This window comes from Cnephaeus nilssonii, assembly GCF_951640355.1.
Source record: "Cnephaeus nilssonii genome assembly, chromosome: 19".
Lineage (NCBI taxonomy): Eukaryota > Metazoa > Chordata > Mammalia > Chiroptera > Vespertilionidae > Cnephaeus > Cnephaeus nilssonii.
The window spans coordinates 39635611-39704785 of record NC_137090.1 but is presented as its reverse complement, the minus strand read 5'-3'; the positions used below and the strand labels follow the sequence as shown (position 1 = coordinate 39704785).

At 48.7% G+C, this 69175-nt stretch overlaps 5 protein-coding genes across 9 annotated transcripts; 2 read left to right on the top strand and 3 right to left on the bottom strand.

Annotated features, from left to right (window-relative positions):
- Nucleotides 1-13252: 13252 nt before the first annotated feature.
- Nucleotides 13253-15675, top strand: LOC307115775 (C-type lectin domain family 10 member A-like; the record flags this gene model as incomplete). The annotated part of the gene is made up of 9 exons (XM_079799158.1): nt 13253-13319; nt 13924-14040; nt 14350-14445; nt 14537-14608; nt 14711-14782; nt 14888-14974; nt 15063-15214; nt 15286-15392; nt 15531-15675. The coding sequence occupies 9 exons, from the start codon at nt 13253-13255 to the stop codon at nt 15673-15675; spliced, it is 915 nt and encodes a 304-aa protein (XP_079655284.1).
- Nucleotides 15676-29193: 13518 nt separating this feature from the next.
- On the bottom strand, nt 29194-37054 carry LOC307115651 (C-type lectin domain family 10 member A-like). 3 transcript variants are annotated; one of them, XM_079798954.1, is made up of 10 exons: nt 36735-37054; nt 35865-35992; nt 35151-35267; nt 34746-34841; nt 34599-34670; nt 34425-34496; nt 34232-34318; nt 33992-34143; nt 29774-29880; nt 29194-29594 (listed from the first exon to the last, which is right to left on the bottom strand). In XM_079798954.1, the coding sequence occupies exons 2-10, from the start codon at nt 35929-35931 to the stop codon at nt 29438-29440; spliced, it is 927 nt and encodes a 308-aa protein (XP_079655080.1). In that variant the 5' UTR covers nt 35932-35992; nt 36735-37054; the 3' UTR covers nt 29194-29437. The 3 variants fall into 3 exon arrangements, with proteins under 3 accessions (XP_079655080.1, XP_079655079.1, XP_079655081.1); XM_079798953.1 differs by having other exon boundaries at nt 35865-35959; nt 36735-37052; XM_079798955.1 differs by lacking the exon at nt 35151-35267 and having other exon boundaries at nt 35865-35959.
- A 14499-nt stretch (nt 37055-51553) lies between these two features.
- On the top strand, nt 51554-53916 carry SLC16A11 (solute carrier family 16 member 11; the record flags this gene model as incomplete). Its single annotated transcript, XM_079798917.1, has 5 exons — nt 51554-51687; nt 51941-52160; nt 52421-52564; nt 52829-53596; nt 53687-53916. Exons 2-5 carry the CDS (start codon nt 51947-51949, stop codon nt 53914-53916), a joined length of 1356 nt encoding a protein of 451 aa, XP_079655043.1. The 5' UTR covers nt 51554-51687; nt 51941-51946.
- Nucleotides 53917-54009: 93 nt separating this feature from the next.
- SLC16A13 (solute carrier family 16 member 13) lies at nt 54010-59052 on the bottom strand. The gene is given in 5 exon segments (XM_079798916.1): nt 54010-54984; nt 54987-55157; nt 55851-56588; nt 57639-57782; nt 57928-59052. Coding segments are annotated over 5 exon segments (1938 nt in total). The 5' UTR covers nt 58787-59052; the 3' UTR covers nt 54010-54958.
- A 1484-nt stretch (nt 59053-60536) lies between these two features.
- BCL6B (BCL6B transcription repressor) lies at nt 60537-67047 on the bottom strand. Of its 3 annotated transcripts, XM_079797119.1 has the most exons (9): nt 66522-67042; nt 65823-66012; nt 65398-65619; nt 64937-65287; nt 64513-64637; nt 63544-63708; nt 63323-63453; nt 63089-63226; nt 60537-62657 (listed from the first exon to the last, which is right to left on the bottom strand). In XM_079797119.1, the coding sequence occupies exons 2-9, from the start codon at nt 65999-66001 to the stop codon at nt 62541-62543; spliced, it is 1428 nt and encodes a 475-aa protein (XP_079653245.1). In that variant the 5' UTR covers nt 66002-66012; nt 66522-67042; the 3' UTR covers nt 60537-62540. The 3 variants fall into 3 exon arrangements, with proteins under 3 accessions (XP_079653245.1, XP_079653244.1, XP_079653246.1); XM_079797118.1 differs by having other exon boundaries at nt 63323-63708; nt 66522-67047; XM_079797120.1 differs by lacking the exon at nt 64937-65287 and having other exon boundaries at nt 66522-67043.
- Nucleotides 67048-69175: the final 2128 nt, after the last annotated feature.

Here is a 69175-nt window from a genome sequence, read left to right as displayed (position 1 = left end):
ACTTGCATATATTCCCAGAAGTGGGATTGTTGGATCATATGGTAGTTCTATTTTTAATTTTTGCAGAAAGCTCCATATTGTTTTCCATAGTGGTTGCACTAATTTACATTCCCACCTGTAGTATATAAGAGTTCCCTTTCGCTTTGCCAACCCAGGTTTGTAACCTTAAAAATAAACTTTATTGAGATACAATTCTTACACAGTAAAATGAACTCATTGAAAGAGTAGAGATGACTTTTGACAAATATAAATACCTAGGTAACTACCACTCCAACAAGGTGTAGAAAATTTCCTTCACCCCCAAAATCTCCCAGAATTTCATATAAATGAAACCACACAGTATATACTCGTTTGTGAAACCTTATGTATTTCACACGGACTAATTTTTAGCAACCATAAAATAACAGGATGAAGAAGCTAGGTGAGACCTTGGAAAGTCCTATGTGATAGTGAAAAGAGCATTTTCTTTCCTATAGATTGAGTTCCATTATTTTCTGTCACTTAAAAGCTGTTTAAACTTAGGGTGATAAGGAAAGATGACTCTTAACTTTTTTGAATATCCCAAAGTTGTTAAGAGAAGCAGATAACACCGCCAGTTGTATTGGTTAGCTATTGTTAACAATCTACCCCAATTAGCGGCTTAAAACAATAAACATCTGTTATAGCTCATGAGTCTATAGATCAGCTGGGTGTTTTTTGGTCTGGCAAGACTTGACTCACCTTAGCTGGCCTCGTTCATGCATTCGAGGCCAGCTGGTGGGCTGGCTGGGAGCTGGTCCAGGACAGCCTCACTTCCATGTCTGACATTTGGCTGGCTATGGGCTGGGACAATGGGGAGGACTGGGTCATTTTAGGCTAGCCTGGGCTGATTTGCATTATGCCTTTGGGCAGGGTTCCAAAAGAGTAACTGGAAGAGTGCAAGGACTCTGCAGTCTTAGTTTTGGAACTGAAGCATCACTTCTGTTAACTCCTGTTGGCCAAAGTAAATCACAAGGCAGCCCCACTTCTAGGAGTCAGGAAATAGAACACCTTCTGATGGGAGGAGCTACAAAGTCATAATGTGGAGAGAATGGATATAGGGAGGCATGGAGATTGCTATGTTTTTCAATCAATTTGGCACAGCAGGGGAAGCATATTGGGACATCCTGTAAAGAACCAGTCCATAACTAAGGGTTCCCATTAAGAGAGGCCAGGACCCATGCATTGTGGTATTACTTGCACCCAGACAACTGCCTGGCATATAGAAAAGTGTCAATTAAAATTAATTAACAATACAGAGGCTCAGCTGGCATGGCTCTGTGGTTGAGCGTCAACCTTGGAACCAGAAGTTCACGGTTCGATTCCCGGTCAGGGCATATGCCTGAGTTACAGGCTCGATCCCCAGTTTTGGGCATGCAAGAGGCAGCTGATCAATGATTCCCTCTCATCATGATGATGTTTCTATCTCTCTCTCCCACTCCTTTCCTCTCTGAAATCAAGAAAAATATTAAAAAAGTAAAGAGGTTGGTATTAGAGGGAAGGTATGGGAAGGACAAAATTATCCCCTGGAGGCAGCACAACTTCACTTTTCCCTGCCCACCAGCATCACATGAAAATCATCAGATAGGTACCTGATGAATCACTGAGAACCTTCTTCATGCAGGTCCCATACCGCCAGAAGCTCTTTCAGTGACTGAACCTAACAGGCAGCCAGAAGGCAGAGGCAGAGGAAACAGATCTTGGAGTGTCTTAGGCCTTTTGCTGACCAGTTCCTGGGCTTGGTGATGTTGGAAGCCAGATTTGGTGCACATCTTGACCCCTCTCATGCACACCCAGGCCCAATAGAGGCAGCCACAAATGGTGGATTGCTTTGTTTCTCCAAATAGGTAGCCCAGGGCCAGCCACGGGCAGCATCTGACATTGACATGCACCGGAGTCCCTCCCAGAATGTCCCAGAAGAAACACATACAGTGATGGGCTTCAGACCACATCAGAGCAGGACCCACTTAGCTCCATAAGTAGCATATTCAAAGGGAGATCTCAGCAGGCAGCAGACCCTGCTGGGGTGAATTCCACTTAATGTGGTTAGTACCCAGACAGCATCTCATACTCTATGGTTGAGATTAATTCTCACAGTCAGCCAGCCTGGGGTTCAAGCCTATACATGGAGGGGCCAAGAGCAATCAAGACTCAACTACAACAGGACAGCTTACATAACCCACACAAGGAACATTCCTAGAACACCTTGCTCAGGTTATAAGGGAGTCTATGTGACTGAACCCCACAGGACAACTACTACATAAGACCACCATACCAAGACTGGGACTCATAGCAGACCTACCTAATGCATAGAAACAGATACAGAGAGGCAGCCAAAATGGGGAGACAGACCTGCCAGCATTGCTAAGTGGTTACAGCTTCAGCTCACACACTCAAGGGTCGTGGGTTCGATTCCTGGTCAAGGGCACGTACCTGGGTTGCAGGTTCAATCCTGGCTCATGTGGGAGGCAACCAATTGATGTCTCTCTCTCACAATGGTGCTTCTCCTCCCCCCTCCACTCCCTTCCACTCTCTCTAAAAATCAGTGGAAAAAATATCCTTGGGTGAGTATTAACAACACCAACAAAAAATTAAAAATGGGGAGACAAAGAAACATCCCCAAATAAAAGAACAGGAGAAATTCCCAGAAAAAGAACTAAATGAAATGGAGGCAAGCAATCTACCAGATACAAAGTTCAAAACAATGATTATAAGGATGCTCGAGGAACTTAGGGGAAGAATGGATGAACTCAGTGAGAACATAAACAAAGAGATAGTAAGCATAAAAGAGCACATAGAAACCATGATAAAGAACCAGTCAGAAGTGAAGAATACAGTATCTGAAATAAAGAATTACACTTCAAAAGAAGGTATAAACTGTGGGTTAGGTGTAGCAGATTATCAAATCAGTGATTTGGAAGACAAGGTAGCAGGAAACATCCAATCAGAACAGAAAAAGAAAATAATAATGAAAAAAAATATGATAGTCTAAGGGAGCTCTGGGACACCATGAGGGATAACAGTATCCACATCATAGGGATACCAGAAGGAGAAGAAAGAGAGCAAGAAATTGAGAACCTTTTTGAAGAAATAATGACGGAAAACTTCCTGAACCTGGTGAAGGAAAAAGACACACAAGTCCAGGATGCAAAGAGAGTCCCAAATGAGATGAATCCAAAGAGGTTCACTCCAAGACACATCATAATTAAAATGTCAAAGGTTACAAAGAAAGAATTAAAAGCAGCAATAGAAAGACAGTTAGTTACCTAAAAGGAGCTCCCATAAGACTGTCAGCTAATTCCTCAACAGAAACATTTCTGGCCAGAAGGGATTTACATGAAATAGTCAAAGTTATGAGAAACAAAGACCTACAACCAAGACTACTCTAATCAGCAAGACTATTATTTAAAACTAGAGGCCCAGTGCATGAATTTGTACATGGGTGGTGTCCGGCTGGCCCAGACCCAATTGGGGCTTGATCAGGGCCAGGCCGGCTGGGGGGAAAGGGCCGCAGGCAGTTGGCTGTCCCTGATCGGGGTGGGGGGGGCCAATCTTGGGTGGGGTCAGGTGGGGGGAGGGGCTGCAGGAGGTTGGCTGGCCAGCCCCACCCCCTATTGGGGTGGGGGGAATCAGGGGCATGGCTGGCAGCGGGGAGGGGCTGCAGGCGATTGAGGTGGGGTGGGCTGATTGGGGGCGGGGCCGGACAGGGGAAAAGGCCATGGTGGAGTTGGCCAGATGCCTTGCCCTCAATTGGGGTGGGAGAGTCCAATCAGAGGTGGGGCCGGCCAGGGGGTGGGGCTGCAGGAGGTTGGCCGCCAGCCCTGCCCCCGATTGGGGTGGGAGAGGCCTATCAGGGGTGGGGCCAGCTGGTGGAAGGGGCCATGGGAGGTTGGCTGGCTCCCCCCCCCCCCCCCCCCCCCCCCCGCCCCTGAATCAGGCCAGTTCGCTGGCCGCAGTAGGCGTCATAGCAACCGGTCATTCTGGTCTTATGGCTTTCTGGTCACTGGCTTTTTATATATATATATATAGATGGAAGGAGAAATAAAGAGCTTCCCAGGTAAGAAAAAGCTGAAGGAGTTTATTGCCACCTGTGGGGAAGCACGGGACTTGGTTGGAATGTCTGTAAGGAGGATTCTCTGAAAGGTTGAGGGCCTCTGGGGGGACCTTGCTGAAGATGGCAGCCCTACCTTGACTTTTCCAAACAAGTCTGATCCCCTGGGTGTTTTACTAGAATCTCTGTGTTTAGTCTTTAAGACCCGACCTTGTAGAAGCATGAGCTTTCTCAAGGATACTTACCCTGCTGATTGTATCTAGAAGTTAATTCAAGTTGTTGTTACAATCAAAGGCTAATGAGGCAGGCAATCAGGGCTGTTTTTGGTGCCTAATGCCAAACAAGCCCCTTAGCCTTCTCTTTCACAGAAACGTGTGTCAGAGTAATCTACTAGTATTCATCCATCACTCAGGGTCTGCTGGTCAGCCCTGGCAACCACCAAAGCTGTATTACAAAAAATGTTAAAGGAATTCTTTATGAAGAAGAAGAAGAAAAAGAACATAGTTATAAAGAATGAAATGGCAATAAATACAAACCTATCAATAATCACTTTAAATGTAAATGGCTTAAATACTTCAATAAAAAGACAGTGGGTAGCTGAATGGATTAGAAAACAAGACCCATATATACCTGGTATCTGGTATCTGATAGATTGCTTGTCTACAAGATACCCACTATAGAACAAAAGACACACACACAGAGTGAAAGTAAAGGGATGAAAAAAGATATTTCATGCAAATGGAATGAAAAAAAAAAAAAAGCTGGGGTAGCAATATTTACACTAGACACAAGAGATAAAGAAGGATATTACATAATGATAAAGAGATCAATCTAACAAGAGGATATAACCCTTATAAACATGTATGAACCCAACATAGGAGCTCTCAAATATGTAAAGCAAATCTTGATGGACATAAAGGGACAGACTGACAATAATACAGTGATAGTAGGGGATTTTAACACCCCATTGACATCAATGAATAGATCTCCCAGAGAGAAAATCAACAAGGAAACAATGGCCTTAAATGACCACACTAGAACACATGGATTTAATTGATATTTTCACAGCATTTCACGCCCAACCAGCAGAATAAATCACTTTTTCAAGTGCACATGGAATATTTTCTAGAATACACCACATGTTAGGCCACAAGAAAAGTCTTAATAAATATAAGAAGATTGAAGGAGTTTCTAAGTTCTCTTGAGACTTGCTCTGTGGCCCATGTATCATTTAGATACATATTGCTTAATTTTGGGGTTTTGGAGATTTTTAATTACCTTCTTGTCATTGATTTCTAGTTTAATCCCATTATAACCTGAAAACATATATTTAAAAGTTTCAATTTGTTTAACTGTGTTAAAGTTTTTTTTAATGATCCATGATATAGTATATCTTGGTGAAATTCCATATGTACATGAAAATAATGTGTATTCTATTGTTGGGTAGAGTGGTCTATAAATGTCAACTAGAGAAATTATAATGTAAACATAATGCAATTTTGATCTGAATGCCAATAAATATTTTTAGAAACAAGATAAAATAACTTTAATATTCATATAGAAGAATAAAAGTAAAAAAAGATATAAAATTTTGTTTAAGAAATTATGAGAGCACAGCTGGCATGGCTCAGTGGTTGAGCATCAACCTATGAACCTAGAAGTCACGGTTTAATTCCAGTCCAGGACATATGCCTGGTTTGGGGGCTTGATCCCCAGGGTGGGGCATGCAGGAGGCAGCCAATCAATGATTCTCTCTCATCACTGATGTTTCTATCTCTACCTTGCCCTTCCTCTCTGAAATCAATAAAAATATATTTAAAAAAGAAATTATGAGAAATAACTTACTCTGAATCTGCTGAAATCAAATTAGTATGATATTAGCACAAGAAGAGAAATTAAATCAGTGGCACAGAATTATGCATAGATACAGTTAGGAACTTAACATGTGACAAAATTCTTATTTCAATCCAATGGGAGAAAAAACACACATAAATCAGTGATTCATTTGGAATATAACAAAGCCAGACTGTTAGCTCATACAGAAATAATAAACTCAGATGTGTTAATTATTTAAATGTGAACATTGTCATTAAAAATATTGGAACAAAATTTAGATGGATGTACAATATTAAGATAGGGAGCTCTTTCTAAGCAATAATAGAAACGCAGAAGCCATGAGGAAATGCCACTTCTTTTTTATTCCATAAATATGGCAGGAGGTGAGGAAAGCTGTCAAAGACATTATGCACTTAATATACTTTTGAAACTACCTGGGGAATAAGGTGAAATGATGCACAATCTCACAGTCTATCTTTTCTGTGCCCAATGAAATGAGCAAAGTCACCATCATTACTACCATTACAAATAGTCATAATTACTCCAGTAACTGGAAAGGTTTTCAAATATCTGACATTAGCTCTGAAAAGTGAGTATTTGAAAAGAAAAGATATAAACCTTAGCATTTTTAGGGATGAATCATTTGTGTATTGATTCCCTGGGAATTTTTAAGGTACACAGTGGTATCATGTACCAATAATGACCGTTTTCTTTCTCTTTCAATTTTCATATATTTTATTGATTTGTTTTTTCCCCCTGCACTATCTATAGTACAATCTCACAAAGAATTGGTGACAATGAACATCCTTTCTTTTGCTCTTAGTTTTCAAGAAATGTTTCTTTTTTATCTCCTTCAGGGAAACTGCCTCAACTTTTATCTTCCAGTTCTTCTACTAAGTCATCCACTGAGGTTATAATAGATTTTACTTTCCCCTAGTGAATTTACATGTATATACTTTGATAACATTTAAAAAGTAACAGAAGAGCATTCCCCAGAGCTAAATGACTATATCTCAAGTGGAGAGGAGACAGCAAATTCTCTGCACAATGAATGACAGAAGCACATTACCTGGTCCCATTACTATGAATTTCAGAGTCTCATGTAGGGGGATAAGGTAATAAAGGAGTTCCAGAGAGAAAAATTTGAAGGTAATTACTGAAAGAACAAAAACAAGATAATTTCTAAACTATTACAAGAAAGAAAATGCAAGAAATAAAACACGACGATGAATCTGTCAAAAGTTAGGAAAGAAAAAAGGCCAAGAAAATATGTTAGATTGAAAACATGAAATTATATGGCAGGAATAAATCCAAACATATTAATAATTATATAAATGTAAATAGGTTTAATCCTACTAATAAATGACAGAAACTCATTCTTAGGTTTTGCTTTTTAAAATCCAGTTAGAGGCTGTTTATAAGTCATGGTCATATACTTACAACAAAACAACACTAAATGTTAAATAAAAAAGGGAAATATATTTTAGACAAATGCTAATAAAAATAGAGCAGACGAAACATTATATGACAAAAGAGATTTTCCGATGGAAAGCATTAAAACGGGTAGAAGCAGTTATCTCATATTGATTGATAAATGGTAAAATGCACCTAGAAAGAGTCATAGATAATTATTTATTCAAAAGAGTAGATCCAAATCATAGAGAGCAAAAGTTTATGGAGATAGGAAGAGAAACTGACAAAGTCATAATTCACCGCAGAGGAACTCCCTTTTTATATGGAAACAGAATAACTGTTCTCCATCTTGGAGAAGGAGGATCTGAAACCAGAACTAGAAGTCTTCCTTTCATAAAGGTGAACTAGAAAGCAAGTCACTTGGGTTCCAAGTACTGATGCTATCTACAAATGCTTTTGTTCTGAGAGCCTGGATATTTATAACCTAGTGAGCTAAACAAACTAATTATTTGTGAAAAGTCAGGTCAGGATAGGATAAATGTCGCCAGGTGATATTAAATTCCCCTCAACTTCACATTCTATTGTAAGAAACAGGTTTCTTTTCTTTTCTTCTCTTCTCTTCTCTTCTCTTCTCTTCTCTTCTCTTCTCTTCTCTTCTCTTCTCTTCTCTTCTCTTCTCTTTTCTTCTTCTTCTTCTTCTTCTTCTTCTTCTTCTTCTTCTTCTTCTTCTTCTTCTTCTTCTTCTCTCTCTCTCTCTCTCTCTCTCTCTCTCTCTCTCTCTCTCTCTCTTTCTTTCTTTCTCCGGCCATTTGATGAGAAGATAAGGATTCTCCTGTCAAATCTTCTCACTCTAGAGCTCACCTTTTCCTACATGAAATGTAAATCTCTGTTTGCATGGACGTCAAGGTGAGAAATACAGGGTGTCCCCCCAAAAACGTGTAAACACTTAAACAGCTGATATTTTGAAATTGAAATGTATTTTATTTTTAAAAATATTTTTTATTGCCGAAACCAGTTTGGCTCAGTGGATAGAGCATCGGCCTGCGGACTGAAGGGTCCCAGGTTCGATTCTGGTCGGGGGCATGTACCTTGGTTGCAGGCAGGAGGCAGTAGGGGGTGTGCAGGAGGCAGCTGATCGATGTGGGGGTGGTGCAGGAGGCAGCTGATGGGTGGTTCTCTCCCATCGATGTTTCTAACTCTCTATCCCTCTCCCTTCCTCTCTGTAAAAAAATCAATAAAATAAAAAAATATTTTTTATTGATTTCAGAGAGGAAAGGAGAGAGAGATAGAAACATCAACAATGAGAGGGAATCATTGATTGGCTGCCTTCTTGTATGCCCCTACTGGGGATTGAGCCAGCAACCTGGGTGAGTGCCCTGACCAGGAATAGAACCATGACCTCCTGGTTTCTAGGTCAATGCTCAATCACTGAGCCACACCGGCTGGGCAAAAAATGAAATGCATTTTAATAAACACTGCCTATATATTTATTCAAAGTCTGTATGTACATTTTTGGGGACATTCTATATTTAGATAATAGTGAGAAGTCACACAGCATTGCTAATGTGGGAGATAGTAATTTCCTTGAAATGTACTTGTTAATCCCTGTAGATGTAACTGAATTTAAAATGAATTCACTTTTTATTATTTTTATTTATTTATTTAATTCTTACCTGAGGATATTTTTTCCATTGTTTTGTTAGAGAGAGTGGAAGGGAGGGAAGGAAGTTGATGGAGAGAGAAAAAGAGAGGGAGAGAGGGAAAGAGAGAGACATGGGTGTGAGAGAGATACACCGATTGGTTGTATCACCCATGTCCCTGCTGGGGCTGGGGATGGAACCTGCGACCCAGGTACATGGTGTTGATCTGGAACAGAACCCATGACTCTGTGTGTGGGCCTAGGCTCTAACCCCTGGGAAACACCAGCCAGGACAAAATGAATTCACTTTTTTAAAATTTTTCTTTAAGCACTTGAAACTTAATCCCTGTTTCACATACTCTAAAAACAGTACCACGTACAATGCAAGTCTGCTCTTCTGAAGTAGCTATTACACACTTCTGCCTTCCAGCTGCAGCTGTGCGTAATAAACTTTATTAAATAAAAGCACTTCTGACAGTTTTCAAACTTAAAATGTAAAACAAAGCCTTGTTCTTTCCAGATCAGTAACCAGTTAATTGCTAATTGAAATGATAACATAGGAGATATTTCTTGAATAGCTCGTTGGCAAGAATTTACAGGTCTGTGGGTGAAGGTGTGGAGACATGACTATCCTGATGCATGGTTGGGGAATAGATAAATTGGTAATGTCTTCTCAGAGCAATCTGACAGTATCTATATAATACTAAATAGTAAGACTGATGTTTCTACTCAGCCATTCTACTTCTAGATATCCAGCCAAGAGAAGTATTTGCTTCTTACACCAACAGGCATATCTAAGCCTGTTCACTTCAGCATTACTTGTAAAAGCAAAAGTTGTAGCATCTCAAACCTGCATCACTGCGCGGAAGGGGGCGGAGGGGCGTGTCAATAAATGAGGTCTGGTGCACCTGCGCCCTGGAACACCCTGCAGCCCTTAAACAGAAGGAAGCGGGTAGCAACCTGGGAAAGTCCTCAAGAACCACTTATAGGAAGAAGCACGTTACAGAGAAAAATTTGTGTGGAAAACCCACTACAAATTGCTATCTCTGGGCTTGGGTCTGGAAATGGGTAAGTTTACTCATTACAAAATTTCCCCCTATCCTCTCCAGCCTGAGGCAGGGGTCCTCAAACTTTTTAAACAGGGGGCCAGTTCACTGTTCCTCAGACCGTTGGAGGGCCGGACTATAGTTTAAGAAAAAACTATGAACAAATTCCTATGCACACTGCACATATCTTATTTTGAAGTAAAAAAACAAAACGGCAAAAACACCCCATCCAAGCTGCGCACAGAGGCTATTGCAATTTTGCAAGACTGGTCCTACAAGGCTGTCTCCAATACAGAAGGTCTCCCAGCATAGATACAGCTGATACTCACAGCCAAATGGCCTGGAGGTCAATTCCTCCCAGTGATACCAACAACAATCAAGACTTAACTACAACAAGGCTGTACACACAGACCACAAAGGGGTGCACCAAGAGTGTCCACCTCAGGTAACTGGGGAGGTTGACCATTGGACACCTAGCACACAAAGCCACCCTACCAACTCAGGGAAGCAGCAAAAATGAGGAGACAAGGAAACAGATCACAAACGAAAGAAATGGAGGAAAACAAATGACTGGATATAGAGTTCAAAACCACAGTTATAAGGTTTTTCAAGAATTTCCTAGAAAAGGCTGATAAATTTAACATGACCCTCGAGGATATGAAAAAGGGCCAACTAGAAATTAAACATACACTGACTGAAATAAAAAATATTATACAGAGACTCAACAGCAGACTAGAGGAACACAAGAATCAAGTCAAAGATTTGAAATACAGAGAAGCAAAGAACAATCAACAGGAAAAGCAAAAAGAAAGAAGAATCCAAAAAGTTGAAGATGGTGTAAGAAGCCTCTGGGACAACTTCAAGCGTACCAACATCCAAATTATGAAGGTGCCAGAAGAAGAGAGAGAGCAAGATACTGAAAACATATTTGAAGAAATAATGACTGAAAACTTTCCTTACCTGGTGAAAGAAATAGACTTATAAGTCCAGGAAGCGCACAGAACCCCAAACAAAAGGAATCCAAAGAGGACCACACCAAGACACATCATAATTAAAATGCCAAGAGCAAAAGACTAAGAGAGAATATTAAAAGCAGCAAGAGAAAAACAGTTAATTACCTACAAGGGAGCACCCATACGATTGTCAGCTGATTTCTCAACAGAAACTATGCAGGCCAGAAGGGAGTGGCAAGAAATATTCAAAGTGATGAATGGCAAGAACCTACAACCAAGACTACTCTACCCAGCAAAGTTATCATTCAGAATGGAAGGTCAAATAAAGAGCTTCACAGGTAAGAAAAAGCTAAAGGAGTTCATCACCACCAAACCAGTATTGTATGAAATGCTGAAAGGTATTCTTTAAGAAGAGGAAGAAGAAAAAAGTGAAGATAAAAATTATGAACAACAAATACATATCTATCAACAAGTGAACCTAAGAATCAAGTGAATTAAAAATCTGAAGAACAGAATAAACTGGTGAATATAAGAATCAGGGGCATAGAAAGGGAGTGGACTGATAATTATCAGGGGGAAAGGGGTGTGGGGGTTGCAGGAAGAGACTGGACTAAAATCGTACATCTATGGATGAGGACAGTGGGGGAGGTAAGGGCAGAGGGTGGGGTGGGAACCGGGTGGAGGGAAACTATGTGGGGAAAAAGGAGAAACAATTGTAATAATCTGAACAATAAAGATTTATTAAATTAAAAATAAATAAATAAAAATTTCCTCTTCAGCCAGTCTTCAGCTAGTATTTCAGGGTGACTATTCCCTAATTTAGTTCAGTTCTAGTTAAATTCTGGGAGGAGGTGGGAGAAAGACCAATTCCCCCTCCCATGGTTCTGTGGGAACTGAAAGGTTAATGTGATGCTCAATCAAAGTTTATTCCTGTTCCCAGATCCTCCTGTCCCAATCTGGCCAGGGATGCTACTGTCCTTCACCCTCTTTCCTCCTTCTTGGAAGATTGAGCAGAGCTAGGCCAGAGCTGGGGGAGCTTGGTGGTTCAGGACCCAGAAGAAGCTTAGATGCCAGGAACTTGGGTTGCGATTGAGGAAGAACTGCGAAAAGGCTCCTCTGGATCTGGGTGTGCAATGGTGGAGACAGCATCATCTCTGGGAAATGCTGAGGCAGGAAGTGAAATGGGTGTGGGGCAAAGAAGAAGCAACAGACTGCACCTATGGACCCCTCTGGGAGGGGTTCCTCTCCACAATGGCAACAATGAGGAAGTCAAGGAGCTCAATAGAAGCTGAAAAGGACCAGACACACCCGGGGAGGGGGATGGGGGGGGGGAAGGGGAGCAAAGGTGGCCCTATATATAGCTTCTTCACTCACACAATCTCTGCCTGGGTTCCAATTATTATTGACTGCCAAAGTGGAGGAAAAGGGAGATCCCAGGTTATAGACTCCTGGGCTTTTAGACACAGAGACCAGCAGGACTCCAGCCACTGACCTGACTCCTCCCTCGCTCACCTCTACCCCAATCTCTAGAATTTCATTTTATCCAACTCTGCTCATTGCTGCGTGGCAAACCCAAGAATCACAGCCTCCAGACTTTGCACAGGTAACTGGGCTGGGAATGCAGGTGAGACCAAGGGGACAAGGGAGGAAGTTAGAGAAAGCAGGGAGAGGGGGCTGTGGGTCTGAAGTGGGACTGAATAGGAAGAGATATAAAAGGGCAGCTTGGAAATTCAATGACCTGGTGAAGATTTGAGACTCTATTCACTTAATTGGATTTGGGTTGCCCCATCTCTAGCGCAGTTCCAGCCCCATCTTCAGCCTCCTGTCTAGACGCAGCCCTAACCCCATTACAAACACCAGCGCCAACCCAACTCTCTGCAATTTCCAACATCAGCACCAAACTTAGGCCCCACTCCATCCACGGCATCAATACCAGTATTGACCCCGGGCCTAGGAGGAGACACAACCTTACTTGCATCCCCAATGTAAGACCCAGTCCTAGAAATACCTTTAGCTCCAACTTTACCTTTACCTTCAATCTCACATTCAAGTCATCCCCAGCCCAAAGACCAATCCTGACCTCACTTCCAACCTCTGCTGCAAACTCAGTCCCATTCCCATTTGTATCCCTAACCCCTGGTTCATCCTCAACCTGAACTTCTTCTCTTACCTCAACTCCAGCCCTGACTTCAGCTCCAACCTAGTCCCAGCCTCCCCTGTCTCCTATCTCCAGCCTCAGCCTGGTCACTGGCCCTGCCTCCATTTCAGCTCGGACAGCCTCAGAGTTGGTCCAAGGATGTCAATGAAGTATGAAGACCTCCAGTCCTTGGAGAGTGAGAAGAAAAGCCAGGGTTTTAGAAACGGTAAGAGGAAAGGAGAAATGGTGTCTCCTAAAATACTTTATTAATATGTTTAGAAGGATTTCTGCTGTCACGGTATATCTGCACCTCTACCATGTGCACTGCTGGGCTCCCCCACACTGTGGGTGTCAGGCCCTAGCGCCTGGTGTTTGCAATATGAAGAGGATTCAAGGACAGGATCCGGGTGGACCAAAGCGGTCCTGGCTGCCGATACTCTGGGGAAGGCTATGAGCTTTTGCCCTGGGGGAATGAACAGTCATGTTTGGAAAGGAACATTTGTTAACCTGACAATACAGATAAGCACGAGCCTGCTGAGGGCCTGGCTTTCCCGCTCACTCTGTGTCCTCCTGCCCCCTGTCCCAGCCCTGACGATAAGACCTTACATGTCGTCATCATGTGTTTCCGGGGAAGGGGGGTGGTTCTGTGTGACTGAGAACTTGTGCTGGTCCATGAAGGGTCAGATGCCTGGGCATCCCCTGCACCACAACCTCTCCCCAGGTTTACCTGCACCACCCCTCATCCCTGACAGGTCCCCGTGGCCCTCTCCTCCTCCCCTGTGTCTCTCCTGTCCTGGACCTCCATGTCCTGATGTCCTCTCCTCTTGCAGGGCTGCCTCCTCCCCCAGCCTTCCTGCAGCATCTCTGCTTTGGACCCTTCCCCCTTCTGATCTCTCTGGGCCTCATCTTTCTCCTGATGATTGGCATCCTCGTGATTGGATCCAAAAGTGAGTGTCACAGGATGGGCAGGGATGGGGGCGATAGTGGGGTACAGTAATCCAGGCACTGATGAGGATCATGGTGGGTAAAGACGGCTGCTGGCTCTGTTACTTACTCATGGGTAATGTAGTCCAAGTGCATAACCTCTGGAAGCCTGAGTGTCCTCCTCTGCAAGCTTGGATAACAACAGTGCCTGTCCCTTGAAGTCGGGTGGCTGTGAGGACCCAATGAGCCAATGTATGTCCAGTGCCCTGCTCAGTGCCAGCACAGAGAGGACTGACCAAGCTTAGCACTCATGGTCCCACCTGCCTGATCAGGTGCCAATATGCGGAGGGACCTGGAGACCCTGAGAGCATCTTTCAGCAACTTCACTTCCAACACGGTGGCTGAGGTCCAGGCACTGCACTCCCAGGGTGAGCCTGGCTGGAAGGGGCTCTGGATGGGAGGGGTCATGGTGGGGAATGGGGTGCTGAGTCTGGAGCACTGAGTCCCCATGTCCTCCAGGTGGCAGTTTGCAAGCAACAATAACATCTCTGAAAGCTGTGGTGGAAAACCAGGAGCAGCAACTGCAAGCAGGTGAGAGGCCCTCCAGGAGTGAGTGTGCAAGGGCGGGGACTGGGCTCTCAGGACAGAGGTGGGGTGGGCGCAGCCAGGGGTGCTGAGTGCCCTCCCCTCCAGCCCGTAGCTTGAATGACAAGGTGTTTTCTCTGGAGAGCAAGCTGGAGAAAGAGCAGCAGGAACTCCAAGCAGGTCAGGCCCCTTCTCCCTGCCCCTGGGCCCGATGTGGTGGGAGGGCATGGGGGGCCCTCAGCTGGGCTCCCTGCATTGTCCCCACTGCCCTTCTGTGTGTCCCAGGTTATTCTGAAATGCTCCTGAGAGTCCAGCAACTGGTCAACGGCCTGAACTCCCTGCATTGTCAGATGGCTGCGCTCAAGAGCAATGGTGAGTGGTGTGTAGGGCAGCGCCCAGCCCCACATCCTGCCCATGTGTCACTGGGCAGCATCTCAGAACCTCCCCACTCCCACCTCAGACTCTCAAAATGCCTGCTGCCCCATCGGCTGGCTGGAGTATGAAGGCAGCTGCTACTGGTTTTCTCACTCTGGATCCACCTGGCCCGAGGCTGAGCAGTCCTGCCGGCTGCAGAACGCCCACCTGGTCGTCGTGGGCTCCTGGAATGAGCAGGTGAGAACTGGGAGAGCTTGTTTGGGAGGCTGGTTGGTCTACTTGAAGTCACCGCCCTCATCTCCCCACAGAAGTTTCTTGAGCAACACATGTACCCTGGGGACACCTGGATTGGCCTTACTGACCAACATGGTCCCTGGACCTGGGTGGACGGGACAGACTATCAGACCGGCTTCCGGTGAGTGTGTGTGCTCTGTACTCTGTTCCTTTGGCCTGGGTCCTGCTATCCCTGCTGGGTGTTTTTGAGGGTAAGAGGGACTCCTCGGCTCGTCTGAGGGTCCGGCTTCCAGGGCCCACATCCATCTGCTCTCTTTAGGAACTGGAGTCCAAGGCAACCAGACAATTGGTACTCCCAAGAGGACTGTGCCCACTTCATAAATGATGGCCAATGGAATGATAACATGTGCGCGAAGTCCTTCCGCTGGGTCTGCGAGACAGAGCTGAAGAGATCCAGCTCCTAGTCTCCTCTCCCCTAATTTATTTCTGGAATGCTTTCACCTGCTAAGGGAACCTGGCTTGGGGATTCTTTTTTCTGGGCGGGGGGCTGGGGGGGGGGGCTCCTGCATCACCCAAGGGGTTTTTATCTAGGATTTTAAGGAAAGGGGAGAGGATGGTGTGTGAGGAATGCAGAATGATGTTTGATGGGGTGGGTAGATTAAAAACCACGCCACTCTTTGCAATTTGCAGGTTATTATTGTCAACTTTTTTTAGAATAAAAAGAAGAGAAAGATACGAAACATTTTGTGTCATCTGGTTATTGGGGGTTAGGAATGTGCTGTGGCTTGTTGGTACTAGGAAGCCTTGGGCAGGCAGCAGGGCATTGGGAAAACTATGAGTTTTGGGTCAGATGGCGCGATTGGTTACTTACAGGGCAAGTAGCTCTGCTCTCTGAGTCTCAGCTGTAAAATAGTATTGTTGCTGGGACCAGCCTCTTTCCAGAACCTCTCAGAACAAAGCCACCCCTGTGAGTCGAGTGCTTTCAAAGCTTCAGATGAAACTTCTTGGTGTCGGTTGCTTGCATTACGGTGAAGAGAAGCAGCATCCATAGGCAACAAGTACAATGAATCAAAGCTGAGGCCAGTGTTGGTTCATGCTGTGGATTTTGCTAAAATCTCTCAAAGGTTACAAACCCTGAACATGCAGAGCTGACCTTGGCATGCTCCATATTCTTGCTAAGCAGCCCTAGTCCCAGCATTAGCAGCAGCTGGCCTTATCTTTACTAAACCTACTCTTTGCTCTGGAGGCAGACACTATTTCTATTTTCCAAGGCTGTTTGCTATACAAATATCCTTGAAAAGACAGTTGAGAATGCAGGCGGTCAGTAAGATGTTCACAAATGTGAGAATTTTCTTCCCAAACCCTAAAGATACAGTTCTCCTACAATTGATACACACACACACACACACACACACACACACACACACACGCATTAAAACAATGTTTGGTGATCAATGTTTCCATATTCTATCTCACTTAGGAATTATCCAGGTGTCCAAAGGTTGCCTACTAATTGATTTTAAAACTATTTATTAAAAATGTTTTTATTGATTTCAGAGAGGAAGGGAGAGGGAGAGATAGAAACATCAATGATGAGAGAGAATCATTGATTGGCTGCCTCCCGCATGCCCCCTACCAGGGACCAAGCCCAAAACTCAGGCAGGTACCCTGACTGGGAATTTAACGGTGACTTCCTGGTTCATAGGTCAACACTCACCATGGAGACACATCAGCTGGGCTTGCTTTGATTCAGGTCTTAAAGTTAGCAAAGGATCTTGAAAATTATGTTTCAGCTGACACACCATAGAATTAAATTGTTATCAACAGAATTTTTTAAAGATTATAATTCAATTTAGTTTAATACTTTTTTTCAAATATTAAATGCTTATATTATACTCCATACTGATCAAATTAGAAAAAGACATATAGCTGTTTATAAGCCAAAAAAATTATTAAACCAATTTGATCATGTGGACTTAGATTTTTATGGAGAAATGCTTTTAAGCAAACGATTTCTGTGAGAGTGATGTTTCTGTAAGTTTGAACATTCAGCATATCAAAAGTTGTTTCTTTTATCAGATTTCTAGGACAATTAGATTTATGCAAGTGTGTTAGTAATCCTGAACATCTTTTATTCTCACACAATGAGAAATAATGACTCCTCTTAATTTTAGTCACAAAAGGAGTCTGCAGCTGCCTGGCTGGCATGGCTCAGTGGTTGAGTGTTGACCTATGAACCACGAGGTCACGGTCCCATTCCCAGTGAGGTCACATGCACAGGTTGCAGGCTCAATCCCCAGAGTGGGGCGTGCAGGGGACATCCTATCAATGGTTATCTCTCATCATTGATGTTTATATCTCCCTCTCCCTCTCCCTTCCTCTCTGAAATCAATAAAAATATATTTGGGAAAAAAAAAAAGAGTCCGCAACTTCCATTCTACAACTTCAGCCTTGGGTCCAAAGTAAACACAGAAATACAAGGACTCATTAGTCCAAGAAAGTGAGGAAGGAACTGGGAAGAAAGTGAGGCAGGAACTAGGAAGAAAGTGAGGCAGGGACTGGGAGGATGGCACAATGGCAATTCAAGGTGGCACAGAGATACATAAACCAGGGTCCTGCACCTTTTGTGACTTTAAGGCTCGCTTACTATCTCGCAAGAGTACTCCTTTAAGAAGTCTGTTCTTAATTTTTGGAAACCTCCCTAACTGGCCCTCAAATTATGCAAATAGACCCTCTATAATGCAAGGGTCCTCTTCTGAAAAAAGGAATTTGGGCCCAAGAAGATAAGACAGCTCTGTGGGTGAGCATGTTAAAGTGTGTCTAAGTTGTCTTTGGGAAAAATGAATCTTAGCTAAGGACGAAATGAGACTGTGGAAGGAATGGTATGGCATTTTCTCTGTTTCAGTTTGAGTCTTTTACTGGTAGGGCTCATCAGCTATAAAGTACAAACAAAACTGGAGCAAGGTTATATTAAAAAAAAGCATCCTATCTAATAAAAGAGTAATATGCAAATTAACCATCACTCCATTACACCCACAAAGCCACACCCACCAGCCAATCAGGAGCAAGTATGCAAATTAACCCAGCCAAGATGGCTTCGGCCACAGAGAGAGCAGGAAGGAGGCTTGGGTTTCTCCAGAGATGGAGGAAGCCAAGCTTTCCGCACACCCTGGCCGGCCCAGGCCTCCACTCAATGATACAAAGTTTCAATGATAGAAGATAAATAAATGCCAACAAAAATGGCGGCAGCCACAGAGCTGGAGAGAGCAGGAGGCAGGGTTACCCCCAGCGATGGAGGAAGCCAAGCTTCTGCAGCCCTGGCCAGCCCAGGCCTCCACTCAAGGCTACAAAGTTTCAATTATAGAAGATACATAACTCCCAACAGAAATGGCTGCCACCACGGAGCAAGCAGAAGGCTTGGCTCCGCTCTAGGCTACAAAGTTTCAATTGTAGAAGATAAATAAATACCAGATACCAGGGCCTCCACTTGGGTCGCCGGGGGACGTGGCGGGCCTGCAAACCACCACAGGCCACTCACCCAGGCCACCCCACACCCCAAAGGAACCCCCACCCTGATCCGGGACACCCTTCATGGCAAACCAGCTGGCCCCCACCCATGCACCATGCCTCTATCCTATCTAATACAAGAGTAATATGCAGATTTATCATCACTCCAGCTCACAAGATGGCTGCCCCTTGTGCTCAAAGATCCTGCCCCCATGTGGACACAAGATGGCTACCACAAGATGGCCAGCAGGGGAGGGCAGTTGGGAGGGACCAGGCCTGCAAGGAAGGGCAGTTGTGGGCAATCAGGCCAGCAGGGGAGGGCAGTTGGGAGGGACCAGGCATGCAAGGGAGGGCAGTTTGGGGCGATCAAGCCTGCAGGGGAGGGCAGTTAGAGGTGACCAGGCTGGCAGAGGAGGGAAGTTGGAGGTGACTGGGCCTGCAGGGAAGGGCAGTTGCGGGGGACCCAGGCCTGTAGGGGAGAGCAGTTGGGGGGACCAGGCCTACAGGGGAGGGCAGTTAGGAGTGACCAAGCCTGCAGGGGAGGGCAGTTAGGGGCAAAAAGGCTGGCAGGGGAGCAGTTAGGCATCAATCAGGCTGGCAGGGAAGTAGTTAGGGGGTGATCAGGCTGGCAGGCAGAAGTGTTAGGGGCAATCAGGAAGGCAGGCAGGCGAGCAGTTGGGAGCCAGCAGTCCTGGATTGTGAGAGGGATGTTGACTGCCTGGTAGGATCGGGCCTAAACGGGCAGTTGGACATCCCTCAAGGGGTCCCAGATTGGAGAGGGTGCAGGCTGGGCTGAGGGACACCCCCCCACCCCTGTGCATGAATTTCGTGCACCAGGCCTCTAGTTTGTTATAACAATACAGGGGTGTCTCACAGAACCCAAGAGCAGGGTAGCATCTGAGGCCCTGGACAGAGTGGAAATAGGAGCTGGAACCCTTTTCTAACTTTTTTTTAAAAACATTATTTACTTGATTTTAATTGCTTCAAATTCATTAATGCAAAAATAGTAATAACATACTATGGGGTTCATACATTATTTAGAATTAAAATTAGTTCTTCTTTTTTTTAAGTTTCACAAAATTTTATGAAATTCAAATAATAATAATAATGATAATTGAGTAGAATAATTTTTATAATATAATATTATTGTATTAGTTTTCTATTGCAACCATAACAAATTATCAAAAACTTGGTGGCTTAAGCAATACAAATGTATCATCCTACTGTTTTGGAAGTCGGAAGTCCAATAAAATTAGTTCTTAATTGACAACAATAACAAATTATGGGACAGCAGAAAATAATAATTTTTAAAAATAATTCAATGCTTTTAAATTTGTATTTACCGTATTTTCTGGCATATAAGATGACTGGGCGTATGAGATTTTCCTGGGTTAAAAAGTCATCTTATACGCCGGAAAATACGGTATTTATTTAAATGTATCTTTATTGTTGAAAGTATTACAGATGTCCTTTTTCCCCCCATTGGACTCCCTCCCTCTGCTCCACCTCCCCAGGCCTTCATGCACTATTGTCTGTGTGCACAGGCCCTCATATATGCACATATGTTCTTTGGTTAATCTCTTGTGGGAGCGCTCCCTTCTGGACTTTCTTGCTTTCTTACATCTGATCACCACTCTGCTTTATTCTTCGCTTCACTGCAGGCCATCTTTGTTTTTGTGTCAATGTTTTAGTCATTTTAAAATTTTCTACTTTTTTATGATGCTTTGACATCTGGCAGATAACCCCATCTCTATGAATTCTTTTTTTTAAAAAGTATTTTTATTGATTTCAGAGAGGAAGGGAGAGGGAGTGAGAGAGAGAAACATCAATGATGAGAGAGAAATATTGACCGTCTGCCTCCTGCAGGTCCCCACTAGGGATCAAGCCCACAACCCGGGCATGTGTCCTTGACCAGAATCGAACCTTCAGTCTGCAGACTGATGCTCTATCTACTGAGCCACACTGGCTAGGGCTGAATGCTTTTCTTGAGTTCCCCTTCACCTGGCTGGTGAAAAACCACCATGAAACCAATGCAGAAACAGAGGTAAAAATTACCTTTGAAAGAAATTTTACTTCAGAAAATTTATTTGTGTAGTCTGTCCTCAAGAAAAATTAAATAGGAGTTGGGTGACACAAAAGAAAATAGCAAAGAGTAAAACATACCACAGTCAAAAGCAAACATAAGTAAAAGAGAAACCACAGAGAAAATTGAAACTACAAAAATAACTTAAAATAACATAAACCCACATCTGTAGTTTGGAGTAGGAACTTGAGAAAATACACATAATGCAGAGAGAAAAGGGGGAGGAGGAATATAAACTTAAATAACAGGAAAGTGGAGACTTTGAATGACAGAGAGCTGGAAATACAGAATTTGGGTAATGGTCTCCAACTAGAAGAAAATAACAAATGTAGTAGAAAAACCCCCGTTCAATCATATGACATAAGCCTACTAAAATGGAAATGGAAATATATTTTAATCACGATATTTAAAAATCCTGAAATATAGGCATTAGACATATTTGAAGAAAATCATTACCCTTAGTGAAGGACATAAAGAAAGATCTAAACACATGGATAATCGTATCCTACTATTGGATAGGAAGATTTAATTTAATAAAACTGTCAGTTCTCCCAGTATGTAAGTGTAATGCCATCCCAACTAGAACCCAAACTGGGTTCTCTTTTTTTATTTTTATTTTTTAAATTTCTTTATTGATTAAGATGTCACATATTTGTCCTCATCCCCCCATTCCCATCCCCCACACCTCCCCACGGATGTCCCCACCCCCCTGTTGTCCTTAACCATTGGTTAGGCTCATATGCATGCACACAAGTCCCTTGGTTGATCTCTCCCCCCTACCCCCACCCTCTCCTACCCTCCCTCTGAGGCCTGACAGTCCGATCGATGCCTCCTTGTTTCTGGGTCTGTTCTTGTTCATCAGTCTATGTTGTTCATCATTTCCCCTAGATGAGTGAGATCATGTGTTATTAGAAATATATTTATAAGAACCGAATGTGAGACGAGCAATAATAGTTATGCTAACAGGCAAATGAATCAGTCTGTAGTAAGTTTCTTTCTGGACCAACAGTTCTTTTGAGACCCAATTTCAATGTCCACCAGTTCCTTATGTGTACATGTCGGCACTGACTTTTCAGCTCTGGATGGTGGACAAATGGTGGTAATGCAGGTCCGACTCCCTCTGGTTTGGTCTCGCCCGGACGCAGGGGCGCGGCTTCACCCGGACTCAGGGGCACGCGGCCTCACCCGGACCTGGGACCCAGCATCACCCAGGCCCCGGGGCGCGTGGCCTCACCCAGACCCAGGTGTGTGCGGCCTCACCCGGTCCCGGGATCCATCCTCACCTGGACCCAGGGGCGCGTGGCCTCTCCTGGACCCAGGGGCGCGGTCTTTTTTTATTTTTATTTATTTATTTTTAAAATATATTTTTATTTATTTCAGAGAGGAAGGGAGAGGGAGAGAGAGAGAGAGAAACATCAATGATGAGAGAGAATCATTGATTGGCTGCCTCCTGTACACCTCTTATTGGGGATCGAGCCCACAACCCGGCCATGTGCCCTTGACTGGAATCGAACCTGGGACCCTTCAGTCCACAGGTTGACGCTGTATCCACTGAGCCACACCAGCTAGGGCTGGGTTCTCTTTTTTAAGTTAAACTTTCATTTTGAAATATAGATTCACATGGAGGTTGCAAAAACAGTACAAAGAGTTCCCTAGTGCCCTTCCCCCAGTTTCCTCCAATAGTGACACGTGACCTAGTCTTAGTATAATTACTGGACCCAGAAAAGGGACATTGGCACAAGACTATTATTACCTAGAGACCTTATTTGGATTTCACTAGTTTTGAAATGCACTCTTTTGTTTGCTTGCTTGCTTTTCATGTATAGTTCTAGGAATTTTATCACACGTGTAGACTAAAGTAACCACAGTCAGGGTACAGAACTCAGACCACAGGAGATCCCTCCTCTCTTTCCCGTTTTAGTCGTATGCTCCCCGCCACTCTAGCCTCTGGAAACAACGGGCCTGTTGTCTATCACTGGAGTTTTGCAGGTTGAGATGGTTATAGAAGAGGAATCACACCGTTTTAACCTCTGCAGATGGGCTTTCTTTTTTCACTTGGTTGGACTGTCACTACTGGCTGGATGTTGGTTGAACTCCAGAGACTCTTGGATCCACACCACGCTGCCATCTGAGTGGCCAGCGGCACAAGACAGTGATGAAGATGCAAGAAGCATTTTCCAATTGAAGTGGACACAGCGGATTCTGTTTCTCCTCAGGCATCTATTTGAAACCCCAAAGCACGAGAAGTAACTTCAAGGGTAAAACTTTACAGCGTGAATGTAGACGATCACGCGAAGAAGAAACTTATTCAACTTGTGGGAGAGCAATACTGTAAGGCCGCAGACGGGCTTACTGTTAAAGCAGGTACCCTTTAAAGAGACAGAATTATGATTGTGCAATGTATCTGCTAATAGTTTTATTCCAAGAGTCTTGGAAAACGTAAGAATGGGAGAAAAATAAGACTGAAGTAGACATGGAAGAGTATATGTGGAAAAGTAGTTCCTCAGAAAAAACAAACAAACAGCCGAAACCGGTTTGGCTCAGTGGATAGAGCGTCGGCCTGTGGACTGAAGGGTCCCAGGTTCGATTCTGGTCAAGGGCACGTACCTTGGTTGTGGACACCTCCCCGGTGGGAAGTGTGCAGGAGGCAGCTGATCGATGTTTCTAACTTTCTATCCCTCTCCCTTCTCTCTGTAAAAAAAAAATCAATAAAATATATTAAAAAAAAAAAAAAAAACAGAAAAAAAACCACACATCTTGGAAACACTTCTCCAAAGGAAAGCCATGGAGAAAAACTTGGGAGTATAAACAAGTTGAAGATTACAATAAATCTGTTGTTAGTCTTAAGAACCAGGGAGACTCACTAACCGGTCTGGCTCAGTGGATAGAGCATCGGCCTGTGGACTGAAAGGTCCCAGGTTCGATTCAGGTCAAGGGCATGTACCTTGGTTGTGGGTACATCCCCAGCAGGAAGCAGCTGATCGATGTGTTTCTCTCATCGATGTTTCTAACTCTCTATCCCTCTCTCTTCCTCTCTGTAAAAAAAATAAATTAATAAAATATATTTAAAAAATAAAAAGAACAAAGGAGACGATGAAAATACCCTTTCTCAGTACAAAAAAGTCAGCGAAGAGACTGTTAAATCCGACATGGATTATGTAGGGAAAAGACGGACAACATATGTGATGAGATCATGTGAAATGCAGATGGGTTTTAAACATATAGGCAGTGAAACCGTGGATAAAAGGGGATTACTGTAATGATAATTCGTTAATGTGTCTGGATACAGAATAATAATGTAAAGGAATTATGTTACACCAAGGGGTCTCAGTTTGCAGTTCATGGAATACTGAACTTCCCGGAGGCCTTTTTGGAAAAGCTATTTTCATCATAATACAAAGATGACATCTGCTTTTCCACTGAGTTAAAATGGACACAGATGGTGCAATATGCCTGGTGTCGAAAATGGCTCACAAATTAGCATGAGCCCAGACACTGGCACCAAACTGTAGCAGTCACTGTATTCGTTAGTGCCATGTACTCCCAGAAAGAGCATACCAGTTTCAACGAAGAATGTTCTTATTAAAATAGCAGATATGGTCACATAATTTTACAGAACTGTAATATGTGCTCCAGAGCACTGCCAGGATTGGTTATAGAGACGGGAGAAACATTTCATTTTAGCCTGACTGCCGTGGCTCAGTGGCTGAGCATCAACCTATGAGCCAGGAGGCCACGGTTTGATTTCAGGTCAGGGCACATGCCCGGGTTGCAGGCTCATGGGACGTACAGGAGACAGCCGATCAATGAGTCTCTCATCACTGATGTTTCTATCTCCCTCTCCCTCTCCCTTCCTCTCTGAAATCAATAAAAATATATTTTTTTAAATAATTCCATTTTAGATGTCTGATTCCCGTGACTGCGAAACATCGAGTCTGTTCCTTGGGGAGCTCCGTCTCCACTGTCCACCCACCCAGCAGCTGAGACCACCTCAGTTAAATGGCAGTCGTGGTCCCTCCCTCCTGGGGCTTTGTCCACGAGACAGGACACGTTTTAACGAGTAATTGCAAATGGCTGACAGACCAAAGGGGAACACAGAGTTACAGAGGGATTTGTAACTTGGGAGTGGTGGGGACGGAGGGGATTCCTTATTCTACAGAGGACAGGGCAGCCTACCCTGAAGAAGTGGTCTTTAAACTGATATTTTAAGGATGAGCAGATTTTAAAGAAGGGGAGAAAGGAGATGAAGAAAAAGAGATTTGATTAGAGGTAAGAGAAAATGGGTGTATTCAAGTGTTATTTCTATTTCCGAGGGGAGAAAACCAAGGCTCAGAGAGGCCAAGTAACTTGCCAGAGGTCACACAGCACTGTAGCCCAGGTCTCCCTGACTGTGGGCTTGAGGCTGTGGTACGGTTGCTCACGGCTCAACTTAAAGAACTGACAGCACTTGGTAACGACAGCATCTCAGGTCTCCAGGCTAGGAAAGTTTCCTGACACAGTATTCTCCCTTCTCTTTACAAACCCTGAGCCCAACGTCAATCACAGATTATTGACTGTGATGGGGGAGGAAATTGTACTGTAATCGCCTTTCATTCGCATCTGGTACTCTTGGCAGAACTGAGACCTCCTGAGGACTTGTAGGTCTTTTGTACTTGTCTGTTCATTGATTGAGCCAGGCAGTGCCCTGGCTGCAGATACATTGATGAATGAGCCCTGCTGTCCCCTTAATAAGCACCCTTAGCTCTGAGCTGATTTTTGCAGCTGAAATGACTCCCCTCAGATCCTACTGAAATGTCTCAACAACCTGTGATTCTCAGAGAGCAGAAAGAATTGCCAAGGTACACATTATTCAGTAGGGCTAAATTTGGGGCTGTGGTTGGGCTGATTCAGAGACTTTATTTGAGGCTGAGGCTTGAAATCGGATTGGAGATTAGGATGGGAGTAGAATTGTGGCTAAAATTGGGCCTGAGATAAGAGTTTGAGGCAGAATCTAGTGCCAAATTTGGTGCTAAATTCATGGCTGGAGTTGGGGCTGCCCAACCCAGTCTAGAGGTATGTGGAGATAGCCCATATCAATCCTTGATCTTTACCCCAATATCTCTCACCATTTAGATCCCACCTAAAACCCCAAGTCCTGCCCCCTGCCCCCACCTGCTTTCTCTAACCTCCTTGTTTTCTCATTCCCACCTGTGTCTTCAATCCAGTTTCCTGAAACAGAAAAAAGAAGGTGGGCGAGAGTCAGTACAAATGACCAGGTTATAGAATTCTGAGACCCAGAATTCTATAACCTAGACCTTCTTTTTATTTTTTTAATATATTTTATTGATTTTTTACAGAGAGGAAGGGAGAGGGATAGAGAGCTAGAAACATCGATGAGAGAGAAACATCGATCAAATGCCTCCTGCACACCCCCTACTGGGGATGTGCCCGCAACCAATGTACATGCCCTTGACCGGAATCGAACCTGGGACCTTTCAGTCCACAGACCGATGCTCTATCCACTGAGCCAAACCGGTTTCGGCTAACCTAGACCTTCTATTCCCAGACTTTACACAGTAAATTACAAGGAGAATTAAGTGGGATTGGACACAGGCAGAGGACTACATAGGTGGCAGTGGTTTTATGGTCAACCTGACTCTCCTCCAGAGTGTGTCTCCTCCCTTTCTGCTTCTTTTGAATCCCCCCCACTTCCTCATTTTTACCATTTGGGAGAGGGGAGTTTTCCCAGCGGGGTCCACTGGTACAATCTGTTACTTCTCCTCTGCCCCACACCCCCTTTCACTTCCTGCATCTGAATTCCCCAATATTGTTGGTATTGCCATTATTGTAAACTCAGGACCTTTTTCTCTGCTCTTGCTCAGTTATGACTCAAGTTCCAGGCATCTGAGCTTCCTCTGGGGCCTGAATATTTGCTCAGTTTTTTTTTTAAATGTCCCAGTGTATTTGAAAAGAATGCCTATTCTGTAGATAATGAACGCAGTGTATTAAATACGGCAATTGGATCATAATAGTACAACCTGGAGCTCAACACATCTGTTTCCTTGGTGACTTTTTGTCTGTTCAATTTGTCATTTATTAGAGAGATGTATTGTAATTGCCTACTATAAATATAGATTTGTCTATTTGTTCTAGTACTTCCAGATCCAGGCAAGAGAGGATCCAACCCAAGAGAAATGACCAGGAATTCCTCAGGATGAGTAGGAAGTTCAAAGATAACTGCTCTGCCACAGGTTTAGAGATAGCCTTTCTGGTGGGATCTGAGGACACAAGACTGGCTGTGGGACAGAGGGATTGTGGGGAGGTAAGACATGGATTGACAGTGAGCCTAAGGGAGCTTGAACTCAAGGGCCTCTCTTGGGCCCCTTCCAGGTCCCCAAGGGCCCTATCAGTGTCATCACATAATCATAAGTTTTTGTAAATGATGAAAGCAAAAGTTATTTTGACTACAATCAGTTCAGATGACCACTGTCATGTTCACTCCAACTCCCCCTTCTTCACACGTTCCTCTGTGTCAGGTGGCTTTTGTTCACCTGAGTAAGAAGTTGGCTTGAGTGAGAAGGTTCCTATGTGGTCTGCAGTCACATCGTGTATTCTTAGGGTTGTCCCACCAGCTCAGGAATAAAATATATTTTAAAAAAATAATATGGAGCATGTTCTTAAATGAAATAATTATGAACTTCAGAAGAAACAAAAGTTGTGCAAGAAAGGAAATGTGATCAGATGATCCTACTTGGCTCAGCATTTACCACTGTTGACACAGCCATAGCTGATACACATTCTGAATTATGATTTAAATAGAAATTGTTGTAGACTCATCTACAGGGTAGAACTAAATAATGTCAACAATTGGTAAAGATATATCCATTTATGTGTGCATTATCTAGAAATTCAGATGTCAATACTGGAAGAAAGAGCTAATAAACAGAGAGTGGTTTCTCTAAAGAGCAGGAGTGGCTTTTTCTAGGCTCACAAGACTTTAAGTTGCATGTATTATTACTTCCATAATTTATTTTACTTCATGTCAATCATGTACATTTAGAAGGAGAGATCCCAGAAAATTTTGCAACTGATAATCAGGAAGTCTTTACCTATCACAGGCTTAGAAGCAAAATTTGCTTGAAATATTATATGTGAAAATATACAAAAATCCCAACTCCTTATATGCCACAGGGAATGATTAACTAACATAGGGCACATCCATATTTTGGAATTCTCCACCCTTGCTAAGTTCCACGGGAATAGCAAAGATTGGATCAAAGTCCACAAGGCACGGGAAAGTGGGAAAAGCCGCTGGGTAGTGAAGTGCAGTATTGCAAACGTGCATATACGCAGGGCACACCCAACAGGAAACCTTTTATGTCAGCTTGACCGGGCCACAGGGTGCCTGGAAGTTGGGTCAGTCCTATTCTGGGTGTGTCTGGGAGGGTGTTTTCCATGAGAGGAACATTTGAATGGGGAAAGCAGATTGCTCTCCCCAAGGGGGTGGGCCTCATCCCCCCAGGTGAAGCCCTGCACGAGCCAGAAGACTGAGAGCCCCAGAGAGTTCTTCCTGCCTGACCCCCTCCAATGGGGACATTGGCCTCTTCCTGCCTTTGGACTCAGGGGAACATCACCCCCTGGGTGTTTGGTCTGCTGCCTTTGTCATTCCGCCATCCAGAGGCTCCCCTGGGCCTCCAGCTTGCCTGCTCACCGCAGGCCTTGGGTCTTGTCAGCCTCCATAATCACAGGAGCCAATTCCCTGTAATAAATCTGTGTGTGTGTGTGTGTGTGTGTGTGTGTGTGTGTGTCTTTAAAACAGTTTTCACTGAGTGTAGATAGTACTTTTGTAATAAGAATAAAAGAAAAAGTTAGTTGCTTAAAGGCCCTTCTCAGATTGGCTCTGGGATGATCTCGGGGGGTGAAGGCTGCCCACGTGGACATGTCGGGGGACACCCTGTGCTGGAGTCCGTCTAGATCTGTTTGGGTCAAAAGGAGGCAGCCACGCTGAACACAGCGGAAACGTGTGCCACCCGTCCCCTCTCTTAGCGAATGTTCCTCAGCGGCCTCGCGGCCCACGCCACAGCTCCCAGGCTGAGGGAGTGGGGTGCCCCGAAGCCTCTTCGGGAGGAGATGCCAATGCAGGGAAGGGGCCTCCTCCAGGCGCCCCTCGGGCTGTGGGCAGCCCCCGCAGCGGCCCAGCCAGCTCCTTCCCGCACCCCCAGCCCCCAGCCCCGGGCCTTCCCTGGATGCTCCTGCTCCAAGCTCTTCCCTCCCCTCCCTGATCCGGGTCCCTCAGGACTGGGGACCCAGGAGCAGCTGTCTAGGACTAAACTTTCTCCCAGACCCTCTGCGCCCCCTCTTCTTTGCGCCCTGCATTTCCCAGGTCCAAATAACCAGTCCACACAGAGTGTCAAGCATCGGTTTCTTCTTTTCCTACTCCACGGAGGAGGCTGGAAGTGACAATCCTCACAGTGAGTAGCAGAAGGAGGCGGGATCTGTGTCCCCGGGGTCTGAGATTCTTAAACCACTGTGTTCCATCTTCCCTCAACTCCTCCCCATGCCTCTGACTATTCTTCCTTTCTTCCAAATCCCCAGGAGAGAAGCTGGGAGCAGGGTAGGGGTGGGGTGCAGGTGGAGATCTGCTGGGGTCAGGGCTCCTAGCCGGTGATGTTGAGTGTCATCTCACACGCCCACTGTTGCACCCGCAGGCAGTAATCGTCGTTCCAGCGCCCATCCTCCCGGATTTCGGCACAGTCTTCATCTACATCGTCTTTGTGCCCCTTCCAGTTATTTGGTTGACCGACACCCCAGTTCCTAGGAATGCAGGACAGAGCTCAGACTCTGACCACTCATCCCAGCACCCCTCACCCCACCTCGGAAAAGCAGAGCCTTGGAGGGTTCAGGGAGCAGAGGCTGCAGCCTGGGAGGCTGGAGGGGAGAGGGCTGGGGAATTGGGTCCCTAAGGATGGGTCGGGCGGGGAGGAGGCACTTACTTGTAGCTGTTCCCATAGTCTGTGCCGTCCACCCACCTCCAGGAGCCACCACTCTCAATGAGACCTATCCAGGTGTGAAAGGGATTCGAGTGCTGTGCAATGAAGTTCTGGAAAACAGGTGGAATGGAGCGTCTAGTCCCTTGTGCTCCGTGCAGGCATTAGCTGTGGGCCTCAGCCTGCCCCAGCCTGCCCTGCCCCAAGGTGAAGCATCAGCTCCCAGCAGAACCAGGTCCTCGCCGTTTCCTTGGTAACCTTAGCTATTGTTTCGAGATAATTTACTGGGCTAAAGCCCATGCTATGTGCTTCAGGGGTATCATTTTATTTAACCCTCAGAAGCTCTCTAATGCTTCTGACTTAAGGACCTCGCGGTGGTTGGTAAAGCCCCAAAAGTCAGTGCAGTGCTGAGTTTGTGACGCTGCCCCCATCCCGCCCCCCCCTCATTCTCAACCCCTGGCTGCTACCTGGACTCTATTCCTCCCCTTGTCTTCTGCCCACAACCTCAAACTCGGGATCCTGACTCTGGCCCCTGTGCCTGCTGCCCCGACGCAGCCGTCGGTGTCACCTGCCCCTGAGGGCCTTCTGCCCTGCTCCTGCTTCTGTGTAGCTGTCATCTCCAGAGGTTCACCGGGTCCTGGGGCTTCCAATCGGACCCACTGCCCGGAGCCCCAGGATGACTTAGCTACAAGGGGACTGGCTGTCGGTGCTGAAAATTGGAGGCTGCCCTGGCATGAGGGAGAGTGTGGAGAAAGCAGACGGATGGTTGACCAACATCCACACCCAGCCGTTAGTTCCCTTTGGCAGCGTGTGTAGGGTCTCCAACTGCAGTTGGGGGGAAATTCCTAATTCCACTCTCACCTCCTGGAGACACAACTAAGATGACAGCCAGTCACCTCCTCAGAGGGCAGACACGGGAGCATCCAGGAATCCTAGAATCCTGCACATAGGATCATGTCCTGTGCATGATGGAGTGTCCTGAGAGGCTGTTCCCAAATTCGGAGGAGTCAGCACAGGTGGAGGGAAAGTGCCTGGAGACAAGATCTTCTAGTTGCTGCTGCCTGCTGTCCTAGTCCCCTCTTCCCATCACTACCAGCAGCTGAATAACGGAACTAAGAGTGCAAATCACCAAAACCCAGGCCTCTGTGTCAAAGACTGATGGGAGGAATCAAATAGGGCCAGGTGATCAGAGAAGACAGTCCAGGAGAATTCATCTCCCAATTCATGGTAAGTCACAGGCAAGAAAGAATGGTGCCCATTCATAAAAGTGGCAGAGGTGCAAATGATCATGGAACTGACGCAAAAATACAGAGGAGGAAGAGGAGGAGGAAAAAAGAACTGTGATATGAATAGACACTCCATTCCACTTGTTTTCCAGATATGAATATCACAGTTCTTTTTCCCTCCTCCTCTTCTTCCTCTTCCTCCTCTTTATTTTTGTGTAAGTTCCATGATCATTTGCACCTCTGCCACTTTTATGCATGGGCACCATTCTTTGTTGCCTGTGATTTACCATGAATTGGGAGGTGAAAAAAGAGAGGTGAAAAATATACTTTGAATGACAGGCATGTTTTAGAACAGAGGGCGATGTTGGAGAACAACTTCTTTACAGCCTCAAAAAAAAATAAAAATTGAAGAGGAGATGAATGCCATAAAATATCAAGGAGGATATTGAAAAAGTAAGATCACACAATATAAGAAGTAAAGCAAATAAATGCAAGAGCAAATTTCAGATATATAAAACAACCCAGGAACTCAGCAGGGAACCAAGTCTGAGACATGAAAGACGGGCCTGAGAAAAGGACCCAGAATGCAGAGGGAAAGAGCAAGATGGAAAGAACAGCAGCAAGATGGTGGCTGTGGAGGCAGACAATGGGCATCCTTTTGGGTGACGTGTTCCAGAGAAAAAGAGAACAAGTGGACAAGAAAAAAAAAAATGTTCACATACACGACTCCAGAAAGTCTTCTCAAAAGTTAGAAAACCGAAGTTTACACATTAAAAGGACTCCCCTGGCCTCAGAGCAAAAGTATAGCATGAGCAACCATGTTATATATCTGGATGAGATTTACAAAATTAAAAGATAGAAAACAGGACAACTCTTCAGGCAACAACACTTAAGGAATCGAGGAGAGAAAAGAATGAGCCTTATAAACGTCCAAGTAGCTAAGGAACTAGATCTTCACTGTTCTCAACACAGAAAAGAAATGATAATTATGTGACAAGAGAAAGGTGGTAGCTAACTCCACTGTAGTAATGATATCGCGATATGTAAACGTACCAAACCAACATTGTGTAACCTCAAATTTATACAATGTTATATGTTGGTTAAATCTCAATTTTAAAAAGAAAGAATGAGGTATGTGAATAAGTGTGCCGGTTTCCTCATCTTTCATATGGAAAGTTACATAAACTCCTTGCTTTTTTTTGAAGCCAATGCTTTTCAGCCCATCACTGAAAGTTATAAAAGGAATCACTCGTATAACTAAGAATAAGCTACATCTAGTTCAAAATACCACAGGGAAAGAAGACAAAAAGAATACATCTCACACAACAAATGTAAACAGAAAAAAAAAGACAGATTACGATTAAGCATAGCTATTAGAAATAAATGAGATGCACACCTGTTAAAAGACTCATTCAATTTAAAAAAAATAAAAAACAAAACTTAAGCACAACCTATAGGAAAAATACCTTAAAGTTGGCTGCACAGAAGCATCAGTTGGGGTAACTTTAAAAAATCTTAATGCTCCAGAGGAACCCAAGGTTAATGAAACCAGAATCTTTAAACTCGTCAAGTATAAAGGTGCATAATCCAGAGCCAAGGCTGAGAAGCCTTAATCCAAAACAGAGACTCACAGGTTGGAAATGAAAAGATGGGCAGAGTTACATTCAGCCAATGCGAGGGAACAGAAATCAAGGTCCGTTCTATTTGTGTCACATAAAGATGAATTCAAGGCAAAAGCATTAAAGCAGACACTGACATTCACGTCAGAATGATGAAGGGACAGGTCCGCCACGAAGTTGTATCATCAAGAACTTGGGCGCCAGCTCACAGAGCACTGACATCTTGGGTTGGTCCACATGAAACCGACATTTGTGTGGGTCCAAATGGATTGAAACAGGCGATTTCAATCTGGTTGGTAAAGCCAAATAGGCTTGTAATTATTCAGGCAACACGTGGTAGTGAAAACACTGGCGGAGGAGGCAGAGTGGCTCTGAAGTCTGGCTCCATCCTGACTTGCTAGCTGCCTGGCAAGTCCCTTAACTTCCCTGTTCCTCAGTTCCCTCATTTCTCCCTTCCCCAAAGTGGGGATGATAAGAGGACCTACCCTTATATTTAAAAATAAATAAATAAAAAGGCCCTGGCTGGTTTGGCTCAGTGGATAGAGCGTCGACCTGCGGACTGAGGGGTCCCGGGTTCGATTCCGGTCAAGGGCATTTACCTTGGTTGTGGGCACATCCCCAGTGGGAGGTGTGCAGGAGGCAGCTGATCGATGTTTCTCTCTCATCGATGTTTCTGACTCTCTATCCCCCTCCCTTCCTCTCTGTAAAAATCAATAAAAATATATTAAAAAAAAAAAAAAAGAGGACCTACCTAGTAGGGTTGTGAGGATTACGGGAGTGAATATATATGAAAGTGCCTGTCACATAGTAAGGACTCAGTAAATGTTACCATGAATAGCCTGTGTGTGTGTGTGTGTGTGTGTGTGTGTGTGTGTGTGTGTGTAAAGCCCCACCTATTCTAAGAGGCTGGCTCTTCCCTGTGGACGTTGGTGTTTGGGGTTGTGGTGTGGAGGTGGCAGTGGGCAGGTGAGACCTGGAGAGCCTTGGAGGGACCCAGTAACCCCATGTCCCTGGGAATCCCGCCTACTCTGCTCCTCTCACCCAACTGGCCGCCACAGCACAGGCAGCCACAGCGAGAAGGGCTCTCAGTGCCCCCGCGATCTGCACCGAGTCCTGCCTCTAGTTGGTTCATCTTGTCTTGCGTTGTGTCTCCCGACCTGCTCCTCATCCGCTGCTCACCTGGCTCCTGCCCCTTTGCCCGAGCTCCTGGCTGTAATCCCCCATCTCTTAGACCAGGGGCTGCTCCATTGTGAACCGCCCGGGTCCTGCCAGCCTGCTGCTTCGGGACTCTTCCCCGGGTTAAAAAATAATAAAGCACCGGACCCAGCGCCCAGGGTTCGCCTTCCAGGCGCCTCCTGCCTGGGGCGGGGCGGCTTCACCTGCTCCTCTCTGGAGTTGATGATGACCAGGTGGGCGTTCTGCAGCCGGCAGGACTGCTCAGCCTGCGGCCAGGTGGATCCAGAGCGAGAAAACCAGTAGCAGCTGCCTTCATACTCCAGCCAGCCGATGGGGCAGCAGGCATTTTGAGAGTCTGAGGTGGGAGTGGGGAGGTTCTGAGATGCTGCCCAGTGACACATGGGCAGGATGTGGGGCTGGGCGCTGCCCTACACACCACTCACCATTGCTCTTGAGCGCAGCCATCTGACAATGCAGGGTGTGCACGTCTCTGACCAGTTGCTGGACTCTCAGGTGCATTTCAGAATAACCTGGGACACACAGAAGGGCAGTGGGGACAATGCAGGGGGCCCAGCTGAGGGCCCCCCATGCCCTCCCACCACATCAGGCCCAGGGGCAGGGGAGAAGGGGCCTGACCTGCTTGGAGTTCCTGCTGCTCTTTCTCCAGCTTGCTCTCCAGAGAAAACACCTTGTCATTCAAGCTACGGGCTGGAGGGGAGGGCACTCAGCACCCCTGGCTGCGCCCACCCCACCTCTGTCCTGAGAGCCCAGCCCCCGCCCTTGCACACGCACTCCTGGAGGGCCTCTCACCTGCTTGCAGTTGCTGCTCCTGGTTTTCCACCACAGCTTTCAGAGATGTTATTGTTGCTTGCAAACTGCCACCTGGAGGACATGGGGACTCAGTGCTCCTGACTCAGCACCCCACTCCCATCCAGAGCCCCTTCCAGCCAGGCTCACCCTGGGAATGCAGTGCCTGGACCTCAGCCACCGTGCTGGAAGTGAAGTTGCTGAAAGATGCTCTCAGGGTCTCCAGGTCCCTCCGCATATTGGCATCTGATCAGGCAGGTGGGACCATGAGTGCTAAGCTTGGTCAGTCCTCTCTGTGCTGGCACTGAGCAGGGCACTGGACATACATTGGCTCATTGGGTCCTCACAGCCACCCGACTTCAAGGGACAGGCACTGCTGTTATCCAAGCTTGCAGAGGAGGACACTCAGGCTTCCAGAGGTTATGCACTTGGACTACATTACCCATGAGTAAGTAACAGAGCCAGCAGCCGTCTTTACCCACCATGATCATCATCAGTGCCTGGATTACTGTCCCCCACTATCGCCCCCATCCCTGCCCATCCTGTGACACTCACTTTTGGACCCAATCACGCAGATACCAGACATCAGGAGAAAGATGAGGCCCAGAGAGATCAGAAGGGGGAAGGGTCCAAAGCAGAGATGCTGCAGGAAGGCTGGGGGAGGAGGCAGCCCTGCAAGAGGAGAGGACATCAGGACATGGAGGTCTGGCACAGGAGAGACACAGGGGAGGAGGAGAGGGCCACGGGGACCTGTCAGGGATGGAGGCTGATGCAAGTAAATCTGGGGGGAGGCTTGTGGTTTAGGGGATTCCCAGGCCTCTGACCCTTCATGAACCAGTATAAATCCTCAGTCACATGGGCTCCCACCCCTATGGCAACACATGATGGCAATACGTGGGAGAGGGGGCAGGAGGGCACAGAGTGAGTTGGGGCAACCAGGCCCTCAGCAGACTCATGTTTGTCTGTATTGTCAGGTTAGTGCATGCTTTCCTTTCCAAATACGACTCTTCAGTCTCCCCCAGTGCAAATGCTCATGCCCTCCCTGAGAGTATCGGCCACCAGGCTGCTGTATTTCTCTCTGACTCTGTCTTTCTGGGGACCTTGAATCCTCTTCATACTGAAGCCCCCAGGGTCTGGGGTCTGACCCCTTCAGATTGGGGGACCCCAGCAGTGCACATGGTAGAGGTGCAGAGATGCTGTGACTGCAGAAATCCTTATAAGCACATTAAGAGGGTATTTTAGGAGATACCCCTTCTCCTTTCTTCTTACCATTTTTAATCCCCCAGCTTTTCTTCTCACTCTCCAAGGACTGGAGGTCTTCATACTTCACTGGCATCCTTGGACCAACGCTGAGGCTGTCCGAGCTGAAATGGAGGCAGGGCCAGTGACCAGCGAGGCTGGAGATAGGAGACAGGGGAGGCTGGGACTAGGTTAGAGCTGAGGTCAGGCTGGAGTTGAGGTAAGAGAAGAAGTTCAGGTTGAGGATGAACCAGGGGTTAGGGATAAGAATGGAATGGGCCTGGGTTTGCAGCAGAGGTTGGAAGTGAGGTCAGGATTGGTCTTTGGGCTGGGATTGGGTTGAATGTGGGATTGAAGGTAAAGGCAAAGTTGGAGCTAAAGGTATTACTAGGACTGGGTCTTACATTAGGGCTGCAATTAAGGCTGCATCTCCTCCTAGAACGGGGGTCAATAGTCATGTGGATGCCATGGATGGCGTGGGGCCTAAACTCGGCCCTGAAGTTGGAAATAGAAGAGAGTTGAAGCTCAACTTTGGGTTGGGGCTGATGTTAAGATTCATGTTGACTTTGGGGTTGAGACTGTGGTTGGGGGTTAAAGAAGGAATTGGTGTTTGTAATGGGGTTAGGGTTGGAGCTAGGCTGGGGCTGAAGATGGGGCTGGAGATGGGCTGCAGATGGGGCTCAGTGTGAGTCTCAGTTTGTGATCGAGGTTTGGCTGCCAAAGTTCAATCTGAATCCAGCTGAGTGAATAGAGTCTAACGTCTCCATCAGGTCATTGAATCTCTAAGCTGCCCTTTTATATCTCTTCCTATTCAGTTCCACTTCAGACCCACAGCCCCCTCTCCCTGCTTTCTCTAACTCCCTCCCTGTCCCCTCGGTCTCACCTGCATTCCCAGGTTACCTGTGCAAAGTCTGGAGGCTGTGAGTCTTGGGTTTGCCGAGCAGCAATGAGTAGAGTTGGGTAAAACAAAATCCTGGAGAGTGGGGTAGAGGTGCCTGAGGAGGAGTCAGGTCAGTGGCTGGAGTCCTGCTGGTCTCTGTGTCTGAAAGCCCAGGAGTCTATCATCTGGGAACTCCCGTTTCCTCCACTTTGGGCAGTAAGCAATAATCGGATCACAAGCTGAGGCTGCATGTTTGGGGTGTTAGATATCAAGCCAGCTTTGCTCTCCTCCTCCAGGGCGTGTCTCCTCCCTTTCCGCTTCTTTTCAGTTTTTCTGACTTCTTCATTTTTGGTGTTTGGGAGAGGAGTCCTCTGACACACTCCCTTCACTTCCTGCATCTGATTTCCTGGAGTTGTTGGTGTCTCCATCATGGCTTACCCAGGCCAGGCCTTGTTCAGTCGTGGCCTAACTTGCTGGTGTCTGACCTTTCTCTGGGACCTCAGCTCTCAAGCTCCCCCAGCTCTTGCCTAGCTCTCTTCACTCCACTCAATGGGAGGGAAGAAAGTGAAGAAGAGCAGGATTCCTGGCCAGATTGGAAGCGGAGGAGCTGAGGAAAGGAACAAACTTCATTGATTATCAAATTTCTGATGGGGATCGTGCCAGACACTTGCTGAAAATTCACCATTTAGTTCCTACCAGAATCGTGGGAGGCACGATGGGTGATTAGTGTTATTGTAAAAGTACATTTGACCTTGTGGACCCCTGACAGGGTCTCAGGGACCTTAAGGAGCTGACGGTCCACACATTGAGAGCCCTGGTGTAAAGTAAGTGATACTTCATAATGACCTTTTATTCAGCCATATGGACAAGTTATTCTAGAAGTTTTTTTTTTAAAATACCAGCTTCTTGCATCTTAAGGTGTCAATGATTAGAGAAAATTATGTCAAAACATTTTATTTTCCTGCATGTATTATATTTTTGAATGTATATATTATATTTTTAAAGTCAGTTGAAATGTATTTAACTCATTAATGAGGGGGTCAACAGCACGGTCCCACGCTGGCTCTTCTATGCATTTGTTATCCAAAGTTATGCCAGACTCTCTTCTGCAAAAGGACTTTGGTTCAAAGAGGATCAAACTGCTCTTGGGCGATCATGTAAAGTTTTCCAAGTTACTTCTGGAAACCAAGACTCTTAGGTAAGGAGCAGATGAGATGGAGAAAAGAATGGGGTGACACTATACTAGTTTGAACTACTCTTAGGGTCCTATATTAGAAGGACTTTTGGATTATAAACTACAGGAGATCTCTGGATTTAAGTGATGCAACAAGACCATTCCGTAGACAAGGGTGTCTCATATGGCCCATTATGGGTTGAACTGTGACCTCTAAAAAAATATGTTGAAGTCCTTAACCCCAGGACCTGTGAATGTCACTTCTGGAAACAGGGTAGTTGCAGATGTAATTAGTTGAGGTCCTACTAGTGTAGGGTGGGCCTTTACTCCAATATGACTGGGGTCCACATGAGAGGAGACACAGACACACAAGGGAGAAGGCCATGTGACCATGGAGGCAGGCTGAAGCGCTGCAGCTGCAAACCAAAGAATGCCAAGGGTCGCCCCAACAGCACTGGAAGCTAGGGAGACCCAAAGAGGGGCTCTGCCCTACAGCTTTCAGAGGGAGCATAGCTTCCAGCTTCCAGAAGTGTGAGGCCATGCATTTCTGTTGCTTCTGTGGACTTCTGTTACGGCAGCCCTGGAAAACCAATATGTGACTCAAGGGCAGGGAAGTGGCTGAAGCCCTGAGACAGACTGGAAAGGGGGAGCTGGACCCCTGAGGTCCACCATCTGCCTTATTCCTCTTTCTCACTGCAGATCATCATTTTCTCCTCTTTGGCCAACACTCCCCATGGTCATTTCCACTTCCTTCCTACGCAGGTCTGGGCCACCAAGCAGTCCAGGGTGGTCCCTTCTCCCCTTACTACCGAGAGCTAACTTATGACTGGTTTAAACCTAATGGGGAACACCCTCTCTCTTTTATGGGTATTGGTTTAAGGGAAGACGTGTGACTTGGTTTTGGCCCAGGACACTTGAGGATCTGGAAACCTGCTGCGGCTTCTGGAAAAGATTTTCCTCCCGGATGAAAAAAGAACGGCATCTACTAGTAAAGGAGGAGCCCTGCTTGCTGCCTTCTTGCTGTGGATGTTTCCCTGTTGAGGACATGATGTTTGGAGCAGTGGCAGCTGTCCCATGTCTATGAAGGGAAAGCCAAGAGTCTGGAGTCTATTTAACTACTGTGGCAGTGTGAATGCACCATGACCCTTTGGGGGAAGGCAGAGAGCTGGGTGTTTAGAGGACCCAATACCGGCCTAAGGCTGTAGTCTGAGTACAGTGGTCTGCACACCCTGCTTCTCATCTGGAATGAAAATATTCACTTCTCTTAGAGTTAACCTACTTGTAATTTAGGTGGGGGGTGAAGGACCAGAATCTGAACAGAATCTGAAGAAAATGTATGAATCATTGGCTAGAAAGGAAGACAAATGCCTCCAGTTGTGCCCCCAGAATTATTAGGATTTGAAATGTCAGAATGAGTCACAGCTGATCATGTTTTGTAAGTGAAAAAGCAACTCCATTGTGTATTATTATTCAAGTGGTGCATGATTACCTCATGGGGGCGGATGGGAACAGTCTATTGCCATTTAAGAGAATGGTTTCAGAACGAGGAAAGAAAGCCATTAAGTAAATCACCATAAGCCATGCACAAGCCTCCTGACTCTATCCCTTTCCCATGGGTTGACTGAGAATAAGGGGCAAGACACTACCCCCTTCTATACACAGAGACAAAGCCACTACTGCCTACAATCAGCCAATTCAGAAATTACCACCTACACTCTCCAGGTTTATACCTTGGCCATGCTGAACTACAGCTAGGAATGGAGTGGTTCTGTCCTAGGAGATCATAAGGAACAGAATGCTTATTATAAACTAGGCTGCCTTAAACAGCTATAAGAAATTTTATAGATGGCAACTGTAAAAAAGACTAAAAATAATTGTTCTCTTCTGTAAGCAAAACTGTTCGTTGACCTATGTTCTGCTGGAGTCCTCACCGGATTCAGTAAATGGACATCAGTGAATGGGAAATAACCTAATTTGCATTACACTTCTCTGCCATCTGACCACTCACGTTAATCCTGAGACCTTTACCAGTTCACTGACCACCAATCAGAGCCAGTCCTGAGGTGGATGAAGGTCTATACTTTTCAACATAAGGGACTGGGACTAAGCCCTTCTTGCCTTTGCTGTTCTCATTCCTCCACTGCTCTTCAGGTGTTTCCTGGATTCTCAGGCAAATCTGCATCCCACTCATTAAAGTCAAAGAGGGGCTGGGTCACACCCCCTCTGGCTCTTCCTGCCTGAGAATGACCCCACTTCCCTGCCTGGTCCTGGAAACTGGTCTCTCAACATTGTAGTGTTTAAATAGTGCATTCTGTAGAATTCCAATAAGTAGGCAATTAATCACACACCTGATCTTCTGTTTGAAATCTTCTGTTTTAACCCTAAGTGCTGGGTACTCAGGGGATAAATCAGCTCTCTTCAAGGACAACAAGGACTCAACCCAGCTACTCCACTCCTCGGAGAGAAGCTGCCCATCTTGACCATCTCACCACCAGTCCCCGGACCCACTGCACAGTGGGCCAGCTCAGGTCTAGCCTCACTATTGTGTGTGAAATGGCGGTGCAGCTGTAAGCACTCCTCACTGGAGAGCTCTCTAGTCCTTTAGTTTCTTTTTTCTTATTCATCTTTTAAAACTCTCTTCTACTGATTATATATGCTTATTTTGTATTTTCTCAACATCTCCAACATCTAATTTCTACACAGGTTTATTCTGGTTGATATTTTTGCTGACTTTCTTTCCTGTTTTGTTTTGTGTTTTGTGGTGTGTTTTTTGTTTGTTTGTTTTCACCATAGCTCTTAGTTTTTAGAACTTTGTCTTCTGAAATTCTTTCAGGTCTGGTCTGGTGTATTCCTATAGAAAGGATTTGTGTTTGCTTCTGCTAAGTGCCTGAGGTCCTACCAGGCTGAGATTACTTTAAATAAATCATTCAGCTGGATGTTTCTTGGACCTCACATGAAGTGTGAGGTACTCTGATCCTCCAACTGGTCTCCCTGCCTCCAGCTGGCCCCAGCAGTCAATTCTTTTTACTGAAGCAGAGTGGTTGATTTTTTTCAAATCTGCCCTGGCAGGTGCGTCATCCCATGCACCAAAGGGTTCAATTCCCCATTGCATCGAAGCACATATCAGGTTGTGGGTTTGATCCTGTCAGGGCGCATGCAGGAGGCAACCGATTGATGTTTCTCTCTGATCTCGATATTTCTCTCTCTCTCCTCTCAATGAAAAATGTTTTTAAAAAATCAAGTCAGATCTGTTCACAAAGGCTCCCCATAGCCCTCAGGACAAACTCCAGACTCCTTAGCCAGGAGCACAAGGCTCCTTATCATTTGAATCCAGCCTGAAAACCATGTCTTCAGAACTCTCTTTGTATACTTAGCTCCAGCCCACGAGAAGGGAAATGACTGAAGTATGTATGTATGTATGTATGTATGTATGTATTTACTGCTACTATATTGATGCTCACTTCATCCCAGACATTATGTCAGGTCCTTTATAAAGAGTGTGGGTGTTCTTCTTGTTCCTTGTGCATCTGTGTGGTGGAAGAGGAAGAAGCTTGTGGTCAAAATCAGAGGGAACAAATCACGTTAACAATAGTAAACAACATGTCCCTACCAGAGTCCTAGGAATGGACCCCTCCAGAGTAATCTCTGGTTTTCCAACCTCTCCAAGTCCTTCAGGCACCAACGGGGAGTTCATAAGTGGTTTGGTCAACACTTTTGGCTTCCTATGCAACACTGATTCTTTTGGGAGTCAATAAACTTCTTCAGGTCTGTCACATTTCTAAAAGCACTCAGAAAGCTTTAACCCTAAGTGCTGGGTACTCAGGGGATAAGTCAGCTCTCTTCAAGGACAACAGGGAAATAAGCCCAGAAACCACAAGCCATCTAAGAACAGCCAAGCTTTATGTTCCATGAACTCAGGCTCTGATGTTACCCCACCTTGCTGCTCACTGGCCATGTCCTGGAACATCTGCACATGAGCCTTTGAGTAAGCTCAGGACCCATAAATCAGGATGCCTCTCCTAGGCAGCTGGTTGACCAGATGCCCAAGGCCTTGCCCTCACCTCTCGGTAGGCCTATGCAGTTGTGCCTTCCTGCCAGGCCCAGCCACCACACTCTTCAAACTAAGCAATAGGCATCAGACTCACAAACGTGCTTTACACTAGGATCGGTCATACTTCAAGACTCTTGGTTGTGAATCAAGAAAGAGAGATGTGACCAGAACTTGAGCAGAGATGGATAAAGCCTGGAAAAGTTATTTGTCTGAATGGGACAGAGAGAAGGAACCTTTAAGAAGAGAGGCTGCCCACAAATTAAATTGCTTTGATGTTAGGGAGAAGGCTTTGCAAAGGACATGGCATTGAAGTGCTGACGGGGGCAGAGGAGATTGGAGGCAGAGAAGAGGAGCTCTGTTCAGAAGAAAGGACACTGAAAGGAAAAGACCTTGTGCACGGACAAGAGGAGGTTTGTGTGGTATTAGCAGCAGCAGCCATAGCCTTTTCAGTTCCCGGACCCTCCCAGTGGCTTCAGGACTTTCCCAGGGCTCAGTCATCCTCATCCCACTCCTTCCAGTGTCCACACAGGGCATTCCTCTTGAGGAAAGAGAACAGACCTTAACACCTCTGCCTTGTACACGTGAGACCTCCAGAATGTCTAGTTTACGTGCCTCCAGCTGCAGGAAGACCTGGTGTCTGACTCCCTGTCTCCTCCCACCTTGGCTTTCGGTCCTGGTTGACATGATTCAGCTGGGAGGCAGATTCTGGACCGCTGTAGCAGATCTGGGTGTTGTCAAGAGAGTCCCCTGAGAGGCTGGGTCCCTTTAAATCAGATGTGTGGTCCCAGGCTGGGGCTGGAAAGACAGACAATGTACCCTGAAAATTGAGAGGTAGCTAAAAGGTTGGTTACTGCAGAGAGAAATGACAGACCTCACCCCTTGCCCCTGCTGGTGTGAGTCCCCTTGTCAAATCAAGACATGAGGAGCGCAGGGAACTGGACTGAAGTAGACATGAAGGCCAGCTGTGGCCAGAAAATGGGAGGAAATGAAATGGAAGGGGAACTCCATTTGTAAAGTGCCTACCATGTGGCTGGAGTTGGTCCTTTCCAAGCATTATTTCACTAAAGTCTCATCAACAATCTAAATGCCTAGAAAATGTTGGCATTAAGAACCAAGAACTATGGCCCTGGTCTGTGTGGCTCAGTTGGTTAGAACGTCATCCTGTGCACCAAAGGGTTGCGGGTTTGATTCCAGTCACAGCACAGGCTCAGGTTGCGGGTTCAATCCCTGGTCTGGGCTGGTGCAATCTGGACTGGTGTGGAGGCAGCCAATCGATGTTTCTCTTTCTCTTTCTTTCTCTCCCTCTCCATCTCCCTTCCTCTATCTCTAAGAATTAATAAAAAGCATATCCCCAGATGAGTATTTAAAACAAATCAAGAACTATGTTTTTAACACGTCCAACTTGCTTTTGCAGGATGCATGCACACTGCGGTCTCCATTCAAATCCCATCCCCATCCTGACAACCTGTTTTTAGTGGACATTTTGGGCTGCCATGCACCTCACATTCTTCCTTTGTTTGAGAAATTCCCAATAGTATTATTATATTCATTTCACTTTATTCAGTTATGATGGACATGTCCTACCTTATTATTTCTGATGGGAGGCAAAACTCATCCTACCTGCAGACACTGAAAACACCAGGGGCTCACTTTCCTGGTGTCCCTACCAGCTAGGATGAGAGCACATGACCAAGGTTCAGTTGGTCAGGAATACGGGCCCTGGACTTGGATTTAGAGCTAAGGGTGAATGAAGCAGAGAAGGGGTTCTGAGCAGCAGCAATTTCTAGGCCCTGTGAATGCAGAGGGCCAGCAGCGACATCTAATGGTGACAGCAGTGGTGCTGGCCACCCATTTAGCCCTGTGGCAGTCTGTGTTCCTGCCAAACCTAGTTCTGCAGCATTCTTGATCATTCTGAGAGGTACCCAGTAAATGCTGTAATCAATCAGTTCTCTCTCTAAACAGTTCTTTGGAATGAGTGCCTAAGGCTGACAGCTAAGAACTTTGACACAGATATTGGCCAAAATTCCAGAACCAGAAAATGCCAGATAAGACACACAGACCAAGCTATCATTCAGAATTGAAGGTCAAATAAAGAGCTTCACAGATGAGAAAAAGCTAAAGGAGTTCATCACCGCCAAACCAGTATTATATGAAATGCTGAAAGGTACTCTTTAAGGAGAGCAAGAAGAAGAAAAAGGTAAAGATAAAAATTATGAACAACAAATACATATCTATCAACAAGTGAATCAAAAAATCAAGTGAATAAAAAATCTGAGGAACAGAATAAACTGGTGAATATAATAGAATCAGAGGCATAGAAAGGGAGTGGACTGACAATTCTCGGGGGGAAAGGGGTGTGGGGGGTGCAGGAAGAGACTGGACAAAAATCGTACATCTATGGATGAGGACAGTGTGTGTGGGGGGGAATAAGGGCAGAGGGTGGGGTGGGAACCAGGTGGAGGGTAGCTATGGGGGGAAAAAGAGGAACAATTGTAATAATCTGAACAATAAAGATTTATTTTAAAAAAAAAAGTCACACAGACCAGGTTCAAATACTTTAGTGGGGTGCTCCCCTCACTATCCTGATCCCCTGTCCTGGAGACAGCTGTCTGGAAAGATCCAAGAGCTCGAGGCTCCAGACCTTCAGCACTTAAGGGGACTAGGGAGGTGGCAGGGGGAGGGGCGAGTGGGGGATGACAGAGAGAAGGGATGGAGACTGAATTGGAAGAGGCACTGGAAGACTTGGTAGTGGGGGTAAGAGAGAAGTAATGGGGGTAGAACTCCCAGCCCATCCCAGGTCTTGGCTCCAGTCTAGCTCCAGCCTCGGCTGTCTCATCTGTGCCAACTTCAACCTGACCATGGCCTCTTCCAGCCCCAATCCCAGCAGACTACGTACCCAGTCTCAGTTCCAACGCAAGGTTCAGGAGACCCAGCTTGGTCCTCCATTTATGTGTGGTCATCCAAGCAGACTGTCCCCTCTACACAGTGAGCCCCAGTGTCCTGAGTGGAGGGCTGGCTTTACCTTCTCGCTTTATTACCCGCCCCCATTTCAGAGCATCTCCACAGATGTGCTCCCCTGACCCAAAAACACAAACCCTGAGCTTATGATCTCATCCTCTTCCCAGGTCATGTTTTTCTTCCACTTTTCCAGACCCTGGTTCTGGACTTGGAGATCTATGCTAACCTCCCATGGCATGGTCTCTGGGGGAGCTGGGGAAGGACAGGTTTCTGGTGGGTGAGGGGTGAGAGGCAGCTCTATTAGGCACTTAGAAGCCCAAGACCAGCTGAGCCAAACACCAGAAAGTCTCATCCTTTTGTGAAGCTCAAATAGAGCTGTTTCCTGCGGGTAATGCCATCCGTCTTTGCCGGCCCCCTTCCCTCCCATCTGCAGAGGAGCCCCCAGTGGGTGTACCCAAGGAATGGCTAGGCTTAGTTCAGGGCTTCCCCAAGGTTGCCGATCCCTGAGGCCCCCAAACCTCCCATGGGACAGGTGCTCCCATGAGAAAACCCCAGAGCAGTTTGGGTTCACAAACATAGAAACACCCCTGATCCTGTAGTCCCCAAAGCAAATTATGCACAGACCTTGACCCTCTCTTTTGATCCCCCTGCAGACACTACCTGGCTCAGCATCTGCTTCTGCGGCTTTCAGGTGGGCAAGCATCAGCAGTTTGGTCCACCAGCAATCCCTTCTTGTAGAATAAAGTAGGGTGCAAAATTCCACATAAATTTTCAGTGTCAAGCAAGATGTATCAGAGACATGTCCTACACATAAAAGGTCTATAACCCCAGACTCTCCTGACCCCTCTGACTTAGAAATGAGTCCTCTTTCCTCTGTGTTCAGCTTTTAATGTCAGTGAATATTAGTCAATGCTACGTCAGTGGGCATTTTTTTTTGAGAAGTATCGGTCTCTGGGAAAACATCTACATTTCTTAGCCTGGCCTGCAAGACCTTTCGTGATGGGACCCTCTGCCCCTGCAGCTTCATTCTACATTGTCCTCCTACACGCTCTCTGTCCTCCGCACGGTGGCTATTTACAGCGCCCCAAACAATAAACAAGGTGCCAAGCTGGCTCATGCCTTTGTGATTTTTCCATAGGCTGCTCCCTTCGCCTGGAGTGCCCCTGCCCACACATCCATCTGGCAAACTCCTCCTCATCCTTCAAGACCCAGCTCAAATGGCTCCTCTTCTGTGGAGCCACCCCAGCAGGCCCCAGCAGAATGAGTCAGTTCCTACCATGCAGCACTCTGTGATGTCTGTGTCTCTCTCCTAGCGTTGAGATTTCTTTATTTCACTTTTTCCCTCTAATTGGATTGTGAGAGCTTGGAGGGGAGAGACTGTATCATTCATATTTGTATCCCTAGCATAGCATCTGGCATGATAGGTATCTATAAATATGTTGTATGAACAAATGAACAAAACTTACTGAGGTTCCTTTCTTCTCTTTTATTTTTAGAGTCAAGATAGGGAGACCAGCATTTTCTTATAAACTTTTGGAAATGCTAAGAAAACCACTCACCACATAGAAAAAAAAAATTCCATTTAACCTCTTTTTGTAGCCATTCACATCTTATAAGTAGTGTAGTTCTACTGAGAACTCACCAGGCCAATGAGTTTCTTTGACCTTGAAGCATGAAGATATAGCCAGGTGGCAAAATCACGGTGATGCTTGAAGGGTCGAGTCAGGTTCCTCCAAGTCACAATAGCAGCAATATGGGCGGACACATGTCATGTTCCAGGCACCACTTTAGGCTCTTTTTAATACATGTATACATAGTGACTCATTTAATCCTCATAAAAACCCGATCATGTAGCTACTATTACTATTCCCATTTTAGAGATGAGAAAACTGAGGCACAGAGAGATTGAGTAACTTGCTCACAATCATACAGCTAATAAGCGGCTGAGATGGGATTCAAGCTAAGAAGTGTAGCTTGGAAATCTATTCTCCTAACCTCAACGCTACATTAGCTCATTGAGCAAAAGTATAGTGAGGGTAATTTTGGCTGAGAATGTGGGGGACATGAGGTAGAAGGGGAATGTGCTTTTTCACAACCAATCACCCCAGGTCCAGGCTCCGGGATGTCCTCTGGGTTCGTAAGTATCCTTTGAAGGTGCTCAGCATAACCCTATAGAACTCCCAGACCCAGAGGGCCCAGGCTCCTCTTTGACTGTCTTGCATTTTCGCTTCACTGTGGAGCGGGAGAGGTTTGTTTCCGGGACTACATTCAGCTTGGAACAGAATCCTCACCACCCATCTCAGGAAGTGGGCTCCCTGCCCTCCTGGTGGCTGAGGATCTGCTGGCTCCGCCTCCCAGGTGCCTTTCACAACAGCAACCTGGGCTAGGAAAACCAGTGAGGCCACTTTTCTAGGGTGTATTTGGCAGGAACTTAAACTTTCAAGGACTCTGTGCCCCCCCCCCCCCCCCCCCAGGACAAGCAGAGGGCACACATATGCAAACATTTAGGAGGGAGAAAAAGACAGGCATGTCCTTGGAGAGGGTGAGCACTCTGGCGGATGGAAGGGAGTGTGAGAAAGGAGAGGGTAATGGAATGGAAAAGTATTCTGGGTCTACTTTTGGTTGTGAAAGGCCTTATACCCAAAGAAGAGAAATTTGATTCTTTTCCTCCTGTAGGCAGTGGAGAGCCATCAAAGGTCATGCTGTATTTGTTAGGTTTACAGTTTCACTACTTAAGAAGCTGTTTGTGTGTGTTTTTTCTTTAGCTGCAGATATTTGTCAGCAATTAGGAAACACTGCCATCATGTGGCTTTTGGGAGGTACATGCTCCAAACAGTAACTTACCTAATTTTCTGATATTGTTTAAGAATGAAACCAAAGAACACATCTCTGATTTAAATAGCTGAAGTATAGCAATGGCGATCTTCATTCTAATGTAAAAAGGATGCTTTTACTAAAAAGTTTTGCACAGCAAAGGAAATCATCAACAAAATGAAAAGACAGTTACTGAATGGAGAACATAGCCCCAATGATACATCTGATAAGGTGTTAATATCCAAAAGTTATAAAGAACTCATGCAACTCAACACCAAGAAAACAAACGATCCAATTAAAAACTAGCAAAGGACCTGAATAGACACTTCTCCAAAGAGGACATACAGATGGTCAATAGACATATGAAAAGATGCTCAATGTCAATAATCATCAGAGAAATGCAAATTAAAACCACAATGAGCCCTGACTGGTTTGGCTCAGTGGATAGAGCATCGGCCTGCAGACTGAAGGGTCCCAGGTTCGATTCCGGTCAAGGGCATGTACCTTGGTTGCGGGCACATCCCCAGTGAGGGGTGTGCAGGAGGCAGCTGATTGATGTCTCTCTCTATCCCTCTCCCTTCCTCGCTGTAAAAATCAATAAAATATATATATTTAAAAAAACCACAATGGGATATCACCTCAGACCTATCAGAATGGCTACCATCAATAAATCAACAAATAACAAGTGTTGGTGAGGATATGGAGAAAAAGGAACCCTTATGCACTGTTGGTAGGAATGCAGATGGTGCAGCCACTGTGGAAAACAGTATGAAGGTTTCTCAAAGAATTAAAAACGGAACTGCCTTTTGACCTGGTGATCCCACTTCTAGGAATATATCCTAAGAAACCTGAAATACTAATTTGAAAGAATATATGCACCCTCTATGTTCCTTGCAGCATTATTTACAACAGCCAAGATCTGGAAACAGCCCAAATGCCCATTAGTAGATGAGTGGATTAAAAAAACTGTGGTACATTTACACAATGGAATACTACTTAGCTGTAAAACAGAAGGAAATCTTACTTTTTGTGACAGCATGGATGAACCTAAAGATTATTATGCTGAGTGAAATAAGCCAGTGAGAGAAAGACAAATACCACATGATCTTACTTATATGTGAAACCTAATGAACAAAATAAAAACAGAGGCATGGATGCATGGAACAGACTGACAGCTGATGAAAGGTGAAGGGATTAAGCAAAACACACACACACACACACACACACACACACACACACACACACCTCACACACAGACACAATGACAGTGTTGTTATAGCCAGAGGGATGGGGGGTGGTGGTTAGTGGAGGTGGGCAATGGGGGTATAAATGGGGATGGAAAGAGACTTCGCTTTGGATAATGGACACACAATGTTGAGTTGTACACTTGAAACCTGTATGGTTTTGTGAACCAATGTCACCCCAATAAATTCTTTTTAAAAGCTGTGGTACATATATGTAATGGAATATTACTAGACCAATATAAAGAATATAAACAAACAAACAAACAAAACAGAAACAGACTCATAGGTACAAAGAACAAACTGATGGGTGCCAGAGAGGAGGGAGTGTTGGGGGACTGTGTGAAAAAGGTGTAATTACAGAATACTCATGGGATGTAAAGTACAGCATAGGACAGTGGTCGGCAAACTCATTAGTCAATAGAGCCAAATATCAACAGTACAACGATTGAAATTTCTTTTGAGAGCCAAATTTTTTAAACTTAAACTTCTTCTAACGCCACTTCTTCAAAATAGACTCGCCCAGGCCGTGGTATTTTTTTTTAAATATTTTTTATTGATTTTTTACAAAGAGGAAGAGAGAGGGATAGAGAGTCAGAAACACCGATGAGAGAGAAACATCAATCAGCCCTTGACCGGAATCAAACCTGGGACCCTTGAGTCCGCAGGCCGATGTTCTATCCACTGAGCCAAACCTGTTTCGGCCAGGCTGTGGTATTTTGTGGAAGAGCCACACTCAAGGGGCCAAAGAGCCACATGTGGCTCGCGAACCACAGTTTGCCAACCACGGGCATAGGGAATATAGTCAATAATACTGTACTATGCATGGTGCCAAGTGGAAATATCAGGAGAACACATCATAAAGTATACGATTTTTGCCCTGGCCGGGTAGCTCAGTTAGTTAGAGTGTCGTCCCAATAGGCCAAGGTTGCGGGTTCGATCCCTAATTAGGGCACATACAAGAAGCAACCAATGAATGCATAAATAAGTGGAACAATAAATCTCTCTCTCCCCCTCTCTCTCTCAAATCAATTTTTAAAAAAGTATATGGTTATCTAACCACTATACTGTATACATGAAACTAACACAAAATAATGTTAAATGTAAAAAATATATGTACTTTTGATTAGATGAAAAAAACCCTACACATTGCTTAGAATTGCCCAAATTACACTAATGGTAATCTAATTAAAAATAAAAAAATTTAAAGGATACAATTAATAAAGGTTTTAATAAATCAGTACCTGAGCCCTGGCCAGGTAGCTCAGTTGGTTAAAGCATTGTCCTGATACACCAAGGTTGCAGGTTCAATCCCTGGACAGGCCACATACAAGAATCAACCAATGAATGCATAAATAAGTGGAACAACAAGTCAATCTCTCTCTCTCTCTCTCTCTCTCTCTCTCTCTTTCTCTCAACTCAGTAAATAAATTTAAAATTTTTTAATTAAAAAAAATCAGTACCAGGGTTCACTTCTCAGATTTCTTACTTTGTTTTTAAAATTCTAATCTCTAATCTTTAGCGATTCTGATGGCAAAGATCCTTCCTATTCTTCCAGTGCCCCCTATCTTAGAATCATAAATTCTCTGGCTCCGAAAAGGCTGCCTTTCCAGGCCAGTTTGGCATCAAACGGTCTCCAGGCCATTCCTTTCCACTGTGGCAGATTCTGTTTCAGTCCTAGGTCTATTCTTCTCGTTAATCCTGACCTGAGGATATTTTTCCCCATTGAATTTTAGACAGATTGGAAGGGAGGGGAGAGTGCAGAAAGAGAAACATCTCTCACATCGATTGGTTGCCTCCCACATGTGACCGACCTGGCCTGGGGACTGAGCCTGCAAAGGAGGTATAAGCCTTTGAATGGAATCAAACCCGGGATCCTTCAGTCCGGGCCGACACTCGAACCAATGAACCAAACCAGCCAGGGCTACTCTCCTTGTATGGTCCCACCGTTGGACGGTCCCAAAATTTACATACATATTTCCACCACCTTTTAGCTGTGTGGTTTGGGCAAGCCACCTAATCTCTGGAAGGTCCAATGACTTCACCTGTAGAATGAACATGACACCATCTTCACAGGGCTATTGTGAGGATGAAAGGGTGACATGTGTGAAGAGTGCCTGGCACATCACAGCTCCTCAGAATAAGGGAGTCCTTCTTCCTCCCCTAAGTCCTTGAGGGCATGTTATTGTTGGGCACACAACAAGCACTCAGTGGAGGTCTGTGATTTGATATCCAAGATTTACTGGTCTTCCAGCAACGTTTTCTACTCAGCCCTGTTTCAGTGCGTTGCTACCTACCTTGTGCTTGCTGGGGACTGCAGTCACGTATCTCCTCGGTGCGCAGCAGGCAGCAGGTGCTTGATCTGGGCAGGTGCGTGGCATTCATTCCTGGCTGCTCCCTTTTCCTGAGCTTGGGGTGTGTGTGTGTGTGTGTGTGTGTGTGTGTGTGTGTGTGTGTGTGTAAAACTTAATCCCCGTGAGACTCAGTGTCTGACCTCACCCTGGGCCCGCTGATTGGCTGTCTCTGCTGCACGCCCCCCCCCTCCCTCCCCAACACAGCATCCCAGGTGGCTCAGGCCCCGCGGTGATCTCTGTTTACCGAGAGCCGGTCCAAGTGGGGCTCCATCTCCGCACTCGCTCCCCTCGGCACCTCGGTCCCCCCCGCCAGCCTCAGAAGCGGGAAGAAACCAGACCGAGCCATTCTTCGCCCGTTCCCCCACCGCCCGGAGGGGTCGGGTAAGGAGTAGGGGGTGTGGGGGAAGGGGGAGTTCCAGGGATATCCCGTCACCCGTTCGGGTATCTCGCGGATAACTCGCCGACCCAGGAGTTGCATCCCTAGGCCCAACCCCCGCCCCCTCTGCCCCTCCCCGTCGTGCTCCAGGTGACCCCCCCTCCCCCCCCCAAAAAAAAGCAGCCAGGAGCTGGATCTCAGGTCCCTAGAGGAAGCACAGACATGGAGACTTCACTCCACGTGTTCCTTTCTCCCCAGACGGTGATGACCCCCAAGCCTGCCGGAACCCTGGACGGAAGCCCGGACGGGGGCTGGGGCTGGGTGGTGGCGGCCTCGGCCTTCCTGGTGAATGGGCTCTCCTACGGGCTGTTACGGTCCCTGGGCCTCGCCCTCCCCGATATCGCTGAGCACTTTGACCGCACCTCTCAGGACACAGCGTGGGTCAGCGCCCTGGCCCTGGCCGTGCAGCAGGCAGCCAGTGAGGCCCCCCTCGCCCCGAGGTGGGGGGCCGGAACCGGGACGGAGGGGCCGTGAGTGCAGTGGTGGGGTACCCACCTGCTTGCCAGATAAGCTGAGAAAGGACGACAGGTGGCACCAAGTTCCAGAACAGAGTGGGTTGAGGCTTAGAGGGGGAGCTAGGAGGCTGGGGGAGGAGCGTTAGGCCCGGCAGACAGCCAATGAGGAGCGTTGGCGTTGAGGGTTAGGGCGTGTCTCCCCCTTGGCTCCGCCTCCTTCTAGGTCCAGTGGGCAGCGCCCTGAGCACCCGCTGGGGGGCGCGCCCCGTAGTGATGATTGGGGGCCTCCTCACCTCGCTCGGCTTCCTCTGCTCGGCTTTCGCGGGAAGTCTGCTGCACCTCTACCTTGCCCTGGGCGTCCTCGCTGGTAGGGGGGCGATACTTCGGTCCTTCAGGGGTGGTGGGGGAGACAGGAGGTTGTTGGGGGCCGGAGGCCAGCTGTGCGGTGGTGGTGGTGGGTGTCCTTCCAAGAGCAGGGCTGGGATTGCTGAGCCCAGTCTTTTATCTTTTAAACACGTGACTTTATTTTTAATAAAACATGGCTAACATACAACGTATTAGTTTCAGACCTACAACACAGTTACTCAGCATTTGCATACCTAACGGTGACCCCAGTCCTATGCGTCCGCAGGCTCCGGCTGGGCCCTGGTGTTCGCCCCGGCCCTGGGGACCCTCTCCCGCTACTTCTCCCGCCGGCGAGTCCTGGCCGTGGGGCTGGCACTGACGGGCAACGGAGCCTCCTCGCTGCTCCTGGCGCCTGCCTTGCAGCTCCTCCTGGACACTTTCGGCTGGCGGGGCGCCCTGCTCCTCCTGGGCGCCATCACCCTCCACCTCACCCCCTGTGGTGCCCTGCTGAGACCCCTGGAGCTCCCCGGCGACCCCCCCGCCCCACCCCGCGGGCTCTTCGCCGCCCTGGGCCTGGGTCTCTTCGCACGCCCAGCCTTCTTAGTGTTTGCTCTGGGCACAGCCCTGGTTGGGGGCGGGTACTTCGTCCCCTACGTGCATCTGGCCCCGCACGCTTTAGACCGGGGCCTCGGGGGGTACAGGGCAGCGCTGGTGGTGGCAGTGGCCGCGGTGGCGGATGCGGGCGCCCGGCTGGTCTGCGGGTGGGTGGCGGACCAGGGCTGGGTGCCCCTCCCGCGGCTGCTGGCGGTGTTCGGGGCTCTGACGGGGCTGGGGCTGCTGGCCGTGGGGCTGGTGCCGGTGGTAGGGAGCGAGGAGGCCTGGGGGGGCTCCCTGCTGGCTGCGGCCGGGGCCTACGGGCTGAGCGCAGGCAGTTACGCCCCGCTGGTGTTCGGGGTGCTCCCTGGGCTGGTGGGCATCGGCGGTGTAGTACAGGCCACGGGTCTGGTGATGCTGCTGATGAGCCTCGGGGGGCTTCTGGGCCCTCCGCTGTCAGGTAAGGGCCTGACTGAGCCAGCAGATCCTCCCCGCCCCCGCCCGTCTCCTGGGGTCCGAGGCCTCTAAACTCCTTTCCCCTTCCTCTCAGGCTTCCTAAGGGATGAGACCGGAGACTTCACGGCCTCCTTCCTCGTGTGTGGCTCCTTCGTCCTCTCAGGCAGCTCCGTCTACATGGGGCTGCCTGGGGCGCTGCCCTCCTGCCGGCCGGCTTCACCTCCAGCCACCCCACCCCCTGAGAGGGGGGAGCTGCTCCCAGCTCCACAGGTGGCCCTGCTGCCCCCAGGAGGCCCTCGTGCCACTGCGGACACCTCCTGTTGACCATCTTCTTCTGGTTTGAGCCCCGCCCTCAATAAAAAATTTCCAATGTTTCTGCAAGCTCCAATTGTTAGCCCATCTAGGACGCTGAAAACTTTCTACTTAAGACATTCAAAAGGCCGCCTGGAAGGAGCAGGATCCCAGTAAGCCCTGGGAGAGAGGACGGTATCTCTGTCTAGTCAGTCCCTTTCTCTTTGCCCACGTTGTTGCCATTATAACAGGGCATCTTTGAGAAGTTGTCCGCCTGCCAGCTTCAAGTTGTTTGAGGGAGAGGGAGACTCATGGGTGCTATCTGCCCCATCCTCATTTCCTTTACTCAAAACTCTTCCCATATCTCAATCTCCTTCTATTGGCCTGACGTGAATACAAGAATCCTAGACCCAGACTTAGGCTCTCTCAGCTTCAGCTCTCCCTACCAAACCGCCCCCAGCCCTACCATGTCCCCATTTCCTTAATTTCTCTTTTAAGTCACAGGGGCTAGTGGGAAAGAGGGAGGTCAGTGGGCAAGTGGGAGGAACTGTGGTCCAGAGAGCAGAGTCCAGGGTTACGATGCTCGGAGTCCCCAGAGCTCCTGGACACCTCCCCTCTACCCCCCAGCCATGACCCCACTCAACCAACCCAAGCATATGGGCTCCAGTTCTTTCTGAATTTCTGGTTATTATCCAGTTTTCTTATTCAGTTTTATCTCAACGGGGCATCCCTCATCCCCAAACATCTGTCTCCAGAGAAGAAGCTTAGTAGGCAACACTAGAGATCGATCACTTGGAAAACATAGTGAGTCTCTTGGCCTTTGATTTTCACAGTTGATTCCCAGCTCACTGGAGCAGGCTGAACTCTTGGATCCTGCAGCCATGGCTCTGGAAGCCAAGAAGAGATAGGAGTCCTCGACAAGATCCTAGGAGTTGGCACACACATCGCAGGAGCCCTGGGCCTGCTGTGGCGGAAGACAGATCAAGATGCTGAAGGCACCGTGGTCCTCTGGGCACCCATGTGGGGCACAAGGCCCGGCGCTGCCAATCTCTGGCTTTCTGGGTCTTTTTGGAGTTCAGTCCTCTCCCAGCCCTCCCTTCGCAGGGGGGCTTTGGTATCCAGCGCCTCTGTGCCAAGGTCCTGGGGCTTGGAGGTAGGGGCTGAGACGCAGAAGAAGCGGGGCAGAGTGATGAGAACTCCACTCCCTGCAAGAAGGAAGGCCCCCGCCACCACAAAAGAAGCCGTGTAGTTGCCTGTCACGTCCCGGAGGTAGCCTACACCAAGAGAGCAAAAGAGCACACACATGGGTGATCTGTTTCCTGGGGCTGACGGCTCAGACCTGTTTTTGGGTGGAAGGAGGCAAATAATCTTTAACCTGCCATCTTGGAAGAGTTAGAACTCCCCAGGTGGGACCGGATGCGCTTGAGAACTCTGGCTTCCCAAGGGGCTTCGAAGGTAAAGCCCATCACCTTCCTGCCTTCAGAAAGGCCCTCCATATCAGCCAGTGGGGATTCTGGGGATCCAGATCGAGTCAGGCACGCCTGTGTCTTTCTTTCTGGCAACTGTGGCCCTGTCACCTGACAGTCAGTAGTTAAGAGGAAAGCGTCAAGGGTCTGAAGGTTCTGGCATCTGAGGGCTGGAGAACTTTGACCACATGGCTCAGACATCTGAGCTGGGGCCAAATGGCCCAAGGGCAAGGGCATGTTATGTCTGGCCAGGTCCAGCCAAGTCTGAAAATCCAAGCTACAGGTATCCTACCAAGGGCTCCGCATAGCTCATTTTAGTTTTCCCACAGCCCCTATTTCTTTGTCTCCTGGACCCACTTCTGCTATGATTGGTTATACAGGCCATGTAGTATACCATACCATGTAACGGGCAGTATGTACATCCACTATAATGTGAATAGTCCCCTCCCTGAATGGTAGGACATGGCATCTCCGGCCATCTGGAAACCCCATTCCCCTTACCTGACAGAGGAGCCCCCAGCAGTCCCCCGATGCTTTCCACCATCTGCACCAGTCCCAGGCCACAGTATATCCTTCCAGTCCCCACCAGTTCAGGCAGCATGGAGAAGGCCACTGGGGTCAGGGCCCCTGATGTAAAGCCATAGGCCACGGCCAGAGCCACCAGGGCGGTGGGAGCCTGAGCCACGGGGAACAGGGCCAGTGACACCCCAGTCAGGGTGGTCCAGAGCATCAGGAGTCGTGCCACAGGCCCTGGGACTACATCCCCCAGCCACCCAGACACCACACGCCCCACGAGGTCAGAAATAGCAATCACCGAGAGTAGGAAGGCAGCAGGCAGGGGATCCCAATCCAGGTCCTGGAGATGGGCCACCAGATGCACATAGGGAATGAAGTAGCCAGTGTTGATCAGGGTGAGGGCAACAGTGTAACGGAGGAAGGGGCCATGATGGAGGAGGGAGGCGAGCTGGGCCCCAGGGCCACCCACAGCAGGGTCCTCAGTCAGGGAGAGTGGGCGGAGGAGAGCCCCACAGGCCACCAGGTGGAGGGAGATGGCTGACACCAGCAGTAGGGTGCCCCGCCAGGCATAGTAGCTGAGCAGCCATTGGAAGAGTGGGGCAAAGGCAAAGGAGGAGAGGCCCACGCCAGTCAGTGCCAACCCCATGGCCAGGGATCGCAGGCGAGAGAAGTAACGAGACAGGCAGGCAAGTGTTGGTGTGAAGGTCAAGGCCCACCCAGAACCTGTAAAATAAATAAATAAATAAATAAATAAATAATAAAGAGAAAGAAAAAAGAAAAAGAAATGGTGGCCCTAGCCGGTTTGGCTCAGTGGATAGAGCTTCAGCCTGCAGACTAAAGGTTCCCAGGTTCGATTCTGACCAAGGGCACACACCCGGGTTGTGGGCTCGATCCCCAGCAGGGGGCGTGCAGGAGGTAGCCAATCAATGATTCTCACTCATCATTGATGTTTCTCTCTTTCCCTCTCCCTTCCTCTCTGAAATCAATAAAATATGTTTTTTGAAAAATGGTGGTTTGGGGACTCTTTGGGAGTTCCGGGCGCCCAGGAATCCCAATACTGCCCAGCAGCAGAATGTAGCGCAGGTCTGGCTACAATCCTAGCTGTGATACTATCTAGCGGTATGACTTTACTTAATCTCCCAGCCTCAATCCCCCCATCTGCAAAATGGGGGTAATATACTTTATGGGACTGTAGAGACCTACAGATAATGTTTTTAAAGTAACGAGCACAGAATTTTGGAGTTGTACCTAGGCCCTACTATTTCTGGCTGTGTGATCTTTATTTGCCAAGTTTCATAAGCTTCTGAAGCCTTGCTTCATCTGTAAATAGGATAGAGAAGGCCATCAAAAGAGATAACAAAGGTCACTACATAGTACTGAAGGGATCGATCCAACAAGAGGCTGTAACCCTGGTAAACATAGATGCACCCAATGTAGGAGCACCTAAATATATAAAAAACCGCAAACAGGCTAGATATCTATTTTACAGTCACAGTGCCTGACACAACTGTATACTATGTAGTTCTTCCTTTTGCACTCCAGCCCCACTAGCTCCGGGCTTGCATACTATGGACTCATTATCTCTGAAAGTCTAAACCGCCCCACCAAGTTTATTAAATGAGTCATCCCTCTTAATCCCCTCCGGGGCACAGGTGTTATTCAGAACTTTCTCTCAGCTTCCCCTGAAGTGTTTTGGAAAGATTAGGAGGAAGGTGATAGCCAAGAGTCCAAAGGCTCAGGCATTTGACGTTCCTGCCCTCCCCAGGGTCTCACCTGAGAGCAGCCCAATACTCAGGTACAGGTGGGTCAAGGAGGTGGCAAAGGAGGCCAGCAGCATCCCCAGCGCGGCCAAGATGCCCCCAGCCATCACCACTGGCCTTGGCCCGAACTTCGTGCTCAGGGCACTGCCCACGGGGCCTGGGGAAGAGTTAGGAGTTCTGTGAGAAGGCTTCAGGCATCCTTCCCCAGCATCTCCCCCATCTCTCCCCTCCTCCCTTACGGTCCCCGCCTCCCCTCCCCCTTCCCAGGGTCTTAGGACGCCGGCCCCAGGCGCAGCACTCACTCCCGAACTGCTGCACCGCGATGCCTATGGAGGCGATCCAGGAGACGCGCGCTGCCGGCTCGTCAAACGCCGCCACGAACTCCACGAAGAAGACGCTGAAGGAGCGCAGCACCCCGAACACCAGCGCGGATTGGAAGAACGCCGAGAGCACCACCATCCATCCCCAGCCCCCGTCTGGGGGCTCGGCCCGACGCGCCATGTGGGGGGTAACCGAGCGGCCGCCCCGAAAGCCCTCGTGGGAATCAGGCTCGGGACGCTCCACCTCCGCCCGCCCCGCCGGCCCCGCGGGGGCAGGAAAGGGTGGCAAAGAGGAAGGTACCGCCGGGGGCTCGCGAGCTAGCTGCAGAGAGGCTGCGTGAGGCGCCTGCGCCTTCCTCCCGGCGGGAGCGCGGTGCGGGGAGAAGCGGCCGGTGCTGGCCCGGGAGCTCAGCGCCCAGGGGCGGGGCTGCGCGGGCCGCCGGCCGAGAATCCCGGCCCGGCCGGGCGGGGGCAGCGTTCCGTGGAGGAGCCGGGAAGCGGCGCTGGGTTCGGGCTCTCCCCTCGAGGCGCACCATTCTCCGAGCGGATTATCTCTTTTATCGCTGCAAGGGTCAGCACCCGGCCAGCCTGGCCGAGGCCACCCTCCTCGCTCGCGGGACTCCTGGGCGGGGCGGAGCCGGGAGGGCAGGGCGGGCTTTAGAGCTGTGTTCGGGGTCGCGGCCGCGAGCGGGAGCATGCGTAAAGGGGGCGCTTTAGGAGGTCCATGAGGTGGGCCCCAGGTGACGCAGGGACCTACCCGGAGGCTGCTTCCGTCCCCTGTCCACCTAGCAGGCCAGTTCGTCCGGATCTCGGCACCCAGACCCGCATGTGAGGAGTGCATGGGGGTGGGTGGCGGGTGAACTGGTTCAGCGGAGGAAAACCAACCCTTGCTTAATGAGGAGCCCAGGAGTTGCAAGGCCTGGTGGCCAGCGAAGGGATTGTGCAATGAGATGAAAATAAAATGCTCCTCGGGTCGCTAGAATCTAGATAGCTGGATCTCTGAGGGGTTCCGGGGCCCAAGAAGGAGACAAGGGGAATGGGTTTCTGGACTCCTGGCGTCCATTTCTGTAGTGTCGCTTCTGTTCCCACTAACAGGAAACCTACAGGTCACGGAGACCAAAAATAACTGGGGAGAGGAAGGGCGAGCCTGCCAGCATCACCTACCCTTTCCTCAGCGGGGCTGGAGCACTTTCCTCTGCCTCTCTAGTAAAACCACTTCCTAACCACGGTTTTCACCTCACCATCACCTACACAGACAAGCCAGGGCCACGGGAGCAATCTGCCCCTCCAAGCCGGTCCCTCCACCTCCTAGAGCACGAACGCCTCGGCTTCCTGTTTCTTCACTGTAATCCAAGCTCCCCAGGACCCGCCCCTTGAAATTTGGACTCAAAAGATTTATACCCAGACAAGTGGGGGATGGGGAGGGAGGGAGGCTGTGTAATTTAAAAAAGCATATTGAGCCTTATAATTTTATATGTGGGAAATAAAAATAGTCCTACCCCAAAAAGTTTTTTTTTTTCTTTTGTAAGCAGAGTCAGAATTTGGGGTGGTGGGAGGCTGTGCCAACGATATAGAAATTGGTGTGAGGGTATAACCTAGTAGTTAAAGAGTGCAGCCTGTAGAATCATAGTTCCAGCCTCAGCTTCATCACGTATTCACTTGGCCAACCAAGATATTGACTCTCTTGTTTTCCCTGCCTGTAAATTGGGGATAATAGCAGCACCCACTTTTTAGGGTTGTCAGGGGAGTTGAATTAGAAAAACTATGCACTAAAATGCTTAGTTGAGGGCCTGACATGTAGCAAGACTATTCGCGGATCTCATTTGCAACAGGAAATAAACTGTAGTGGGAGAAGAGAGGTTTTAGTGTCGAAGTTTCCCTTTTTGCTTTTTAATAAAATAATCCAGGTCATGGGTTTTAAAAGACCAAAAGACACAACAAACTGTAAATGTTGGAAGCAGCTGCAGAGACCATGTTAATAGACTTATCTCACAGGCGAGTAATTTAAGTCCAAAAGGAAGGTAACCTCTCAGAATTAGTGACCTTCTACCTTCTACCCACAGGGCAGAACAGAGCTGTGCACCCAGAACACACCCAGGACAGGGGCCAGGGTGGGAGAGAAGCATACGCTGGGCAGTGGATAAATCCCAAGGCACCATTGCTGGGGGAGGGCCACACAGCCTTCTCACTGCTACCTCCAGCCCCTGTTGTCCTCAGGGGACCCAAACCCTACCCCCCCCCTTTTTTTTGGTGGTGCCAGTGGTGCTAGGAGTGTCCCAGCACAGATGCATTCCCCAGTGCCTTGGCATTATTAGTGGCTTCCTGGTTTCTCCCCGCCGCCTCCACACTTCAGGCAGGAAGTGACTTCAGAGCAGCAGGATGCAGGTGGCTCCGGAGCCCTTCATGAAGTCACTGGTTCCTGCACCAGGAGCCAGAAGGCAAGGGCAGGGCAGGGGAGAACATGGCCCATTTGAAATGCCTGGTGGAATGAGCACAAAATTGCAGGATGATACCCAGGAGGGGAGAACCCTCTTTCCCCAGCTTTCCGCAGTCTCCAGTCTCCCCAGGCCAGAACCCCAGGACACAGCAGGCAACGTGAGAGGCTTCTTTATTCCATGATTCTGATCTTGCAAGATATAACATCTCCACCCCTAGAGTGCGCACTCTCCACCTGCCCATCCAGTCTGCTAAAAAAATAAAATGGTTTCTCCTCGCATCTCTCTTCTGCTCTCTTCCTGCAAGTCTGCAGTGGGGAGTAAGAGGGTAAAGAGAAGCTTCCTCACCAGTTTCCAAATGATAACCACCAGTACTGACCCATCTTGAGGAAGCTCTACCCCACACGTTCAAAGTTCCTCCCCTCTTCCCCATGCCCCATAATCAAATAGGCTCCATGGCAAAAGGGGTGGGACTGGAAGTCAAGGCTTCAGAGCATCATCTAACATTCCAGACCTTCTGCCCAGTTAAGAGGCAAACCCCATTCCTTAACTTTCTACCTCCTTGGCCTACACCAGAAACTGCACCCCTCAACCAGCCTCTTAATTCTACCTGGATACTTGGTCCACTAGAAGGTCCATCAGTTAGTCAATCAATCTTTTAAATCTTCTCAACCTCTAACCCCAACAGTAATCCTAATCATAATCCCAATCTATATCAAACCCCACATGGAACTCAGCCCCTTTACTTTCCCCGTGGAAGGTCCTAGTGCATTCACTGGTTCCGGACAGGAATACAGTGATGGGAAGACCAGGTCACAGACCCAGCTTTTCTAAGGTAAGAAAGCTACCAAGCACCTGTGGCTTCTAGAGGCAAAGAAGTTTCTGGAATCTGGACATTTGCCAGAACATGTCCAAAAACCCACTGAAGGAAGAAGGAGTTTGTCTCAGGTAGCGAGAACCTCAAGGGACATTCAAACCCAGATGCCTTGGCATCAAAGGACTGGTCATGACATGTTTAGCTAAGATAAAGAGTTTCATAACTCTCCCGTAGGTCAGAACATTCTTAGAGATTGGGCAGAGTCAGAAAAGGCGGCATCATCTCTAATAAGGAATTTCAGACTCAGTGCTGACAACAGGCCCTAGTGGGAGGGTTGTGAGCTCTATCATGACAGACGCAGCAGAGGCAAACCTGGGTGAGCAGATGAATGGGACAGTTAGGGGTGTAAGAAAAAGCCTCTCCAATCATCCCCCCAGTTCCAAGACTGACAAAGCCCCACACCCACAGCCCTCAGCAGGCATTTATTACCTGCATTTCAGGCTCACCTTAAAGGTCCCATAACCCTTGAAGAACAGAGAAACGTCTATCCAGTTCTAGCCTGCTAGAGAACCTAGAATATCCCGAATCCAGAGAGGGTTCCTGACCCAATTCCACAAACGCACATGTTGCCAGAGCTGCCCCAGGACAAATAAAGGTTCCAGACCTAGAATCGGAGGGAGGGGCAGGACACAGAGAACCCCTTTCTCCACTTTAAACAAACCAACAAGCAAACCAATAGGAGAAAGAACAATTCTAAAGTTAGAGGTTGTGGCAACAATAACATAAAACACTCAAGCCACGTGCTAATCTCTGCCAGCAGAGCTGTGACCTCACATTCTGTGTTTCAGGTCACTGATCGCACTAGGAAGGGGGAGCTAGGAAATGCAATAGAATGAAGGCCCGGGTGCCACCCAAAGGCCTCAATAACTTATATTTACAGAGAAACCGAATGAGATGGGGACTGCAGGTGGAGGACTGTTCCCTTAAGACAGTGGTTGGCAAACTCATCAGTCAACAGAGCCGCATGTGGCTGGCGAGCCGCGGTTTGCCGACCACTGCCTTAAGAAAACCAGGCCTCCGGCCTTTTCCCTCCCCAGTTCCGAGCTTGTTCTCTCCTCAGAAACAACTGATTGTAGGGAAGAGGTTTTGACCAGCAAAACAGAGGCAGATCGAATCGTGACCTGCCACCCCTGCTCTCCCCAGTGAGAAACGAAGGTGGTGGCAGTTTCTGAGAATGGAGGGGCCGTGCACGCCTCCATGCCCAAATGTGACCGAGAAGCCAGGTGCGGGCCGGCAGCTTTCCTGGCTTCCAGAAAGGGCCTGGGGCCTGGGCCGTGGCTCAGCTAGGGCCCCGCCAGAATGTGGTAGTGCACTTTGGTGTTGGTAGCAGCTCCGTGTTTCTGGCGCAGATGCAGCCGCAGTTGACTCTTGTGCCGGAAATGCAGGCCACAGGGGTCGCACTGTGGGGTGGGGGAGGGAGAGAGCCGGGTCAGGTCCCTCCCCATCCGCAAGCACCTTTTAGGTGCTGAGCGAGGGAGAACTGTTCGCTCTCAGGCCAGGAGAAGCTCTTCAGTCCTCATGTCCTCCCAAATCCTCAGGGAGAGGCCAAGGAGATGGCTCCCCCTCTTCAGCAAAGGATTTTCCACCCCTTCGTTCCCCTTCAGGAGCCAGCGTCCAGCCAAGGAGCCTAACTTCTGTACCTGCCCATCCCTACCCCCATCTTCGCCCCTTACTCACCTGCCGACCCTAGGCCCCACCCTTGCACACATGGACTCTCCCAGGACTCCGCCCAGTTGGAAGAGTTCTAGGCGCGCCCCCCCCCCCCCTCCTCTCGGAGCCCAGCCCCCAGGGAAACGGGAGGTAAGTGTGAGGCTTTGGGCCAGGTACTCACGTGGTAAGGCTTCTCCCCTGTGTGGATGCGGACATGGCTTTTGAGGGTCTGTAGGTGACGGAAGCGAGTCCCGCACGTGGGGCAAGGATAGGGCTTCTCCCCGGTGTGGATCAGCACGTGCGCGCGCAGGTGTGCGACCTGGGACAGGAGGTGACCTCAGACTAGGCCTCCCCAGAGGGCCCACTCTGTCCTCCTGCAAAGTTGTCTTTAAGCCGTTCTGAGACGGCTCTGTACCTGGACAAAGCGGGAGCCACACGTCTCACACTTATAGGGCTTCTCTCCCGAGTGGATGCGGCTGTGCGTTTTCAGGTTAGCCGGCCGGTTAAAGCGGGCTCCGCAGATGGAGCAGTGGTAGGGCTTCTCCCCTGGAGGCAGGGAGACAGAGGTCAGGGACTCTGCCCTAGGACCCCCGTGGGCAGGGGGCCGGGGGCCTCTCCTCGCTGTTCCTCCCCTACCTGTGTGCACCGTGCGGTGACTGGCCAGGTTGCCCTTGTAGCGGAAGGCGGACCGGCAGAGCTGACACTTGTAGGGCTTGTCCTCATCCCCAGGAGCCAAGGGGTCCCGCCCCGATGAGCACCCAGCCACAGCTTCACAGTTTTGGCAGCTGAAAAATTCACTTCCTGGGAAAGGGGTGGGGCGGTGGGGGGTGGGTCATGGCAACAACATCAGGGAATTCTCCAATCACACAGTAGGTTTCTTTTTCCCAATTTACGGTTAAGACTTCTGGGGCTCATTTGACTTGCTTGAGGTCACAGGGTTAGCAAGAGGGGAAGCCAAGATCTGGCTCCATGTCTGTCTCCCCAAGGTACTCTGCTCGTCTCCCCTCAAGCAGTGATGGTCGGCGGAGGCCCCTACGGGTGGTCGAGGTTTCTGTTTCTCTCTCTTTTCTGGCACTGCTCTGGATGACACCTGGCGGGAACGGCCCTGCCGAGCTCTGGGCCGGCCACTCAGCCCCGGATGGGAATAGGCCAGACGTTCCCAAACACTGCTGCTCATTGGAAGCTTTGAGAAATACTGATGCCTGGTTCCCACGTCTACACATTTTGATCTATGGCCGTGGTCGGCAAACTGCGGCTCGCGAGCCACATGCGGCTCTTTGGCCCCTTGAGTGTGGCTCTTCCACGGCCTGGACGAGTCTGTTTTGAAGAAGTGGCGTTAGAAGAAGTTTACGTTTAAAAAATTTGGCTCTCAAAAGAAATGTCAATCGTTGTACTGTTGATATTTAGCTCTGTTGACTAATGAGTTTGCCGACCACTGATCTATGGGGTGTGACCGGGGCAATGGGAGTTTTAAAAGCTCTGTAGGTGATTCTGATTGGCAGTATGTAATTGGAATAGGTCTTTCCCGAGGCCTTTTGGCCCAAACTGGCTTTGAGCGGCCACAAGGAGGAAGGCCCAGAAGGAAGTAAAAGGAGGAGCTCTTACCTGGTGGTGGACGAGCCCGCCCAGAGGGAGATGATGCAGTGGCTTCTTGAGGCCGGGGTGTGAGATGGGGGGTATTGGCTGGAGCCCCACATTTGAACTGAACGGTGGCAGCAGTTGGAGAGAGCCTAGGCAGAGAGAAGGTTAGGAGAGATTACGTGGAGGGGAGCTTCTCTGCTAGAGAACTTGGAGCCAAAGGCCTGCCCTCTGGAAGGGAGCCAGTGCTGACCAATGAGCCACAGCCAATTGTGCTGCTAAAGACCCGCCGCTCTGAGTACGCCTGGCCTCTGGCCAACTTCCTAAGGGGGGCTAGTGTCCCGGGAACCCACCCGCTCACTCCCTGCTCTGGACCACCCAGGCCCCAGGGCCCTCTCTGCCTCCTGGCTGAGGCTAGCCACTACACATCCTTGGGGTTCCGTTTCTGTACCTGCTCTGGGGACCGGGAATGGGTCCTTCTTCGCTGCCACTGCTGCTGCTGGAGGCCTCATCGCCACTGGGGAGCCCCGCTTGGGGGCAAAGTTGACCAGAACTCCTCTCCCCAACCAGGCCCCCTGCTTGGGAGGCCTGAGAGTTTAGCACGATGAACTTGTATTTTTTCCAGTTGCAGGCCTTGGGGTCGGGGCTGCCTGGACTGGGGAGGCCTTGGCTGCAGCTGCGAGACTCAGTAGGCGGGTCTGGGTGCCCTTCGGAGCACCTGGGACTGCCTGGTGGCCGGGCCGTGGGGGGCGTGGGGGGTTCTGCCTCCAGGGGCCGCAGGGAGATGCCCAGAGGTTCATAGCTGGGGAAAGTGCGGTGGACGTTAGTGCTATTTTCTAATCTTGGCTTCTGCCCCTGACCCCTGGGATACCAGCCACCTCGTCCACGGAGAACACCGAGTGGGCTCCTCACCTGGCCTGAATGAAGCGGTGGCATGCCTGGACCACATGATCCATCTGCAAATAGGTGGCAGCCGCAAGAACGGCCGGGGCGGTGGCTGGAGAGAGGCGTAGGCGCGAAGTGTACATGAAGTCCAGAAGAGGAGCGAAGCCTCCGGCTTCGGGGCCCCCGGGCAGGGAGAGCACATCCACCCCAACTCCTGCGCGGCCCCGGAAGATGGAATAGAAGAAGCCACTGGAGAAAGGGCACATCCGTCCTGTTAGCGGCTAGGGACCCACCACGGAGTCCCGCCTCCTCCCCTGTCACCCCGCCCCCAAACCCAGGACGCCCCGCCTCCTGCTCCTGGCAGGTTTGGCTCCAGATTTCTTCCCAAAGACCGTAGGCCTCCGCCCCTTGCCCATTGGGTCCCGATCCGTCCCAAGAGGCTCCCCTCGAACCTGCAGGCGATGAGAACTGCCTTGTGTGCTCGGAGGGGTTGCCCGCCGACCAGCAGCGTGACGTCGGTGAGGATCCCGCGCAGGCGCAGCTCGTTGAGGTTGCCGAGCACGTCGGCGGAGTGGCGAGTGAACTCGCGGACGTAGCCCAGCGCTCGCTCCGGGGCTGCGGCGGATCCCATCGCGGCCAGGCCTGCGGGTGCCGGGGCATCCGGGCGGTCCGCAGGCGCCCTCCCTCCCGCGGTTGGCCTCTTCCTCCCGAGGCTCACCGAGGGCCCAGCCCCCGGCCCGGCTCCCGCAGCCTTCCCCAACCCATCCTGTTCCTCCTGCCCTCGGCCGCACCATTGCTCCTCTACGTTTGAAGGTGCCCACGGGGCGGATGGCGAGCGTGGGGACCCCGGCCCGCAACGCCCCTGGTGGGACTCCTCGTGCCCTTCCAGCACCCGCCCCCCCGAACCCCCACTCCCCGCCCGTCGGCTTCACCGCGCCCTCGGGCTCAGGTGCCCACCCTGCCCCGGGCGCTTTGCGGTCCGCACACCAAACCCCAATCGGTGTTCCCTCCCTCGAGCCACGGATTCTGCTACCATCTAGTCCCGGGCCCCTGGCTTAGTCCACTTGGGGGGCCCCCGTCTCCCTACCATCACCCAAAACCAACCCTCTCCGTGGACCCTGAGTCCGGCTCCCTCGGCCTCTCGTCCTTACCCCCGTCCTGCAGGGGCTGCCGCTCCGCTTCTCCGGGGGGTGGGGCCGCGCTCCCCTTTGGGCCTCGGCTCCTTTATCTGGCCGGGATGTCGGGGGCGGGGGGTGGAGGTGGGGTGGACGCCTGGGTCCGTATCCTTCCTTCCTCCGTCGCCCTCCAGATGGCGAGCCCGGGGCGGGGTCTCCGGCTCCAGGGCGGGCCTCGGAGGCTCTGGGTGGTCGTAACCTTAGGGGTCTTGGGTCCCCGAGGATGGGACATTCGAATTGGGCAGAGGGTTGGGGATCTCGAGGGTGGCAATAGGAGTGACGGGGCTGTGGGGGGAGGGGAGCTGGGACGGCGAAAATGGGTGGGTTGGCTTTTGGAAGGGGTGCCAGGAGCCTGTTACAGGGGTACCCGTCCAGGGTACGGTTACGGGGCGTAAAGGGGAGTCCTACGAGGCGCCAGGTTTGGGGAGGCGGGAGGGGGGTCCCAGACGGCGGAGGGGTGGTGTGAATGACGGGTTCCTCCAGCGGGCCTACCCAAAGGGGGACTCGGACCGGGCGGGGCAGGGAAAGGGCGGATATGATTTCTAGTGTGTTTCCTTCCATTGTCCCGCGACCGGACGGCTCCTCCAGCTGCTTCCCCTCGAGGAGGTGGGGAAAGTCCCGGGTGGGAGCCGAGAGACGCTCAGGAGACCCAGGCGTCCGGACTCTCGCTCCCGACTCGCTTCGGAATCTTTTTAGAGACCCGGAGAGAGAGACTCCCGCCCAGCGCCCGCTCGCCCTCCCCGTCCCAGCCCGCTAGGGCCTCGGGCACTCGCCGGTCGGCTCCGCTGGAGGCTGGCGCCGGGTCCGGCGCGGCAGGCGGCAGAGCTCTCGGGCGGGCAATGCTCGGCTCCTTCCACGAGGGGGCGGGCGCGCACTGGCTTCGCCTCGCTGGTCCGGCTTCACCCGGCTTCGGGGCGGGGAGGAGGGGGAACGGGGGGGGGGGGTCCCCTCTGACAGGGGCTCGGGATCAATTCCGTCTGAACGGCGGAAACCTTCGACCTCGTCCCCTTTGCGCTCGTTTATTTTGTCCTTCTGTCTCCTAGGAGGGAACAAGGAAGGGTTGGACAGAGGGAGGGAGAGTTAGGCGACAGAAGTGACTTTCCTCCGAGGCTGGGTTCCTACCCGGGGTGAGAAATCCGACGGCTTTGGGAGCAAGGGAAATGGGTGGGACAAGGAGTGTGTGTGTGTGGGGGGGGTGTGTGTGTGTGTGTGGGGGGGGACTGAGCCCTGAGAGCACAGGGTTTTCCTTTCTAATTAGTCTAGATGCTATAATCTGCCTTAGAGGTGAGTTTTTAGTGAACATGAATATGAAAGTTGGATAGGGTAAACAAAGAAGGGAAAACAGGGGCGTTCTCAGGATGAAAGAAGAGAAGGCGGGAGAGGCCTGATAACTAATGTTAAGCCCCTGATCCGGGGGAGAGCACAGATGAAACCCTCATATTTTGTTTGAGGAGATGTTGGTTTGCAGGCCACAAGGTTCATTTGGAGAAGGGAAGCCAGCAGCAAAGCAGGACGTGGATTTGGGCTCAGGAGTCTCCCATTGCCCAGGAAGTTGCATACCCAGGCCTGGGGCCCTTCCCTTCAGATTTGAGGGTATCTTTTTTTGGCCTGCACAGAACCGTGGAAAAACTGGGACTGGGGGTCACTAAGGACTGGGGCCCATTGGGTGGCTTTTGATGCGATGGTTACTTTTGATCTCTGACTGGTACGGAGATCCCTTTGGTGTCAGGATGGAGTTGAGTTTGTGTTCTCTGGTCCGTTGTGGTACATTGTTTGTTACGGGGCGTTGAGTTAGCTTGGTTATTCTGGGCACTGTGAGCTGCATTCAGGCTTGAGGGCAAATGGTAAATCTGAGGCATGAAGCTGACTTGGAAGCTACTTTAGTTCTGGAAATTCTGACACCCACAATTTGGAGATGGTCACCATGGAATATTAGGAGAACCTGCTAGGCGTTCTTGGGGAAGTGAATGAGGATTTATAGTCATTGGTGTATATGGATGATCTGATTTCATGCTGATTTGGGGGTGCATTATGTTTTGGGGTGCCACATAAGTTGCAAGGCTCAGAGTAGATTTGGGGGGACATGAAAGTCAATTTGGAGTCTTTCGTTATTATGCGGTGGAACATAATGGAACCTGGGAGCACGTGGGAAGGCCTTCTATGATTGTGGGTCCATGGGTGGGGTGGGGGGGAGCAAAGCTTTGCATTTGAATGTTGTGGAAACTTACTTTGAGGAGGGGATATTCCTGTGTGTGCACAGATGGCCGAGGAGCTTTATCCAGGGGCAGAAACAAGATGGGGGCTCAGGGTGGGAAATTAAAGTTTTGGGGTGTTCTTATTTTGGGGTGTTTGCAACTATTTGGGTGAAACTGAGGGATGGATCATAAGGTGAGACTGAATTAGGGAGTTTACTTAATTTGGAATGCATTTAGTTGTCCTTTGCTTATAGCTCCTTTTCACCCCAGATTCTAGAAATCTTCTTTAGTGAACCCCAAATATGCCCAGGATTTGATGGGAGAAATTTGGGAAGGAATGCATTTCCTCTTATTTCTATGCGGCCCAAATAGGTCTGAGGGAGAAAAGGTGATTTTAGACTCCGAACCCCAATTTCTTAAGGGAGCACACCTCAG

Excerpts from the sequence above, each read along its gene's own strand:
- LOC307115651 (XM_079798954.1), bottom strand. The coding sequence starts at position 35,931 with ATGCCAGTGAAGTATGAAGACCTCCAGTCCTTGGAGAGTGAGAAGAAA. Across the intron at positions 34,144-34,231 it reads GGCTGCGCTCAAGAGCAATG|ACTCTCAAAATGCCTGCTGC; the intron begins GTGAGTGGTGTG and ends CTCCCACCTCAG. Across the intron at positions 29,881-33,991 it reads TCAACTCCAGAGAGGAGCAG|AACTTCATTGCACAGCACTC; the intron begins GTGAAGCCGCCC and ends CCTGTTTTCCAG.
- BCL6B (XM_079797118.1), bottom strand. The coding sequence starts at position 66,001 with ATGGGATCCGCCGCAGCCCCGGAGCGAGCGCTGGGCTACGTCCGCGAG. Across the intron at positions 65,620-65,822 it reads GCAGTTCTCATCGCCTGCAG|TGGCTTCTTCTATTCCATCT; the intron begins GTTCGAGGGGAG and ends CCCTTTCTCCAG. Across the intron at positions 62,658-63,088 it reads CAGGGGAGAAGCCTTACCAC|TGCGACCCCTGTGGCCTGCA; the intron begins GTGAGTACCTGG and ends CCCACCCCACAG.